The sequence below is a fragment of the Zingiber officinale genome, chromosome 1A, assembly GCF_018446385.1.
Source record: "Zingiber officinale cultivar Zhangliang chromosome 1A, Zo_v1.1, whole genome shotgun sequence".
Classification (NCBI taxonomy): Eukaryota; Viridiplantae; Streptophyta; class Magnoliopsida; order Zingiberales; family Zingiberaceae; genus Zingiber; species Zingiber officinale.
The window spans coordinates 111,549,130-111,621,218 of NC_055987.1; the positions used below are offsets into that span (position 1 = coordinate 111,549,130).

At 37.1% G+C, this 72,089-nt stretch overlaps 3 protein-coding genes across 13 annotated transcripts in view; 1 reads left to right on the plus strand and 2 right to left on the minus strand.

Moving 5' to 3' along the window:
• Positions 1-12,843: 12,843 nt before the first annotated feature.
• LOC122028581 lies at positions 12,844-16,424 on the minus strand. 7 transcript variants are annotated; one of them, XM_042587431.1, is made up of 8 exons: positions 16,296-16,424; positions 16,015-16,141; positions 14,551-14,736; positions 13,779-13,902; positions 13,545-13,672; positions 13,293-13,355; positions 13,142-13,210; positions 12,844-13,058 (listed from the first exon to the last, which is right to left on the minus strand). In XM_042587431.1, the coding sequence occupies exons 1-8, from the start codon at positions 16,316-16,318 to the stop codon at positions 12,984-12,986; spliced, it is 795 nt and encodes a 264-aa protein (XP_042443365.1). In that variant the 5' UTR covers positions 16,319-16,424; the 3' UTR covers positions 12,844-12,983. The 7 variants fall into 7 exon arrangements, with proteins under 7 accessions (XP_042443365.1, XP_042443377.1, XP_042443383.1 ...); XM_042587443.1 differs by having other exon boundaries at positions 12,844-13,041; positions 13,806-13,902; positions 16,296-16,421; XM_042587449.1 differs by having other exon boundaries at positions 12,844-13,038; positions 13,806-13,902; positions 16,296-16,420.
• A 524-nt stretch (positions 16,425-16,948) lies between these two features.
• Positions 16,949-21,172, minus strand: LOC122028622 (WASP homolog-associated protein with actin, membranes and microtubules-like). 3 transcript variants are annotated; one of them, XM_042587472.1, is made up of 4 exons: positions 21,014-21,172; positions 20,103-20,774; positions 19,959-20,037; positions 16,949-17,317 (listed from the first exon to the last, which is right to left on the minus strand). In XM_042587472.1, the coding sequence occupies exons 2-3, from the start codon at positions 20,453-20,455 to the stop codon at positions 19,977-19,979; spliced, it is 414 nt and encodes a 137-aa protein (XP_042443406.1). In that variant the 5' UTR covers positions 20,456-20,774; positions 21,014-21,172; the 3' UTR covers positions 16,949-17,317; positions 19,959-19,976. The 3 variants fall into 3 exon arrangements, with proteins under 3 accessions (XP_042443406.1, XP_042443413.1, XP_042443418.1); XM_042587479.1 differs by having other exon boundaries at positions 16,949-17,374; XM_042587484.1 differs by lacking the exon at positions 16,949-17,317 and adding an exon at positions 18,318-18,483.
• Positions 21,173-55,381: 34,209 nt separating this feature from the next.
• The window catches only part of LOC122028642 (protein PHOSPHATE STARVATION RESPONSE 1-like), a 21,745-nt gene continuing 5,037 nt past the window's right edge, over positions 55,382-72,089 (plus strand). The window contains exons 1-8 of one of the 3 annotated variants that reach the window (XM_042587496.1): positions 55,386-55,535; positions 55,986-56,297; positions 58,734-59,031; positions 59,160-59,382; positions 68,738-68,942; positions 69,018-69,094; positions 69,184-69,223; positions 69,473-69,527. In XM_042587496.1, the coding sequence (XP_042443430.1) occupies positions 58,832-59,031; positions 59,160-59,382; positions 68,738-68,942; positions 69,018-69,094; positions 69,184-69,223; positions 69,473-69,527 (800 nt within the window). In that variant the 5' untranslated portion in view covers positions 55,386-55,535; positions 55,986-56,297; positions 58,734-58,831. Of the gene's footprint in view, positions 55,536-55,968; positions 56,298-58,733; positions 59,032-59,159; positions 59,383-68,737; positions 68,943-69,017; positions 69,095-69,183; positions 69,224-69,472; positions 69,528-72,089 lie in introns of all 3 variants that reach the window. The other 2 variants (XM_042587502.1, XM_042587491.1) reach the window with 2 other exon arrangements.

Here is a 72,089-nt window from a genome sequence, read left to right on the forward strand (position 1 = left end):
GTTGCTACTCGGAAAACCTAGAGGTTCCACTGTACAAAAATTTTGTACAAAGGTCTGAACCTTTTCCTAGCTACCATGTGTTCTTTTAAATTAAATTTTGGATCGCCTGCGGAACTTAACACATTTGATCCAAAACTTAATCTATTCGTTCTTTTAGGTTTTGACTTGGGTCTCCTGCGGAACTTAACACGTTCGACCCAAATCACCTTAAGTTATTAATTCCATTAAATATTAATTTCCATAATCGGTTCCTAGTACTGACGTGGCGAGGCACATGGCCTTCTTGGATATGGGAGCAACCACCACCGACTAGACAAAACCTTTTATAGAAAGCTAATATTTAATTTCCTAAAATAACTTTAGGTTAACCAAAAAGAACAATCAAATCACAAGGAAAAAATAAAACAAAAGAACACAACTTCGAAAAACATATTCGAAATACTAGAACGTAAGCCTCTTGTATTTGGTATTATTTCCATAAATAACTAGTATGATGCGGAAAGAAAAATTACTAGTTATACCTTGTAGAAAAATAACCTCTTGATCTTCTACCGTATTCCTCTTCTAACCTCGGACGTTGTGTGGGAAACGATCTTCCGAGATGAGAAACCACCAACCACCTTCTTCTCCTCCTAGCTAGGTTCAGCCACAAAAGAAAAAGCTTCACCAAGGAAGAAAATCAAAACACTAACCAAGCTCCAAGAGATGCTAGCTTTCTCTCCTTCTTCTTCTTCTTCTCCAAGTAGTATCCGGCCACCACAAGAGCTCCAAGGGAGAGAGAGAGGTTCGGCCACCACAAGAGGAAGAGAGGGAGAGGATGGCCGGCCACACCAAGGAACAAAAGAGGGAGAGAAATAATAGAGGTTGTTACCCATGAAGGCACCCTCACCCCTTCTTTTATATTCCTTGGCCTAGGCAAATTAGGAAATTTAATTACAATAAAATTTCCTCAATTACCTTGACATGATTTAATTGAGAAAAATAAAATAAAATTTCCCCAATTGAAATCTTATGGCCGGCCACATCAATGAAGAACAAATTGGACAAGTTTCAATCAACAATTAAAACTTCCTAATTTGTTTCCAGAAATTTTAAAAAATAAAATTTCTCTTCAAAATCTCTTCATGGTTGATAAAAAGAAATTTCTATAATTTTAATTTTACAACATGTGAATAATTTTTAAAGAGAAAATAAAATATCTCACCAATCTACAAATAAGGAAAGAGATCAAATCTCTTTCTTTAATCTTTTGTAAATCTTTTACAAGAGAGATATTTTAATTTCAATTCTCTTTAATAAATTATTTCTTCCACATAATAAAAATTAAAATTAAAATTCTTTTTTAATTTAATTTGGCCGGCCCTCACTAGCTTGGGTTCAAGCTAGGGTCGACCACCCAAATTTATACCTAGGCCGGCCCTAGCTTGGTTCCCAAGCTAGCTTAGCCGGCCCCCTATTGGTGGGTATAGAAGGTGGGTATAGGTGGGTATAGTACTCTATAAATAAGAGGCTACGATAGGGACCGAGAGGAGGAATTGGTTTTGGTCTCCCGATAAAATTAAGCATCCCGTGTTCGCTCCGAACACACAACTTAATTTTATCAATAATAATTCATTCCACTAGAGAACTATTATTGAACTACCGCACCAATCCCAAATTACATTTTTGGGCTCCTTCTTATTATGAGTGTGTCAGTCTCCCTGTGTTTAAGATATCGAATGTTCACTAATTAAGTGAATTACTGACAACTCATTTAATTAATATCTTAGTCCAAGAGTAGTACCACTCAACCTTATTATCATGTCGGACTAAGTCCACCTGCAGGGTTTAACATGACAATCCTTATGAGCTCCTCTTGAGGACATTATCAACCTAGTATCTCTAGGACACAGTTTCCTTTTATAATCAACAACACACACTATAAGTGATACCATTTCCCAACTTATCGGGCTTATTGATTTATCGAACTAAATCTCACCCATTGATAAATTAAAGAAATAAATATCAAATATATGTACTTGTTATTATATTAGGATTAAGAGCACACACTTCCATAATAACCGAGGTCTTTGTTTCTTTATAAAGTCAGTATAAAAGAAACGACCTCAAATGGTCCTACTCAATACACTCTAAGTGTACTAGTGTAATTATATAGTCAAGATAAACTAATTCCTAATTACACTACGACCTCCCAATGGTTTGTTCTTTCCATTTTGGTCGTGAGCTACTGTTTATAATTTATAAGGTACTGATAACATCATCTTCTATATGTGACACCACATACTATGTTATCTACAATATAAATTAATTGAACAACTACAAACAAATGTAGATAAATTGACCAAATGTGATTCTTTATTTAACATAAATGTTTACAAAAGCTTAGGCTTTCAGTATACACTCCAACAATCTCCCACTTATACTAATGACTAAGCTGCCATATCTTCTACCATACATCTGATTCTCATTCCCTCCACATGCCGATCAAAAGCTTTTGCCGGAAGGGCCTTAGTGAAAGGATCTACCAGGTTATCTGCTGATGCAATCTTGGCGATGACAACTTCTCCTCGCTTCACGATATCTCGTATCAGGTGGTACTTGCGCTCTATATGTTTACTTGTCTTATGAGCTCGTGGTTCCTTCGAGTTTGCAACTGCACCGCTATTATCACAATAAATTGTGATAATTTTGGGCAAACCAGGAATCACATCTAAGTCCATTAGAAAGTTCCTGAGCCATACTGCTTCTTTAGCTGCCTCAGAGGCTGCTACATACTCAGCTTCCATGGTTGAGTCTGATACGCATTTCTGCTTAACACTCCTCCATGAAATGACTCCACCTCCTAAAGTAAACACATAGCCTGATGTAGACTTACTATTGTCCCTATCTGATTGGAAATCTGAATCCGTGTAACCCACAGGGAGCAAATCGTCTACTTGGTAAATTAGCATATAATCTCTAGTCCTTCTCAGGTACTTTAATATATGCTTTACCGCAGTCCAATTTCCTTGTCCAGGGTTACTCTGATATCTGCTGACCATGCCCACGGCAAAACAAATATCAGGTCTCGTACATAGCATTGCATACATAAGGCTTCCTACAGCCGAGGCATAAGGAACTGCTATCATGTCTTCTATCTCCTTTGATGTCTTAGGAGACATCTCTTTAGATAAGCTATTCCATGCCTAAAAGGTAAGAAACCTTTCTTGGAATCTGGCATACTAAAACGAGCAAGGATTGTATCTATATATGAAGCTTGGGACAGACACAACATTCTTTTCTTGCGATCCCTTATCACTTTGATTCCAAGAATGTGTGCACACTCTCCTAAGTCCTTCATATCAAATTGTTTGGACAACCATACCCTTACGTCTGATAATACCTTGACATTGTTGCCAATTAACAAAATATCATCTACGTATAGTATAAGAAATATCACCACATTTTCGTTACACTTCTTGTATACACAAGACTCATCCGGACACTGAATAAATCCATACGACTGGATTACTTCATTAAACCGGATGTTCCAAGACCTTGAAGCTTGCTTTAGTCCATAAATGGACCGATTGAGCTTGCACACTAGATGCTCTTTGCCTTTTTCAATGAACCCTTCTGGTTGCTTCATATGGATGTTCTCTTCAAGACTTCCATTAAGGTAAGCTGTCTTGACATCCATTTGCCAAATCTCATAATCCATATGAGCAGCAATGGATAAGAGTATCCGGATGGACTTAAGCATGGCTACCGGTGAAAAGGTTTCCTCATAATCGATTCCCTCTTTCTGAGTGTACCCTTTCGCAACAAGCCTAGCTTTGAAGGTTTCTACCTTCCCGTCTGTCCCTCTTTTCCTTTTGTAGATCCACTTGCATCCAACGGCTTTTACACCATCAGGTGGTTCTACAAGCTCCCAGACCTTATTAGAGTACGTAGACTCTATTTCAGAATTCATTGCCTTTTGCCAAGATGCTGCATCTATATCTTGGAGTGCTTCGTCATATGTTCGTGGATCAGGTTCATGTTTACCCAGGATCAAGTCCGAAGACTCTCCCAAAAACATAAATCTTTCAGGCTGCCTTACAACCCTCCCACTACGACGAGGCATTGTCTGTGGTTGTGTATCATGTGTGACACGTGTTGCAGTCTCTTGTGGTACTTCATCTTGTACTGTTGGTACTGAAGTAGACGTGTCATCTCTAAGTTCTTCTAAAATAACTTTGCTACTGGGCTTGTGATCCATTAGATAGTCTTCTTCTAAAAACTGGGCATTGGTGCTAACAATGACCTTCTGGTCTTTAGGACTATAAAATAAACCACCTTTCGTTCCTTTGGGATATCCTACAAACACGCGAACTTCTGTACGGGATTCTAACTTATCAGCATCTGGTTTCAGCACATGTGCTGGACTACCCCAAATCCGAATATGTCTTAGACTGGGTTTTCGCCCATTCCACAATTCTATGGGAGTAGAAGAAACTGATTTAGAAGGTACTAAGTTCAGAACATATACTGCTGTTTCCAGAGCATATCCCCAAAACGAATTTGGTAATTCTGAATAACTCATCATCGATCTAACCATCTCCATAAGAGTCATATTCCTTCGTTCTGCCACACCATTCTGTTGGGATGTACCAGGTGCGGATAGTTGGGATTGAATCCCGGCCTCTGATAAGTAATTCCTAAACTCTCCTAAGAGGTATTCGCCACCACGATCTGACCGTAGTGTCTTGATACTTTTACCTAGTCATTTTTCCACATCAGCCTTGTATTCTTTGAACTTATCAAAGCACTCGGACTTGCGGCGCATTAGGTAAATGTATTCATATCTTGAATAATCGTCTATGAAAGAGACAAAATATTCAAAACCTCCTCTTGCCTGGACAGACATAGGACCACACAAATCAGAGTGAACCAACTCTAATACTTCTTTGGCTCTATACCCCTTGGCCTTGAACGACCTCTTGGTCATTTTACCTTCCAAGCAGGATTCACAAGTTAGAAAATTTTTCAACTCTAATGAACCCAAAAGTCCATCGGCTATAAGCCTCTGAATCCTACTTAAGTTAATATGACCAAGCCTTAGATGCCAAAGATATGCTTGGTTCATTTCCGAAGGTTCTTTTCTCTAATTAGAGTTAGAAGATGAGTTATAAATTTCCATGTTTTGCTTTGTGGAAGAAATTGGATTTAAAGTATACAAATTGTCAACTAATGCACCAGAACAGATAATCACTTTACTTCTTTTAATAACTACATCGTTACTGAAAGAAACTGAATATCCATCTAAAAACAGTTTAGAAATTAAATTCTTTCTAAAACTGGGTACATAAAGACAATTTCTTAAAACCAAATTCCTATTTCTACTAAAAGATAAGTAGACGTCTCCAACTGCAACAGCTGCCACCTTAGTAGCATTGCCCATGTAGACGGTAATTTCTCCTTCAGATAGTCGTCGGGTTTCCTGGAACCCCTGCAAGGAATTGCAGACATGATCAGTGACTCCTGTATCTACACACCAGGTGCTGGTAGATAACACCGCTAAACATGTTTCAACAACTAGAGCATGAGATATACTTTTGTTTTAGTTCCTACGAGGACAGTCCGCTTTCCAATGTCCTGCCTGCTTGCAGATGAAGCACTTGCCCTTTGGCTTCTTCACTCCAGCTTTAAATCCTGTACTCTGAGACTTATTCACTTTCTTTGCTGAACTAGCTTGTTTCTTCTTCTTCTTTCCTCTCGGTTTAGAAGTAGAACCATTTTCAGCATAGTGAATTTAAGCATTGTGACGAAATAATCCTTCTACTGCCTGAAGTTCTGTCAATAGTTCCGCCAATGAATATACCCTTTTGTTCATATTGTAATTCAGGCGGAATTGCTCAAAACTTCTAGGTAGTTTTTGGAGGATCATATCATCTGGGTTTCCCCATCAATTTCTCCTCCAAGGATCTGTATCTCGTTCAGATAAGCCATCATCTTTAGGATATGATCCCTCACAGGAGTACCCTCTTGCATGGTGGCTGTCATTATCTTTCTCATGGCTTCTTGCCTAGAAGCCCTATCCTGATGACCAAAGAGTTCCTTGAGATTGTTCATAATATCATAGGCTGTTGGTAAATCTTGATGCTGATGTTGCAATACATTTGACATTGAAGCCAAAATGTAACACCGCGCCATCTCATCTGCTTTTACCCATTTCCTATGATATTCAATCTCCTCTTGGGTAGATTCACCAATAGGTGCTTCAGGGCACTACTCAGTCAGTACAAATTTATAGCTTTCAGCAGTAAGAACAATGTCTAGGTTTCTTTTCCAATCTATGTAGTTTGGTCCAGTAAGTCTATTCTGTTGAAGTATGATGGACAGTGGGTTGAAAGTCATCCTAAGAATCACAAATAACTTTTGGTCAGAACTCTAAATTTAGAATAATATTGATTCCTCAAACAATACTATTTTAAATTAACCAACACCTCAAGACACCGTGAATTTTGTATGTCACGTTAGTGTGGACGTATACAAATTCAACATTTGTAAAAGGAGGGTTTTATCCCATTAATTTTATTATCTTGTCAACCTAACTTTTTGACAAATAAAATTAATAGTTGGTGTCTTTTGGTCACACAAATAATAGCAGTGACTCCGATGGGGAGGATACTATTAGATGTATCTAAGTGTATACCATTACTTGACACTAAGTCCATTAATAAGATTATGCCCCTTCCGTTGGGGAAGATCACACGCTCTTAATTAACTTCCTATAGTCATCCAAAAATGGAAGTTTGTTCTAGTGATCCACAAACAAGCTCATCCGTTATGGAGGAAGGCACTCAGAGCCAACGCACAAGCTTGTTTGCATCACTTACAAACCAGTAATGGAGACCATGGAATTTATTTAAAATTCCCTCTCCCACTTAGTTATTTATAAATGAGGAATTTTAACTATGCTAGCCTACTAGTCATGTATACTAACATGCACACACAGCATAATATAAAAGCAATAAATAGAAAATCTAATTTTCAACTATTATGGCTTTTATAGTTGTCCTCTGTGTGTTGTCATCCCAAGCTGCTGCCATATTTGGCCACCGCCACCGGGTCTAATTGTCGCATCCATCTTGTTCTTTGTTCCGCTGTGCCTCTGGTCCTCAGAAGGTTCCACGCTTTGCAAAATTTGATCCGCGACATAAATAGAATTTTACAATTTTGATCCTATATTCCATAAAAGGAATGTACATGTATCTAGATCAAAAAATAAAATCCTAATAAAACTAAATACAGCTCCTGCTGTATTTTTAATACAATCATGCACACACATATAAATGCCCTTGACATGTCCAAGGGTCCAATCACACACATAATATCTAAAAGCCATAATAGTTGGATCCTGCATCCACAAAGTTAGCACATCCTACTATTAACCTGCCTAAATTATGTATGACATGTGCATAATTAAACTAATACCAAATACACAGAGGCAAAACCCTAGCTCTGATACCAATTGTTGGTTGCTACTCGGAAAACCTAGAGGTTCCACTGTACAAAAATTTTGTACAAAGGTCTGAACCTTTTCCTAGCTACCATGTGTTCTTTTAAATTAAATTTTGGATCGCCTGCGGAACTTAACACGTTTGATCCAAAACTTAATCTATTCATTCTTTTAGGTTTTGACTTGGGTCTCCTGCGGAACTTAACACGTTCGACCCAAATCACCTTAAGTTATTAATTCCATTAAATATTAATTTCCATAATCGGTTCCCAGTACTGACGTGGCGAGGCACATGACCTTCTTGGATATGGGAGCAACCACCACCGACTAGACCAAACCTTTTATAGAAAGCTAATATTTAATTTCCTAAAATAACTTTAGGTTAACCAAAAAGAACAATCAAATCACAAGGAAAAAATAAAACAAAAGAACACAACTTCGAAAAACATATTCGAAATACTAGAACGTAAGCCTCTTGTATTTGGTATTATTTCCATAAATAACTAGTATGATGCGGAAAGAAAAATTACTAGTTATACCTTATAGAAAAATAACCTCTTGATCTTCTACCGTATTCCTCTTCTAACCTCGGACGTTGTGTGGGCAACGATCTTCCGAGATGAGAAACCACCAACCACCTTCTTCTCCTCCTAGCTAGGTTCGGCCACAAAAGAAAAAGCTTCACCAAGGAAGAAAATCAAAACACTAACCAAGCTCCAAGAGATGCTAGCTTTCTCTCCTTCTTCTTCTTCTTCTCCAAGTAGTATCCGGCCACCACAAGAGCTCCAAGGGAGAGAGAGAGGTTCGGCCACCACAAGAGGAAGAGAGGGAGAGGATGGCCGGCCACACCAAGGAACAAAAGAGGGAGAGAAATAATAGAGGTTGTTACCCATGAAGGCACCCTCACCCCTTCTTTTATATTCCTTGGCCTAGGCAAATTAGGAAATTTAATTACAATAAAATTTCCTCAATTTCCTTGACATGATTTAATTGAGAAAAATAAAATAAAATTTCCCCAATTGAAATCTTATGGCCGGCCACATCAATGAAGAACAAATTAGACAAGTTTCAATCAACAATTAAAACTTCCTAATTTATTTCCGGAAATTTTAAAAAATAAAATTTCTCTTCAAAATCTCTTCATGGTTGATAAAAAGAAATTTCTATAATTTTAATTTTACAACATGTGAATAATTTTTAAAGAGAAAATAAAATATCTCACCAATCTACAAATAAGGAAAGAGATCAAATCTCTTTCTTTAATCTTTTGTAAATCTTTTACAAGAGAGATATTTTAATTTCAATTCTCTTTAATAAATTATTTCTTCCACATAATAAAAATTAAAATTAAAATTCTTTTTTAATTTAATTTGGCCGGCCCCCACTAGCTTGGGTTCAAGCTAGGGCCGGCCACCCTAAATCGGCCTTAGCTTGGTTCCCAAGCTAGCTTGGCCGGCCCCTATTAGATGGGTATAGAAGGTGGGTATAGTTGGGTATAGTACTCTATAAATAAGAGGCTACGATAGGGACCGAGAGGAGGAATTGGTTTTGGTCTCCCGATAAAATTAAGCATCCCGTGTTCGCCCCGAACACACAACTTAATTTTATCAATAATAATTCATTCCACTAGAGAACTATTATTGAACTACCGCACCAATCCCAAATTACATTTTGGGCTCCTTCTTATTATGAGTGTGTCGGTCTCCCTATGTTTAAGATATCGAATGTTCACTAATTAAGTGACTACTGACAACTCATTTAATTAATATCTTAGTCCAAGAGTAGTACCACTCAACCTTATTATCATGTCGGACTAAGTCCACCTGCAGGGTTTAACATGACAATCCTTATGAGCTCCTCTTGAGGACATTATCAACCTAGTATCTCTAGGACACAGTTTCCTTTTATAATCAACAACACACACTATAAGTGATACCATTTCCCAACTTATCGGGCTTATTGATTTATCGAACTAAATCTCACCCATTGATAAATTAAAGAAATAAATATCAAATATATGTGCTTGTTATTATATTAGGATTAAGAGCACACACTTCCATAATAACCGAGGTCTTTGTTTCTTTATAAAGTCAGTATAAAAGAAACGACCTCAAATGGTCCTACTCAATACACTCTAAGTGTACTAGTGTAATTATATAGTCAAGATAAACTAATTCCTAATTACACTACGACCTCCCAATGGTTTGTTCTTTCCATTTTGGTCGTGAGCTACTGTTTATAATTTATAAGGTACTGATAACATCATCTTCTATATGTGACACCACATACTATGTTATCTACAATATAAATTAATTGAACAACTACAAACAAATGTAGATAAATTGACCAAATGTGATTCTTTATTTAACATAAATGTTTACAAAAGCTTAGGCTTTCAGTATAAACTCCAACACCATTAACGCTCGCAAACAAGATTGCTTAAAATATAAATAATTTTGGCTGAGATTAGTTTGAAATAAAATTTGAGCTCGAGTTCAGTTTGAATTGTTTGAACCTTGATTCAAGCAGAAATGAACTATAATTCAAAAGGACTTAAATTCGAGTTTGGTTTGAATTTTGAGAATATTTAAATTAATTTTATGTAAAAATAATTAGAGTTCGATTCGAGTTCGGCTCGCAAGCAGCTCATGACTAATCAAACAAAATATTATGGGTTCGAATTCGGCTTAAAAAAATTTATTGAACATATTCAAGTTTAGCTCGAATTCGATGATTTCAAATAAAAATCGAATATTTTTTGAGTCGACTCGAAAAGCTCATGAACATACTCGATTTGTTTGTACCCCTAATGTGCCTTTCTTAAAAAGGAAAGAAATATATCTTTGAAAATTTTGACCACTCTTCGCCCCCTACATAAGGTAATAGTGACAACACTGAGACGTACGTGAGATATTATGGTTTTTACTTCTCCGTTATTTTCTTTCACAAACTTTTCTTCAAAATTTGACTTAGCATCGGAGGGATCTCATCCAGATCTGCCTGTTAGTATTAGCCGTAGTACCAATTATGAGATGATTGACAAGCGCACTTTTGTATCATATTTCACTTATTAATAAAAGGTAAAGTTGTTTATTATATTTACTTTAGTTCAGTGTCGAATGAATAAGTATAATAATGTCCTCGGATAGTAGGCTCTAGTCTACAACATATCAATTGGTTGAATTGATAGTGGGATGTTGTGGATATATAGAGCACTACTCTTAACTATTCCTAGTCAAGCATTAATATACAAGGACAATATTAATGCATTGAGACTAGCATGTAGGTCAATGAATGACTTAATCTCGCAAGTCATGGATATTAAATATCAAATTGATATATGAGTATATATTAGAGAATATGTACTAAATGATCCGCCATGAGAATGTTTCATGGATCGTTATATGAGTGTCATAAACCTTCTCATGTGACTATTAGTATGAATAGTCCTTAGACCTGAAGTCACTATGATTTCTTACATAAGGAGTTGTATACTTTGGTATTGATAAATGTCACCTGTAACAGGGTGGACCATAAAGTAGATCACTGGTATGCAATAAATTATGTAGAGGGATGTGAGTGATGTAGATGAGATTTATCCCTTCCATATAATGGAAGTGATATCTGTGGGCCCCTTGATTAGTAGGACACAAGAATGCATGACAATGCTTAAATGAGTCAATATGCGATATTGAGCTTATTTGATTGAGTATGTCTACTTAGAGATCAAGAAACACAAAGATTGATAAGAGGATGACACGGTTTATGCCTCATTGATCAATCTAGATATCAAGGATAGAATGATTGAGCCATACAAGATAATAGACACGGAAAGGTTAAGTCGGATCTCGACATTCTCACGACTTAGGTAGCAATGATGTTTTGCTAGATGTCACTCATTGTTTATGTATCTAAAATAGTTTTAGAGACATTGTCAATGTTATGAGAACCTATTGGGTCACACACAAGTTGATTTGGAGATAGGCTCATATAATGGATCATTAGATTAAATCTAATTCAAATTGAACTCATTGAGTTAGACTCAATTGGATCCAACTATTAGATTGAGTCCAATTCAAATTAGATTCATTAAGTCAATTGGATTAATGATTAATGAGTTAGACTCATTATTTGATGAATTTAAATTCATGAAGAAAGAGGAGTGTACAATTTGAATTACTCATGTATTGGATGCAATAGGTGAAGAGTGAACAATTTGAATTGCTCATGCATTAGATGCATTGGATTCATTGGATGAAATATTAATGTCAATTAAGACAATTTCATGAATGAATAAAAAGGGATTTTTGGAGTCATTTTCATGATGAGAAATTGGTGTTCTTGCTCTTCTTCCTCCTCCTGTCTTCACTTTGCCGAAACCTCCAGCACAACCTTTAGTTATTTCATTTTCTACTTCGTGAGTTTGTGAGACAAACGAGGCTTGTTCGTGTGGATACCATAGAGGCGCGGCCACTTGATTGCGTTAAGATCCACATATAAAGAAACGTTGATGCTGGGATTGCGAAGGGCACGCGCAAAGATATAAACTCCCTTTATTAAACTTAGTATATAATTTTTCTTCGCATGAATTTTATAGAAGGAACTTATTTTTTGTTGCACTTTTCGACGTGTTCAACACTATAATTCCTACTGTCTTGATCTCCCTTCTAATCCTTTCGAGTTCCCTTTACCAAGTCGTCATCATCAGAGTCCTTCGAAGTAATGTAGAAAGATAATTATGAATTTCAAAATCTTATCCTCCATTTACTTAAATTTTTTAAAAAAAATTATGCACTCCTCTCTAAGATCGATTTGCAACTCAATTGCATCATCCCAAATACTCCTTTTTAAGGATTTATAGGGAAATTCCCTCTCTGGCCATTATCTCTAGGATATGTGAGCTTGAGTGAGGTTGTGACGAACAATGAAAGTAGCAAGTTTAGGCACAAGCTCCAAACGATAACAATATCATTCCCATTTTACGAAATCCATGAACTAAAAACACACAAGCACAAAACAAAAGATCCACAAAAGAAACACATGAACAAAAAAAAACAGAAAAAAGAAACAGGAAAAGGCAAACAAGAGACTCACCTTACATGATTTATAAGCAATCCTATTTGTACGACCACATATTGAGAATCTTATTATTTCTTTTAGGATACTCTTTTACAGCATTGCAGACCTTGCTAGATTGTTCAAATGTACATATTGCTCAAAAGTACACCATGTTGTTCAGTAGATTCTTCATTCACGAAGTTTAATTGAGCATCGAACTGGAGAAACCACATATTCAATCCTCGAAAGTCCAATATAAAACATTAATTATTCCCCCATTCAATCCTCTCCGATCTTCTTTGATATAGTTCGGATCTTTGATTCCGAAATGTTAAGCTCAACAAGCATACAACACAGAGTAGAGAGTCTTCTTTCACTCTTTTTGCATTGACTGAAAGCCACATTGATTTGCAATCACTCTATTCTTAGGAATGGAGTCTCTTCAACCTTTTTGCAGCATGAATAAAGCCCTCAATGACCTGCTTCTCATCCAGTTGCTTCTTGCAAATGGGTCGTTATGTAAATCCATAGGATAAGACGTCAAAAATTTAAACCACACCTAAGAGCACACCAATCACACTAAGGCAGACTGATGAGTACCTGAGAGAGGAAATGGCACTGCACTCCATGAACCATTTGTTCCTTTGTTGGGTTTGGGTTACCACTCACCTGCACCATTTTGAAACTTGTTTTGGGTTTTCAAATATCTGTCAGAAGTTCTTTGAACAGGAAATTATTAACGCGGACTTACCAGATCGAAGTGCCTCCAGTATCTCCACAAGGTAGTTGTCCCAAGTCTTGACAAATTTACTCTCTGTTAATGATCTACAAAGCGTAAGCATAAGTTTCAAATACGATAATATGTGCTTACCAGATCATATATGCATGAGCATGAATCCTATTTTTTATTTTTTTTCCAGTGAGATAACTTTGTATTATTAATGTTGCCCTACAAGTAGAACAGTCATTGAAAGTGCAACATACAGCGAAAAACATAACTTACTGTTTGAGTCTTAAATCCATTGGATTGAGTGTTATCATAGCCACTCCGGCCATTAAATTCTCCACAAGATATCAATGACCTGGTATGTGGAACCCCTGTCTTTCTTGACTTGTAGAATTCTGAACCAGCTGTGAACAAATAATAGTCCATGAACATACAGATGAAATAAGAATACTACTAGGAATCAGATTTCAATTTTTATCTGGATTGTTTGTAAGAAAGCAAAAAATTTACCACAAACAGAGGTGCTGTAGAAAGTACCATAGACTATTTCATCTTCATCCTCATCTCCAGTTGGGGTTTCTAGAACACTCAAAGCATTTCTCTGAAGCTTTACTTCCACCCCATTCTTCAGGACCTGTTTGTAAATTCAATTGGTTTTTACCACATGTTCATTAATGTAAGGTTGATATTTAAGAAATAATGATATAAATGAATCCAACCAAGTAATCTGCAATTTTAAGTTTCTGTAAATCATGCATCTGATATGACAAAATGACTAATCTTATAGTCAATGATTGTTGAAGCTCTTCATGGACTACAATCTGCTGGCACTTTTAAAAATCTATAAGCATTGCTAAACATCTTGCATAAAAATCATGATATCAAGAATATTCAACAAATTTTGTAGAATGAATTCTAGATTGCTTATCCATATAGATAAAACAGAAATTTTTACAGGGTACAAATAGAATAACAATACCTGTTTGATGAGATTTTCAGTGTGGATCATTCATGTAAAAGAATGATAATTGTACTCATTCCTTTCAAAGGAAAGTACAAACAATAACAAATTGGGGAACGCAATTCTCGACAGCAAATTTCAAAGAAGACAGACAAGTTGAATCAGATGTAGCCTAGCTGAGTTTTCCAACTTAGCATATTAAGTGTCAGATTCAGTTTAAAACAAATTTATCCACAGAAATAGTAAATTCTTCCACGGATACACAATAATTTTACACAGACTAGCTGAATCTACTGTGTTAATAAAAAAAGGGGGTGTTACCAGCCAATGCCAACCACCAAGTCCAACAGCCTTCTTGACAACTCCTTGCAACCCAACCAAAACTGATTTTGTCCTATTGTTACCAGTAATGATGACTTTAGTGTGTCTAGGAAGCACTGAGAGTTCTTCTCCACTTTCTTCCTGAGATGAACAAGGTGTATGACCTGCGCAGAATTCAGCCTCCATCTGAAAAGGGCAAAAAAACATTATTTTTAATTATTTATAAACCATGGAATATAAGAAATTAACACTAATCCAACTTCTAAATGGCCTTTACTGAATATAATAATTACATGATCATACAAAAGAGGGAATGGATGTGCTTGCAATTACAAGGTAGACTTCCAACTTGTATAATTCCTTCAATCATAAGGTCTCATTACATTGTTAGTGCACAGGACAAGCTTTGGCCAGTTGCACCAAGAGTCAGTAAAAGGGCTGGCTAAGGGAGCAAGAATGATACGAGTGAGTAGACCATCCAATCTACTCCAAGATAATTAGAAACAGGTACACGAGTTGTAAGGTAACGGGACCCCCACTAAAAAAACAGTAACCCACATGGATTGCGACTGCAACTTGTTAGTCAAGGACAGACAGCTATGGGAGGTGACAGCAAATGCAAGAAGCGGGCCTTGTGGTGGGACTTCAATACTAAATGTAACCCAGCGTTTCAGGTTGAAACAGGCTGGTTGATGTGAAACAATTGGAAGAAATTACAAAAAAAGATTGCTTAATTTTTAGGTCCCCCAGTTTAGAAAATTATTGATGGAAGTCATGATGATCGTATTGTGCCAACCAATGTGAAAGCGATAGAACTAGAATTTGAGGTTCATCTGATTTTATCCACTAATAAACTTCAATTCTAAATTATCAAGTTTTTCATCTTTTCACAAAGATTAAGAAGAGAAGGCATGCATTTAGTTTCAGATATTCTATTGGAAAGCTACAATAAAAGAGGAAAACTATATTTTAGCATTAATTACGTAGTTTTGTATAAAAAAAATGTAACTTTTTTCTAGCAAGGTTACACTAATATTTTTAATCCATATCAACAATAATTTTATAAAAAAATCGTGCATTACTATGAAAGCATGGATCAATTGACGTTGTAGAGACAGAAATCATAGAATCTACCAGAGACTAGATCAAAAGGTCAGATGGAATGGATTCCATTACACTAACGCATCGGACAAACCTTCTACTAAACCATTTTCTCGAGGAAAAAAGTAGCAATTTCAAAAGGAATAAAGGTTCAAGCTACTTCTTTTCACCTGGAAAGAAGGGGGAAATGCACCGAAGTTCCGCTCAAAATCCAAAAAATCTGAGATCATAACCAATTCCAGAAATCGAATCCAATTCCAAATACCAAGAAAGAAACCAAGTCGAATCAAATGGATCCATACCAATCCGTAGATAAGAAAGAAGTTGAAAAGGTAAATAGCAACTTTGAAATCGGAAACGCACCCCAATGCCTCGATCCAGCAGAGTACATAACAGGAACCCGAAGAATCGCAGAAAATGCTGCGTCAGCGGAAACTGCAGCCCCGTGTTTTCTTTCTCAAAAAAGAAAAAAAAAATCGCCAAATTGCACCTGGAGAATGGATATAATCGCTACTGAGGTTAGGGTTTAGGACCAGATGAGAAGAGACGAGAGATAAAGCAGAGCAGAGCAGAGCAGAGGAGAGGACGAGGCATAAAATTCTTCCGGCCAACTGCCGAAGAAGTAACGTTAGTAGGAATGGCACCTGCATCCTGCGCCCAACAGCATACCCTCCTCAAACCATCATTCGGTCATACGCCGGGGACCCGCCCTTCGATCACGATCAGAACACATCTGGTTGCTTTTGCAAACTGGTAAGACCTTGTGGCGCCGATTGTGGTGCAGATATTATTATCATGGTCCGGTCGGCTTCAATTATTAATGGAACATTAAATAGGGGATGATATTTGATGGAGCGGTTCAAATTTGGTGGAAAATGAGCCGGCGGTAACTTTGACGCAGAGGGCCCATCAAACTCATCAGACGCGCAGATTGACAGTGTCAGTACCGACACAAAACTCCAATTTTAAGGGTCGAGCGAGGGGAGCCCGCCACATGTCCCCCTTGTGGGTTCAGAGTCTGGACAGAAGAAATGTTCACAATGATTGGGAATCAATGAATCAGGGTTTTCGTCCTGTAACCCTAAAATAACCTCAAACCCCTCTCTTTAGATTTACTAAGAAGTCTCATTCTTCGTTACTCTTGATGATCCTATTTTAGGGTTTAAGGTTTATGAGAGAATTTGGAGTTTCAAGCTTCTGAGTAAGTCGAGCAAGCTGAGTCGATCGCACAAGCCAATCATGCCAAGTGGACTGATCAAGCTAGAGGACGTCTCATTCCATTATACCTATTTCGTAGTTTAAGATGTAGAAGCATACCACCTTTGTTACAAGTAATATTGTTTTCCAAATCATCATTCTAAAACTAAAACACATCAAAAGCATGAGCAGATCAGATGTGTATTAGTGATCCTGTCAACTACATACATCATTTACAAGCAACAAATGGTTCAATCAACACCTCTACAATCAATCCCCAGTTATCAAGTCAAGAGTCGAGTTCTTTCAGCTGCTCCTTTTCCCTGCTCGAAGTGAAAACTGATAATCATGGCTTTAAAAGTAAACAAGCTAGAAACACCAGCACAAGCTTCTTAATTTGTCTCTTTATTTGCTGTTATGATCTTCTGGTGGTTGATGAAGGAGTTCACCATGACAAAGCTTCTGCTAGCTGTTTTGCCAAGTAGAGTTTGAGATTATTTCCACCTCCTATCCAGAGAGCAGCAATCTTGAAGAAATAATAAGTATGGGCTTAAACAATCTTAGCCCACAATTCGATATAAATTAATGAAAAACACTTTCAGTTTTGGTAAAGAAAGAAAAAGACCTCAAGGCATTCTAGTTATATCTACCTCATGCTAAATGTTTATGCTCAAACGAGGAGGAAGACTCATCATAATCTCCCTAACATTCATCCAAACCAACTCTTTGCTTGCTAGAGAACGTCGAGTGTCAATGTAAAATTATATGTAATTGGTATCAATCATACCTCAGGTCAGCAGGTCAAACCAATCTATCGCACTTACGTATTCCAGAGCATCGAGTTCAGGAACTGACCACCCGAGTTGGGTCAACAAATTGGCATCTTTATGTCGACCTCCCAAGACTCTGAGGTCCCTGAGCTCTCCCCTTCAAAGGCTCTGAGCTCCCTAAGCTCTTTACTCTAAGCTCCCTAATCTGAACTTCCAAAGCTCCCTACTCTGAGCTTTCTAAGCTCTTCCTTTCAAGCTTTTGCAATCACTTGCATGGTTATTGGCTGCAAGCAGACACGAGCCATGATTCTCCCAATCATCATCTCTGCAGTTAGTGGTCAGTAACAGCTGAACGATCGGCATTAATGAAAGCTGCCATAATTAATGCTGGCTGGAACGGTGAACAATTTTAAGAAATTGTAGGCACGATCTCCACAAGTAACTCCCAATCCCACACCTATAAATACCAAGTTATGTCGGTATTTGAGGGGATCTCGCTCTTTCTAGTTTTTTTTTTTTATTCTCTTGACCCTTCCACACATTTCACATCCTGAGACTGACATAAGCATTGAAGGAGTTTTGCCGGACAACTCGGGTGCCCCCTAACTTTTGCTCTCTTGTGTGCAAATCAAATCACACCTCCTCCTCAATATCCAATTGAATTGCAGATTTCCGCAGCATGATCAATAATCACTGAGACAAGGTTTGGTATCCAAGTTGAAGTTTCAAGAAATATCATTCTTAAGAAAAATAATTCCACGAATTTCTAAAACTCATGTTTGGAATCCAATTTGATGATTTTAATTTATAATGAAAATTTACAGCTTGGGCACAAAGCCATATGACTTGGCATCACAACAAGACACTGCAACAAAAAAAATAAAATAAAACACACACACATCACAAACAGATTTTATGATATATACGGTTATTTAATAACCAATAACAACATAAAAGGATGCGCGTCTTCATATCAAACAAAAGGAGCAGCTATCTATTTTTCAACACACTGAATAACTATAAAAACCTAAAGTGGATATGCTGTTAATTCATTAAGAGCAAAAGGATATGATATTACTACTCCTAAGCTAATAGAGAAAGATCAAGATGAGAGTTATAGATCACATCTCCTTGTTGGTTTTGTAATATGACTATAGTTAGTATCATGAAATATCATGAAATGAGTTGAAACAAGAGAAAAACAACTAAATTACAAGTCAAATGGCGTTGTTGTTGTATAAAGTTGAGGGCAACGTTCCCTTGGGAAGAAAGTGTGACCCATATACCTTCAGTACATTGTTCTTATTCTTGCATGAAAACTTGACCAAAATCTCCAGATGAATATACAGAAAGCAGTGTAAAAAAAACAACAGACTAGTTTTAGCCGATCTTAGTTTATGATACTCAGAATCAGCTACGACAGTTAGATGAAGATCCAAATGCCAGAGATCTTAATAAGGTAGGTAAGAAGACGGTAAGTTCCCTAGAGTCCACCTATGGCATTTCCCTGAGGAAAGGATATATAGTTTCTAATTTAAGTATACAAATTGGTGCTACCAATAAGTTTAGAGAGGATAAAACTTGTATGAAGATCCTCTTCACTAAAGATGTGATGAAGTGGTTCATATAACGTCACAGTTTGGTTTAGCTGCATTTTGACACAATAAATAGGTGTTGCAGTTTGATATAGTAGCTTTCCCAGTTTTATCATTCTGCAATTCAGCTATCATGGTTTGATCAAGATGCCAAAGTTTAGTTTTGTTGTATATTGGCACATTAGATAGATGTCCCATGTTGACTACAATATGCAATACAGTTTGGTTATGCTAAGTGATACAATTTAATTATAGTCGGTTCACAATTACAGTAGGTGTCACAGTTTCATTGAGGTGCCACAACTCAATTTGGTTACTTAATGTCACAGTAGGTGGGTGCCCCATGTTGTTGTCGTATGTGTAATATTTTGATTATAGTAGGTGCCACTCTTTTGTTGAGGTGTCATAGTATGATTTTGCAATGTATTGGCATAGCAAGTAGGTTTCACAGTGAGATTAAGTAAGGTGTCAATAGTTTTCATTGTACTAAGTGCTGCAATTCAGTATAAGAAGACAAACAACTTTGATATTAGTATTGACTGTGTCATTATATAAAAACCCTCAGCAAATTCCCCTTCAAATAAGTACTAAGTGCTGCAATTCATCCAATGACCAACACTCTGCTTCAAATGATAATAACAAGACCAAATTAAGAAACTCAAACATGAAACACTTGCTTTGCCGAGTGTTAAAACCAGTGAATATAGCCAAAAAGAAGTTGCAGCGAGAGTTTTCAGAAGAATACCTCTTTGGATAACCTCCATCATTGAATATTGCAAATGCAAGATTTCCCTGCCACTGCAAATTCCCCTTCCTCCGGCGCACTGCGTATTGCAAAGCAAAACATTAAATCAATATATTTGTAATGTTCTTAAACAAAAGAGCTGACCTTGAATGGAACACTTGGACATGAGCAAGGTCTCTGCCATGGGCATCAGGCCAGCTAACTTTCCTTCTTCCATCCCTCACCATCACCTGTTGCGGCCGCTGCTCTTCCTCCCTGATTGGCTTCTTAAGGTTGCTCTTCAAAGGAGAAGGAAGAGGAGGAGGAGGAGGAGGAGGAGGAGGAGGAGGGGGCAGTTGTTGGTCGACAGGATCAGCGCCATGGCCGTTGACACGGGCGGTGGCCCTGTTGCCCTCCCTCCCCTCACTGCTCTTGCTGTTGTGCAGCGTGATGGGTGCGTAGCAGGAGCACAGCGAGGAGGTGCTCTCACTGTCTTCTCCTGAAGTCGACAGGATCATGGCGTTTGTGTGAAGGTCGGATTGCAGGGAAGAGGAGGGAAGAAGACAAGCGGTGGACTGTAAAAGGAAGGAGGGAAAGGGAAGAGCGAGGAAGGAGACGGTGTCATGTCAAAAAGTTGGTAGGTGCATGCCAGTGCCAGGGATGATGGATGGCTGCTGCTGGCTTTTTGTTGCCACTCTCCCTGTGGTGTGGCTGGCACTCGCTTTAGGCGCAAAAGAAGCACCTTTTAACCACAACTCCATGAGTGAGGTTGCACTATAATGCTCTACTTTGGTTCTTATTCATCCTCTAGCTCGGACTTCGTCTGGTAGTTTCTCCCTAAGTTAAAGAGAAAATCTATGGAAATTAGATAACAGAAAACAAAGATTAGAATACATACTTTCCCAAAAAAAAAAAAAAAAAAAAAAGTTATGCATGTAAAATTGTAAATGGCGGAAAACTGCAGAATTTCATTACATATCTTCCAAGACATTTTTTCAGGGATTTTTTTTATCAGTTTTGTAAAGAATTCCATGCAGATAACATAATAATCAGGTTTAGTCTCTGAACTCGCTTACCCAGCATCCATCTTTCTTTCTGTTGCTGCTTGCAAGTAAGGATGGTTGCAGGTTGCCAATGCAAGAAGCCATCAGTCTCGAACAGGATGAAAAGAAGCCCAGCCAGCTCTATCGTGGCTGATACATCTCGTGGATTCCATTATTTTATATTGTTGTCAGATAAACTAGAGAGCCTTGGCAAAGAACAATGAGACGAAAGGAATGGTACGGCATTTGCTTTTCTGAAGTGGAATCCACTGAATGTTGCATTCCACCCTCCTTTTGAATAGAATGGTGCTAAAAGAAGAATATATTCATATTGATTATTTTAAATGTACGAAAGATAATAAATTAAAATAATAAAAATTTACAATGATTTTCTGTAGATCGGTAATCGACAATGGTGAAATTTACTGTCGGAAGAGCGATCACAAGATCGAAAAGTCCTCCACGATTCCACGAACCAAATCCTACCGCCTCAGATGTCCTTCTCTAACTCTCGTTGTCTTCGTTTTCTTCTTCGTTCATTTGTTTTCTTCCTTGAATGATCATTGGACGCTCCCCTTTATATAGGGAAATAACCCAGGGTCATAATGAACTTTTCCATTATGAGTAGTGGGGAATGTGGGTCATGTTTTCACGTTTCCCACTTTCCCATTTCCTACATCTCCCACTCGTTCAAGATAAATCACTAAGACTAGTTCATTCAGATAAGTCACAAAGATTAGTTAATCATGAAGATTAAATGAGTCACATAGACTATTTGAGAGTTTAGTCACATATACCATATTAGAACATCCCATCCATACTTAGAGAAAATGGTTCGTACGACAACAACTACACTGAGCGATAGTTGCTAAGAAGATTATTACATCTTTACTTACCCACTCTTTGAGCAATCAATGCTAATAAAATTGTTACACTTTACTTAGCTGCTCAAATAAATTAGAGACTCATTCTTCATGACACATAGCTTCTTTCCTGGTGGCACATAGCCTTTATCCAAGATCCATCCAATCTTCAAGTGACACACCGCCATTATCTTAGAGATATCGATGTCTTGCTATTTATCCAGATTAAATAATTTTTATTTACATCAATATGAATATCTCTAATCCCTTATAATGACCATTATGTCAAGAGCATGTTCCATATCCAATATTCACATTCATTTCTATACATAACAGAAATGGGTCGACCAGTGAATAACATCAAAAGATGTAAATATATTTAATCTTCCTTTTTAACTAGAATCTATTCATTTTAATCTGTCGCTTTTCTAGTTATGCTCCATAGACCGAATCATCCATAGCCATAAGATGCACGCTAAAGTAGCAGACACTAATTAAAACTTCAAGTAAACAGCTAAATAGTCACTAAGGTAAAAAACTGAGATTAACTTATAATTATAATCTCAAAGGTCTCACATAGTAAAGAAACAGGGATCCATTCTCCTACTACCTTTATTGTCACAATAGCATATGTGGTATGAATCGCATATTACGATGTTATTTTCTTTACTAAAAAGAGCGCATGTTTTTCTCAATTTTAACATCGTACAGATTTCGATCTAGACATACCTAATATCTAATCCTGAATTCAACATATGAATTCTAATCTGGCCTTCAACAGATTCAGTAAATGGTGGGTTCATTTACTTCGATCATTATTAACACATAAATGATCTCATCTTGACACAATTATCAAGGCGACCTCAACTTATGGATGTGTCTCTAATTTCAGCTACATAAGTTATTCTATAAGTAACAGTTTTACCCCTATTTATACTTAACAAATAGAGATGATTGTCCATACGAGTGGACCAATCTCCACCTGCCAACATGCTCACCGAGATCTTATATGAATGTAATAAATACAACATATACACTGAATAAATTATGACAAATGACACAATCATAACACAAAGTCTGATTGTTATTTCAATATTGCTACATTTTATGAAGTCCCAAAGACTTTACATGTTCTTTAAATGACTCTTTAGTCATTGGCTTAATAAAAGGATCTGCAAGCATAGCGCATGTAGGGACATACTCAAGAATTACTTACCTTTTAGCCACAATATCTCTCACAAAATTATATTTAATTTCTATATGCTTGCCTTTGCTATAATATTTGGGATCCTTAGAAAAAACTATTGCAGCTTGACTGTCACAGTAGATAGTTATTGGGCTCCCACTATCCTCAGCAATTTTCAAATGCTTCAGGAATCTTCTCAACTAGACTGCTTCTTGCACAGCCGCTGAACATGCCACATATTCAGCTTCCATAGTTGACAAAGCTACACAAGCTTGTTTCTTGCTGTTCCAAGAGATGGCGCCACCATTCAACAAGAATGCACAGCCTGATGTGGATTTTCTATCATCCAGGTCTCCAGCCCAATCTGCATCTGAATAACCTTTCAAACTCATATCTGATCCTTGAAAACAAAGACAATAATCTATTGTCGCCTTCAGATATCTGAATATCCTTTTTACCGCCTTCTAGTGTCTCGATCCTGGGTTTGATTGGAAGTAACTTACCAAGCACATAACATAGCTGATATCGGAACGTGTACATAATATAGTGTACATCAAACTATCAATAGCACTGGCATATGATTTTTTATTCATCTAAGCTATTTCCTCTGGAGTTTTAGAACATATACTCTTGCTCAACACAGTATCTTTCACAATAGGTGTCTGTTCTATGTTGCAATTAGACATGCTGAAATGATGTAACATCTTATTTATATAAGACTCTTGTGGCAGACCCAAAAGTCTTTTAGGACGATCTCTTATGATCTTCACTCCTAAGATGTATTCAGATCATCCCATATCTGTTGTATCAAATTGTGATGGCAGTCACTTCTTGACTTCATTCACATATCCTATGACATTTCCAACTATCAGCATATCATCAACATATAATGATAAAATGGCATACTTTCTTTTTTCCCTTTTCAGGAAAACACAATGATCCTCATTGATCATCTCGAAACCATAAGATAAAACGACTTCGTTAAATCTTATGTTCCATTGTCTTGACACTTACTTTAGCCCATATATAAACTTTTTAAGTCTACATACTTTCTGCTCTTGACCTTCAGCAATGAAACCTTCTGGTTGAACCATATAGATTTCTTCGTCAAGATCATCGTTAAGGAATACAGTTTTTACATCTATTTGATATAATTCCAAGTCATAATGTGTCACAAAGGCCAAAATAACTCATATTGACACAAATTTCACTATAGGAGAAAATGTCTCTTCAAAGGCAATACCATCCATTTGGGTATATCCTTTTGCAACTAAACGAGCTTTGTATCTATTAATCGATCCATTTGCTTTCCTTTTTATCTTGAGAATCCACTTATTCCCAATAACTCTTCGGCCCGGAGGAAAATCGACCAAGTCCCAAACATGATTCTGAATCATGGACTCAATCTCTTCAACCATTGCAGCTTTCCATTTTTCTCTAACTCTACATCCTAATACTACCTCAATGGATTGAGGTTCGTCATCGTCAATTGGAAGTGTTACCAATGCCTCATTCTCAATATCAAACCTCTTCTTAGGTTTAACCTTACGAACGCTTCTTTATAAGTTGGGTTGTTGAGAAGTCAACTCATGACTCGGCATATCACTCCCACTCGGTTGACTAGACTCAAGTGCCCCTTTTGACACCTCTCTTGTTGATAATATCTTATCCTCCTCAAATAGAGGAATATTTTTATCAACATCACCTCTGATTGGGAACTCTATTTCGAGAAAAGTCGCATCTCTCGAGTCTATTTCGGAGATGGTTCCATCTAGTTACTCACCTATGAAAACATAACCTTTGGAGGTCTCATGATATCTTATAAAGATATATTTCTTACCTCTAGGCCCTAGTTTTCCATACTTATGAGAACTATTATGAACATAAGTAGCTGATCCCCAGGGTCTCAGATTACTCAAATCTGGTTTCTTGCTTGTCCAACGTTCATATGGGGTAGATGGAACTGACTTTGAAGACACTTTGTTAAGTATATATGCTGCAATTAATAATGTATCCCCCCAATAGGAGATTGACAAATTAGCTTGCGCTATCATAGACCTAACTATTTCAAGAAGAGTTATATTTCTTCTTTCAGCTACCCCATTTTACTGTGGAGTTCCAGGGATTGTCAGTTGTCTAATAATCCCTCTATCATTATATATTATCTTGAACATATCAGACAAATACTCCCCTCTACAGTCAGTGTGTAAAGTCTTAACTTTACGTTCCGTTTGATTCCCAACTTCGTTCATATAACGAATGAAGCAATCTAATATTTCAGATTTGTGAGAAATCAAATACACATGACCGAACCTAAAGAAATCATCAATAAATGTAATGAAATAGGAAGCTCCATGTCTAGCCTTCACATTCATTAGACCACAAATATTCGAATGAATTAACTACAATGTTGATTCAGATCTAATAGCCTTACCAAATGATTTTCTAGTTGCTTTTCCAGCAAGACAATGCTCACATATAGACAATTGAATCTTAGCCCGAGTGTCTAATAGACCCTCTCTAGCCAACCAATTCATACGTTCTTGTCCTATGTGTCCTAATCTAGCATGTCAAACCTCATCAGTTATATCTGCATCACTAGTTAGAGCAATGTTTAAAAAACAATCATCAATAGCATAATTGACATCTGGTTCTACATCAAAAACCATAAAACCATTTGTTAAAAAATCATGTCCGATTGACACTGAGTCAATCTTAAGTTCAACAGACCGACTGTAAAAATTAATACAATACCCTAAATCAAGAAGACATGTAACGGAAACAAGATTCCGTCAAATTTCAGGAGCATACAGGACATCATGTAGAAATAAAACTGATCTACCACCACGGAGGTTGAGTTTGCAAGTGTCGACTCCTTTGACTTCAACTCTTGCATTGTTTCCCACATAGATCCACTTGTTGTCAGATGGTACCCAACGGTACTCAACAAATGTAACTCGTTCCCGAGCTACATGGTTGGTTGCTCCTGAATCTATAATCCACAAAGGATAAGAATCAGCTAACAACACTGAGCTAGTAACAAAATGCTCAGAAAAAGAAGACACGCTTGGATTTACCTTTTTCGGCTCAGTGCACTCCCGAGCGAAGTGACCCTTCTTGCCGCAGTTAAAATAAGTCAACTTATTTTTAGGTTTCTTTCCAGTCTTCTTTACTATTTTCTTGATTGGGTCCTGTCCCACAGCAACAGCTTCCCTCTTCTTTCCCTTCCCTTTCTTGAACCACTTCTTTTTCTTGGATCCAGATGATCCAACAGAACCTATAGCCACATAGGCTTGTCCAGAAATCCTTGCGGATTCAACTCTCTCTGCCTCCAATTCTACATGGCGTGAGACGTCAATGAAAGTTTTGATACTCTCACTATGAGTTAGGGTCTGCTTCATGGTCTCCCAAGAATCTGGAAGTGAACGAATAACTGCTTGAACCTGTTGTTCATCAGTCAACTCATGGCCAGCAGTTTTAAGCTCCCGAATCATGTTCGACATCTCCCTGAGGTGTTGAACCATTGATACATTCGAACGCTTTTTGTAACTGTTAAACTTGATTGTCAGCTGTTGAAGCTTGCTCAGACTTATTCCACTGTATTTTTCTTTAAGGGTTGCCCAGACTGCATGAGCCGGAAGATATGACTCATACTCAAAAGCTAGGTCATTTACCATTAAACTAATCAATATGTCATTTGCAATGGAGTCATTTTTCTTCCATGCCTTATAGGCATCAAGATCTTGTCTGTGTTGTGCAGTAAGACCATCTACAGGTTCTTCCATAACCTGATTTACAATCTCTAGAACTTCTTGTTCCTCAAGTACATACTGTATCCTGAGGTGTCAGATCTTATAGTTATCCCCATTAAGTTTTTCACCTTTGTTGAGTTCAGCTATTATATTTTTGGTTGCCATAATCTATTGATCCTGCCCTGAAGCTGAATAGATGGCAACCAGGAAGCAACGCTGAGGTGGATCTTCGTCTTCGTTGCGTCTCCTCCGTTCCCGCAACCACAAGTCGTTAGTGCCAAACCGGGAGGGGGCTCCCGGCGACGGCCCTCCGACGCTCAAGTCGCACACACGTTTTCGGAAACCACCGTTCATTGCTTCATTTGTGCTTTCTTTATTTTCCTTGCTTGCCGGTGTGTGACTTGAGCGTCGGAGGATCGTCGCTGGGAGCCCCCTCCCGGCTTGGCACTAACGACTTGTGGTTGCATGAGCGGAGGAGATGCGGCGAAGACAAAGAGCCACCTCAGCGTTGCTTCCCGGTTACCATCTATTCAGCTTCAGGGGCAGAATAGAGAGGGGCTACAGAAGAAAGCAATGGACTCACCAGAGGCAGAAGCAGCAGAAGAATTCGCCGAAGAACATGGAGGAAATCGCCGAAACAAAAACGCTGAAGGAGGAAGGCGGTGGCTGCTAGCTTATGAACCTCCAAAGGAAAGGCTAAACCGTCCGATCAGTATCACGAATACCTTGGGGCAAATCCGGCCGTTGAAATTCAAATCGCCAAAGGTCGCATACCCCCCCTATCACATCGAGCGTGCGGTGGTAGGCAGTGATACGTGGCATGCGCTCATAGGGCAATTGTCAGAACAATTAAGAAGGTGTGCTTCGCATTAACACCTCAGAATGAAGCTAGTTTCGAGAGATTTTTCTGAGGAGAAGCACCAGGGCAATAGCTCTATGGGCCGACTGAACGGGGATAGCAACTCATGGTCAGACGCTCCCTCACGCTGACCGATCAGCCTGTGGAAGGCCCCACCTCGTAAAGGAAAACTTAGGCCGATTGGTGGATCTCCCGTGAAGAAACATAGCCGACCAGAGCGCCAAACAGGGAGTAATATTTTCGCACCATTTTGTCCAGTCAGTCGGACTTACAACCTCCTTCGACTAGACTTAAAGGGGAGGCATCTAATCCGGTGGTGACTCGGGAGGGCCTACCTCCAAGGAAGTTCAGCGCTTTGGTGGTCGCCGAAGTCAAGGGGTGGTCAACTAAGAGACTAGTCGATCGGAAGGCCCTTCATCCCCGGTCCGCCGGAAGAGTTCAGAGAGGGTTGGCCGAGCCTACAACGCACTGAGGCAAGGGGCACTCAAGACGATCAGCCCAGACATGGGCGCATGAGTTCAAAGAGGCGGTCGGTCGGACCGATCAAGGGGAGTCCAGTCAGACTAACAGCCGATAAATGAAACGGGGGATACGTGCCAACATCCTTTTGGGAGTTAGTACCGTCAATTAATGGTGCATAGGGACAGAACATCCTTTTGGGAGTCGGTGTCGCCAACTGACGGCGCAGATGGACAGAAGATCGTACGGAAGAAGATCCCGCCGCTTAGACAGAGATACGTTTGCCCCGTTATGGTAAGATGTCAGGGATCCTTTCTCAATGTTAGCTTTTGGGGAAAGTTTGGGGATGTGCATCCACCTAGGAAGCGCATAGTCTACTCGGCGAGGCTCTATATAAGGAGGGGAGCAGCCATCCGCGGAGGTATACACGTCTTCGGAAACCATCGTTCATTGCTTCATTTGTGTTTTCTTTGTTTCCCTTGCTTGCAGGTGTGTGACTTAAGCGTCAGAGGACCGTCGCTGGGAGCCCCCTCCCGGCTTGGCACTAACGACTTGTGGTTGCAGGAGCGGAGGAGACGCAGCGAAGACGAAGAGCCACCTCAGCGTTGCTTCCCGGTTGCCATCTATTCAGCTTCAGGGCAGGATCATCTATCATAAATAAACACATCATTTAGTATTCAGTGTAAATCATATGCATGCAATTTATGATTGACTCAATATTACTTTGAGTTGGTTTACAAAATCAAGTTGCAACTATGTTTTCACTCATCATTCGTATGACCAATCAAATTAATATTAATCAATTCTATTACATACATCCCAACAAATGAACTGATCATTTTTAATATCATGAATTCTTTAATTAAATGAACTAATCATTTAATATATCATTATTTCTTTAATTAAATGAACTAATCATTTAATACATCATGAACTAATCATGCATCATGTCAAGTAAACAACATAAATAAATGAACATATCATTAACATAAAATTATGCTGCATAATCTTAACATATAACTAACTGACATGAATAAAAATGGACTAAATATTGTTCATTCATAACGACAATAACAATAATAGAACTCTAGTAAATTAGATAAGCTACTACCACCCCCACTAGACAAACCCTAGTGCAGTGGGAAATATTATCCCTTTCAGCCTAGACTCATTTGGGGTAATCTCAGGCGGGACAGCTTCAAGATTCTTTATAGGATCCTCAATTGGATCCTCTTCTGGTTCCTCCTCGATCATTTCCGGGTCCTCTTCGAACTCTTCAGGATCCTCTTCAGTGATATGGTGAAGCAGTTCCTCACATAATACAGAATATGTGACGCGTCCTTGATGACACCCCCAAATATAGTCTGCTATCATCCTTGGATTTTCTGGCAATGAATGCATCAAAGCCCAAATTCTATAACTGTCCAGGATTGGAAACTTTTCTCGCTCAAGTTTCCAAAACAGATCATCAAGTCGTCCAATGTGTTCGTCGACTCCATAAGTAGAGTTATATTCTATCTCCTGAATCTCCTCCCTAAGTTGATTTCGTCGCACTTCGCGACGAGTCAATGTGGTAATCATCCGTGTCATCTAAAAAATTGAAATTAAAATTAAAATAAGTCAGTACAAAACCGACTAATCAGTACAAAACTGGTTTATTTCAATTTATACAGGCATAGTACCAACATAATAAATCAAGAAAAACAAATCTTTTCGATGTTCAGGAGTCTAAGTCGACTAACCCATCGGATCAGCTGATTAGGAATCTAGATCCTAAGCTTAGTATATTGTCCTTCATTAGAACTAATCTAATTGGACAGAGATTTTTGTACCTATGTTCTATTACTGTTTGATCTAAGTCCATTTCTATCAATTTCATACTTTATTGATCAAACTCAGGTCCGTTTGATCAAATCAATGTCCATTGGTTTAAGTCAGACTGATTAGAACAAATCTAATCATTTTGATCATATTTGATCCATGCCTAATTAATCAACCCAAATTGATTCGGATTTAGATCAAATTGATTTGATTAAATCAACTAATGATTTAATCTAAATTAGGTCTAATTGAACCAACCATTTATCATAAATGGCAAATTTAGTGAATCCTATATTCAATTAATTACCGTATACATATTACAATGCTTATCGCATGCAATTACCGTATGCATTAAAAAAAATATACAGGTAAGCATGTATTTGGAAAAATTATACGGGCGAGCATCAATTTGAAAATTTTAAATTTTACAGTAAGCATGTATGGGTTATCTTCGGTGCATATTCCAAATAAAAAAAATAAAGAAACTTTATCAAAAAAAAAACACGAAGCACGTAAATGCACGAAGCACTGTTGCTACGTCTTCAACCGTTTTCTTCGCCCAACATGCTGCCCACGTTGCGCACACTACACGTTGCACGCTGCACGCCGCACAACCACGACGAACTCAGTCGTTGGCCTTGCTAGCCTCTGCCGGTGGTGGTCGGTCATTTCCGGCGCCAAAAAAACAGTCATCTGTAGACTCAACAAGATCATCAACGGTGGTTCTGCCCGTCCTACTGTCCTAGCCACCAACACATAGTCAGACAGCCAGGACACCATCGACGGTCATGGACTGACGTCGCCGGCAAATCCCTGCAGCATCGTGATTTTACAAATTTGGCATAGTGCTATCAAGTAGCAATGCTAACGCTGACGGTGACTCTTACCAGCGACCCTGTCGTCGATCTCCCTGCCGTTATATAGTCACCGATGCTTATTTGCTACGACACATTAGTCGTGCAAAACAACCACAAGAAATGGCAAAGCGAGAAAACATCCGTACGGCGATTTCATAATTCGTCTTAAGTATTTAGAAATAACACCGCTCTGATACCAATGTTAATTATTCTAAATGCATGAAAGATGACAAATTAAAGCAGTAAAAACTTACAACGATCTCCTGTAGATCCGCAATCGACAATGGTGAAACTCGCTGTCGGAAGAGTGATCACAGGATCGGAAAGCCCTCCACAACTCAACGAACCAAATCTCACCACCTCAGATGTCCTTCTCTAGCTCTCGTTGCCTTCGTTTTCTTCTTCGTTCATTTGTTTTCTTCCTTGAATGATCCTTGGACGCTCCCCTTTATATAGGGAAATAACTCAGGGTCATAATGAACTTTTTCATTATGAGTAGTGGGGAACGTGGGCCATGTTTTCACGTTTCCCACTTTCCCATTTCCTACAATTTGTCCGCAGCACTTTCGTCAATTCGTTTCAGAACCAACACGAAGGAAGTAAATCACGGGCGGCTACTAGTCTGGGAATAGTGACTAACACATAAGGGAGGTATTAATCTCAGCTATGCCGAGATTCGAATCTCAAATCTCATGATGGCAACACCTCAAGTGTTAGCCACTAGATCATCCCAAGGAGACCTCCCTTTGAACACAATGGAGTGCAAGAAAAGTGGTCTAGGTTTTTTTTAATGGAAACATTTGCGTCAAAATGGATGATTGGACGATCCAAATCAAACAAAAACCCACTCCCTCACACACTCTCTCTCTCTCTCTCTCTCATGTGGCAAAAAGGCATGGGAGGTCACACTCGGATGCGCCCAGTTTCGATCCCAAGATTTATATGTCAACATTTTATGTTTTAATCATTGTATCACTTTAAGAGAATCACTCTCTCTCTTACTCAGGATATAATTAAATGGATCATCACATGATAAATTTATAAAAATATAGAATGATTGATTTTCAACCAACTCAATTGAATTTGAATTTGTGATAATCTATTCGATTTACTGATTTATTTTCTACATCCGACTGTGAGATTAATCATGTGAAATACTCGAGATGAACATACCTTTTATAGAAAGACTCTCTCTCTTTCACTCAGACACACATGGAAAGGGTGGAACGGTAATAGTAGAACGTTTAGGATGTGATTCACTACAAAAAACATAACTTTGGGGACAAAAGTTTGGAACGAAAATAATTCGTCCCAAAATTGGGACAAATTTAAGGTCGAAAAAAAATTTCGACCCAAATAACCAACAAAACTTGCAACAAACAAAATTCGTTTCAAGTTTGCAACATAAAAAAAAATCGTTGCTAAATTCATCCCCAAATCAGGAACGAATTAAAAATTCGTCCCAAATTTAGGGACAAATCCTGGATTCGTCCCAGATTTGGGAACAAATCGAGAATTCGTCCCAAATTTTGGGACGAATCCAGGATTTGTCCCAAATTCTGGGACGAATCCAGGATTCGTCCCAAATCTGAAAATATTTTTAAATAAATAAAATCAAACACCTAAGGCCTAAATAAGGACCGAGAGACATCGGAATTTGATAAAACAAGCTTCTATGCGTCCGTATCATTGAGTTGATCCAAAATACGTCATAATCCATAATTTTTAATTAATATTTTAAGCGATTTGAATTTTTAACACCCAATTAGGTCAATTTGTGATTAAAAAATTCCAACAATATATATATTTGGTAAAAAATATTTTTATTGATAGATTTACGATCAGGATAATGATACGAGCACATAGAAACTTGTTTCATCAAATTCCGATGTCTCTAGGTCCGTATTTAAGGCGTCCAAGTTTATTTTTTTATTTTTTAATAAATAAAATTTTGGGACGAATCTCTGGAATCGTCCCAAAAGTTGGGATGAATCCAGAGATTCGTCCCAAACTTTGGGACGAATTCCTGGATTCGTCCCAAATTTTGGGACAAATCCAGGATTCGTCCCAAAACTGAAAATAATTTTAAATAAATAAAATCAAACACCTAAGGCCTAAATATGGACATAGAGACATCGGAATTTGATGAAACAAGTTTCTATGCATCCGTATCGTTGAGCTGATCGTAAATACGTCATCATCCATAATTTTTAATTAATATTTTAAGCGATTTGAATTTTTAACACCCAATTAGGTCAATTTGGGATTAAAAAATTCCAAAAATATATCTATTTGGTGAAAAATATTTTTATTGATAGATTTACGATCAGGATAATGATACGATCACATAGAAACTTGTTTCATCAAATTCCGATGTCTCTAGGTATATATTTTTTAAAACATATATAGGTTGATACTAACAAAAAAGGTGTTTGTAGTGAATAATTGTAAATTAGTGTCCGAAAGTTTAAATATGGACCTAGAGACATCGGAATTTGATGAAACAAGTTTCTATGCGTCCGTATCATTGAGCTGATCGTAAATACATCATCTTCCATAATTTTTAATTAATATTTTCAGCGATTTGAATTTTTAACACCCAATTAGGTCAATTTGGGATTAAAAAATTCCAAAATTATATATATTTAGTAAAAAATATTTTTATTGATAGATTTACGATCAGGATAATGATATGAACACATAGAAACTTGTTTCATAAAATTTCGATGTCTCTAGGTCCGTATTTAAGGCGTCCAAGTTTGTTTTTTTATTTTTTAATAAATAAAATTTTGGGACAAATCTCTGGATTCGTCCCAAAATTTGGGACGAATCCAGAGATTCGTCCCAAACTTTGGGACGAATTCCTGGATTCGTCCCAAAACTGAAAATAATTTTAAATAAATAAAATCAAACACCTAAGGCCTAAATATGGACCTAGAGACATCGGAATTTGATGAAACAAGTTTTTATGCGTCCATATCGTTGAGCTGATCGTAAATACGTCATCATCCATAATTTTTAATTAATATTTTAAGCGATTTGAATTTTTAACACCCAATTATGTCAATTTGGGATTAAAAAATTCCAAAAATATATCTATTTGGTGAAAAATATTTTTATTGATAGATTTACGATCAGGATAATGATACGATCACATAGAAACTTGTTTCATCAAATTCCGATGTCTCTAGGTATATATTTTTTAAAACATATATAGGTTGATACTAACAAAAAATGTGTTTGTAGTGAATAATTGTAAATTAGTGTCCGAAAGCTTAAATATGGACCTAGAGACATCGGAATTTGATGAAACAAGTTTCTATGCGTCCGTATCATTGAGCTGATCGTAAATACATCATCTTCCATAATTTTTAATTAATATTTTCAGCGATTTGAATTTTTAACACCCAATTAGGTCAATTTGGGATTAAAAAATTCCAAAATTATATATATTTAGTAAAAAAAAAATTTATTGATAGATTTACGATCAGGATAATGATACGAACACATAGAAAATTGTTTCATCAAATTCCGATGTCTCTAGGTCCGTATTTAAGGCGTCCAAGTTTGTTTTTTTATTTTTTAATAAATAAAATTTTGGGACGAATCTCTGGATTCGTCCAAAAATTTGGGACGAATCCAGAGATTCGTCCCAAACTTTGGGACAAATTCCTGGATTCGTCCCAAAACTGAAAATAATTTTAAATAAATAAAATCAAACACCTAAGGCCTAAATATGGACCTAGAGACATCGGAATTTGATGAAACAAGTTTCTATGCATCCGTATCGTTGAGCTGATCGTAAATATATCATCATCCATAATTTTTAATTAATATTTTAAGCGATTTGAATTTTTAACAACCAATTAGGTCAATTTGGGATTAAAAAATTCCAAAAATATATCTATTTGGTAAAAAATATTTTTATTGATAGATTTACGATCAGGATAATGATACGATCACATAGAAACTTGTTTCATCAAATTCTGATGTCTCTAGGTATATATTTTTTTAAAACATATATACATTGATACTAACAAAAAAAGTGTTTGTAGTGAATAATTGTAAATTAGTGTCCGAAAACTTAAATATGGACCTAGAGACATCGGAATTTGATGAAATAAGTTTCTATGCGTCCGTATCATTGAGCTGATCGTAAATACATCATCTTCCATAATTTTTAATTAAAATTTTCAGCGATTTGAATTTTTAACACCCAATTAGGTCAATTTGGGATTAAAAATTCCAAAAATATATATATTTGGTAAAAAATATTTTTATTGATAGATTTACGATCAGGATAATGATACGAACACATAGAAACTTGTTTCATCAAATTCTGATGTCTCTAGGTCCGTATTTAAGGCGTCCAAGTTTGTTTTTTTATTTTTTAATAAATAAAATTTTGGGACGAATCCAGGAATCGTCCCAAAACTGAAAATAATTTTAAATAAATAAAATCAAACACCTAAGGCCTAAATATGGACCTAGAGACATTGGAATTTGATGAAACAAGTTTCTATGCATCCGTATCGTTGAGCTGATCGTAAATACATCATCATCCATAATTTTTAATTAATATTTTAAGTGATTTGAATTTTTAACAACCAATTAGGTCAATATGGGATTAAAAAATTCCAAAAATATATCTATTTGGTAAAAAATATTTTTATTGATAGATTTATGATTAGGATAATGATACGATCACATAGAAACTTGTTTCATCAAATTCCGATGTCTCTAGGTATATATTTTTTAAAACATATATAGGTTGATACTAACAAAAAAGGTGTTTGAAGTGAATAATTGTAAATTAGTGTCCGAAAACTTAAATATGGACCTAGAGACATCAGAATTTGATGAAACAAGTTTCTATGCGTCCGTATCATTGAGATGATCGTAAATACATCATCTTCCATAATTTTTAATTAATATTTTCAGCGATTTGAATTTTTAACACCCAATAAGGTCAATTTGGGATTAAAAAATTCCAAAAATATATATATTTGGTAAAAAATATTTTTATTGATTGATTTACGATCAGGATAATGATATGAACACATAGAAACTTATTTCATCAAATTCCGATGTCTCTAGGTCCGTATTTAAGGCGTCCAAGTTTGTTTTTTTATTTTTTAATAAATAAAATTTTGGGACAAATCTCTGGATTCGTCCAAAAATTTGGGACGAATCCAGAGATTCATCCCAAACTTTGGGACGAATCCAGAGATTCATCCCAAACTTTGGGACGAATTCCTGGATTCGTCCCAAATTTTGGGACGAATCCAGGAATCGTCCCAAAACTGAAAATAATTTTAAATAAATAAAATCAAACACCTAAGGCCTAAATATGGACCTAGAGACATCAGAATTTGATGAAACAAGTTTCTATGCATCCGTATCGTTGAGCTGATCGTAAATACGTCATCATCCATAATTTTTAATTAATATTTTAAGCGATTTGAATTTTTAACAACCAATTAGGTCAATATGGGATTAAAAAATTCCAAAAATATATCTCTTTGGTAAAAAATATTTTTATTGATAGATTTATGATCAGGATAATGATACGATCATATAGAAACTTGTTTAATCAAATTCCGATGTCTCTAGGTATATATTTTTTAAAACATATATAGGTTGATACTAACAAAAAAGGTGTTTGTAGTGAATAATTGTAAATTAGTGTTCGAAAACTTAAATATGGACCTAGAGATATCAGAATTTGATGAAACAAGTTTCTATGCATCCGTATCATTGAGCTGATCGTAAATACATCATCTTCCATAATTTTTAATTAATATTTTCAGCGATTTGAATTTTTAACACCCAATTAGGTCAATTTGGGATTAAAAAATTCCAAAAAAATATATATTTGGTAAAAAATATTTTTATTGATAGATTTACGATCAGGATAATGATACGAACACATAGAAACTTATTTCATCAAATTCCGATGTCTCTAGGTCCTTATTTAATGCGTCCAAGTTTGTTTTTTTATTTTTTAATAAATAAAATTTTGGGACAAATCTCTGGATTCGTCCCAAAATTTGGGATGAATCCAAAGATTCGTCCCAAACTTTGGGACGAATTCCTGGATTCGTCCCAAATTTTGGGACGAATCCAGGATTCATCCCAAAACTGAAAATAATTTTAAATAAATAAAATCGAACACCTAAGGCCTAAATATGGACCTAGAGACATCGAAATTTGATGAAACAAGTTTCTATGCATCCGTATCATTGAGCTGATCATAAATACGTCATCATCCATAATTTTTAATTTATATTTTAAGCGATTTGAATTTTTAACAACCAATTAGGTCAATTTGGGATTAAGAAATTCCAAAAATATATCTATTTGGTAAAAAATATTTTTATTGATAGATTTACGATCAGGATAATGATACGATCACATAGAAACTTGTTTCATCAAATTCTGATGTCTCTAGGTATATATTTTTTAAAACATATATTGGTTGATATTAACAAAAAAGGTGTTTGTAGTGAATAATTGTAAATTAGTGTCCAAAATCTTAAATATGGACCTAGAGACATCGGAATTTGATGAAACAAGTTTCTATGCGTCCGTATCATTGAGCTGATCGTAAATACATCATCTTCCATAATTTTTAATTAATATTTTCAGCGATTTGAATTTTTAACACCCAATTAGGTCAATTTGGGATTAAAAAATTCCAAAAATATATATATTTGGTAAAAAAAAATTTTTGTTGATAGATTTACGATCAGGATAATGATACGAACACATAGAAACTTGTTTCATCAAATTCTGATGTCTCTAGGTCCGTATTTAAGGCGTCCAAGTTTGTTTTTTTATTTTTTAATAAATAAAATTTTGGGACGAATCTCTGGATTCGTCCCAAAATTTGGGACGAATCCAGAGATTCATCCCAAACTTTGGGACAAATTCCTGGATTCATCCCAAATTTTGGGACGAATCCAGGATTCGTCCCAAAACTAAAAATAATTTTAAATAAATAAAATCAAACACCTAAGGCTTAAATATGGACCTAGAGACATCGGAATTTGATGAAACAAGTTTCTATGCATCTGTATCATTGAGTTGATCGTAAATACGTCATCATCCATAATTTTTAATTAATATTTTAAGCGATTTGAATTTTTAACAACCAATTAGGTAAATTTGGGATTAAAAAATTCTAAAAATATATCTATTTGGTAAAAAATATTTTTATTGATAGATTTACGATCAGGATAATGATACGATCACATAGAAACTTATTTCATCAAATTCCGATGTCTCTAGGTATATGTTTTTTAAAACATATATAGGTTGATACTAACAAAAAAGGTGTTTGTAGTGAATAATTGTAAATTAGTGTCCGAAAACTTAAATATGGACCTAGAGACATCGGAATTTGATGAAACAAGTTTCTATGTATCCGTATCATTGAGCTGATCGTAAATACATCATCTTCCATAATTTTTAATTAATATTTTCAGTGATTTGAATTTTTAACACCCAATTAGGTCAATTTGGGATTAAAAAATTCCAAAAATATATATATTTGGTAAAAAATATTTTTATTGATAGATTTACGATCAGGATAATGATATGAACACATAGAAACTTGTTTCATCAAATTCTGATGTCTCTAGGTCCGTATTTAAGGCGTCCAAGTTTGTTTTTTTATTTTTTAATAAATAAAATTTTGGGACGAATCTCTGGATTCGTCCCAAAATTTGGGATGAATCCAAAGATTCGTCCCAAACTTTGGGACGAATTCCTGGATTCGTCCCAAACTTTGGGACGAATTCCTGGATTCGTCCCAAATTTTGGGACGAATCCAGGATTTGTCCCAAAACTGAAAATAATTTTTAATAAATAAAATCAAACACCTAAGACCAAAATATGGACCTAAAGACATCGGAATTTGATGAAATAAGTTTCTATGTGTTCGTATCGTTGAGCTGATCGTAAATACGTCATCATCCATAATTTTTAATTAATATTTTCAGTGATTTGAATTTTTAACACCCAATTAGGTCAATTTGGGATTAAAAAATTCCAAAAATATATATATTTGGTAAAAAATATTTTTATTGATAGATTTACGATCAGGATAATGATACAAACATATAAAAACTTGTTTCATCAAATTCCGATGTCTCTAGGTCCGTATTTAAGGCGTCCAAGTTTGTTTTTTTTATTTTTTAATAAATAAAATTTTGGGACGAATCTCTGATTCGTCCCAAAATTTGGGACGATTGCAGAGATTCGTCCCAAACTTTGGGACGAATTCCTGGATTCATCCCAAAATTTGGGACGAATCCAGGATTCGTCCCAAAACTGAAAATAATTTTAAATAAATAAAATCAAACACCTAAGGCCTAAATATGGACCTAGAGACATCGGAATTTGATGAAACAAGTTTCTATGCGTCCATATTATTGAGATGATCATAAATACGTCTTTATCCATAATTTTTAATTAATATTTTAAGCGATTTGAATTTTTAACTCCCAATTAGGTCAATTTGGGATTAAAAAATTCCAAAAATATATCTATTTGGTAAAAAATATTTTTATTGATTGATTTACGATCAGGATAATGATACGAGCACATAGAAACTTGTTTCATCAAATTCCGATGTCTCTAGGTCCGTATTTATTCATTTTGATTTTATTCCTCTTTTATTTTAAAAAAATTAAATTCTGGGACAAATTTCTGAATTCGTCCCAGTTTTTGGGATGAATCCAGTATTTGTCCCAAAATTTGGGACGAATCCATGGATTCGTCCCAATTTTAGGGACGAAATTGGGAACAAAAAAGGTTTGTTCCTAAAAACCCTAGATCTAATCCTCTACCCGATTCTTTTTCCCCTCCCTCATTTCTTTCCTCTCTCTCCCCCGTTCCCCTTTCCAGGTGCGATTTCCAGGATTTCGGCCGCATCTCCGACCGGCGACGGCGTGATCTCCGACGATCGGCGGTGGAAGGTTTTCGTTTGGTAAGCCCTCTGCCCTCTGCTCTCTGATCTCTCTCTGTCGGCGGCCGCTTCCGCACCCCACGAAGTGAGCCTCCTCCCGCGCTCCTCCCCCTGCCGCCGCCGCCGCCGCCGCCATCGCCACCAGCAGATTCTCTGGCAGGGCCTTCCTTGCCTACGGCTGGCTCCGTCTGGCTGCCGGCAGTCCTTGTCTGGCCGCCGGCAGGCCGCTTCCTGGCCGGCGTGTGGCTGCCCGCTGGCTTGCGATGGCTGGACGACGTATGACTGCCGCCGTGCACGCACCTTCTTGAATTTAAGTTAATTTTCGAAATTTATTGTCTTAATTGATAATGTTGTTTGTGCAGGTCTCATTTTAGCGTGATCTCAGTGTAGTTGAAGGCAGCTGTATTTGTCGACCTCTTTTCGGTATTCTTAAGTTCATTATTATGCATTTAATAATTTGTATATAAAGTTAGCTTTAAATAATTAATTATATTATAGTTGATTAATTGCGTTCCTTCTTTTTGATTAGCTGTTATTTTTGTTTTGTCTTCAATGATAAGATTTATCTATAGTAACTTTTAATAAAGTTTAACTGAATAGTTGAATTCAGGTAAAATGCAGAATGAGCGAAGTTGGATGTATAACAAAAATTTGCCTAATCGTCAGGGGTTAACTCCTGAGTTTATCACTGGACTGAGGCAATTTTTAAATTTTGCATCTACTCAAATTTTTAAATTTTGTAATTTTTTTTCTCATATTTACTGCTTTACACATTAATCAATGGTTTTTTAACTTTTCAACTCTGCCATTTGTAGGTTAAGTCTGTTGTCTTCTTGCACTGTTCCACTGTCAATGTATGAGATGACTTATCTTTGACGTAGACTAATCTATATGATTATTAGTTGTGCACCAGTAACAAAATTAAAGCATAACTAGGCAATATGAATGGAGTCTCTAATACTCTAACTTTATTTTTGTCCTGATTTTATAATGTTGTTTGTGCAGGTCTCAATTTGGTGTGATCTCACTGTAGTTGAAGACAGCTGTATTTGTTCACTTCTTTTCGGTATTCCTAAGTTCATTAATATGCATTTACTGATCTATATATACAGTTAGCTTTAAATAATTATGTTAAAGTTGTTTAATTATATAAAGTTAACTTTAAATAATTATGTTAAAGTTAGCTTTAAATAGTTGTTTAATTGTGTTCCTTCTTTTTGATAAGCTGCTCTTTCTTGTTTTGTCTTCAATGATAATGATGCATAAAAGTTCTGAATTTGATCTATGTACAATCTCAAAACTATATAGATACATAAAAGTTCTATATTTCATCTAGAATTACATCACACTATTCTAAAATTCTTTACTAGATAACGATGCATCCTCCTACTTTAAAATTTTGCAAAGAGTTGTTAAAAATGTGCTAAAGTTATTCATATGAAATTGTCAACTAGTTAACACAATGAAAGGAACAATTATTTTAAACATCCTTTAGTTTACATTAAATACCAACCAAAGATAAAACTATAAATTCAGCAAATTAAAATGAAAAATAAAGTTAACTAAGTGAGAAATTTGAACCCTAATACCATACTTCACAAGATCTCTCTCTTTCTCTCTATATGATGTGCCAATTATATTAGGTTGTATCATAGTTACGATACATGTACTTAGTTTCAAAATAATTCTTATAATTTTATTTACCATTGCTATGACATGGATGATTCATATCGTTGGTAAATATGACTTTTATTAGAATTAGGGCTTTTATTAGAATGTTTAAGGAATTTCACATTTATGTTTTGTTTTTAATTATTCTTTTTACATGGCTATATCGTATAATATTTACAATCTTTCTTGTTACACATAATCTAGTTTATTTGTTTGTTGTTATGTAGGCAAAGGAGATTTTATGGGGATCAAAGATTTTGTGGCATACGAATATGACTTGGGTTGATGTGTTGGGGATCAAAGTTATGTATTCTTAGTGTTGTTAGATGGATGATGGACTTGGGTTGTTGAACTTGTAAACTTTGTTGAACAAGATGGATCTTGTATGTAAACTTTGTTGAAATCTTTATATTTCTTGAATTATGAGTTGATGTGTTGATGTTAAATTAGGATGTGTTGAATGCATATTATTTTTATGTATTTGGATTGTATTGCAGAAATAAATTGAAGCTGGAAAAAAATATTTGATATAGGGATGAATTTGGCAACGAAAATAAGTTGTCCCAATTCTATCGTAATTTGGGACAAAATTATTTTCGTCCCAGAATTCGTCCCAGATTTTGGGACGAATTTTGGGACGAATCCACAAAATTCGTCCCAAAATCTGGGACGAATCTACAAAATTCGTCCCAAAATTCGTCCCAGATTTTGGGACGAATTTTGGGACGAAAATTTATCATATGATTATAAAAAAATTTGGCAAGTTTTTGTTGCCAAATTCGTTGCCAATTTTGCAACAAATTTATTTTTCGTTGCAAACTTAGGAACAAAAATGGCAACAAAAAATCTGCGACGAATTCTGGGACAAATTTTGTGGATTCGTCCCAAAATTCGTCCCAGATTCTGGGACGAATCACAAACTTCATCCTAAAATTCGTCCCAAATTTCGTCCCAGATTTTGGGATGAATTTTGGGACGAAAATTTATCTTATGATTGTCAAAGAATTTGGCAAGTTTTTGTTGCCAAATTCATTGCCAATTTTGCAACAAATTTATTATTCGTTGCAAACTTAGGAACAAAAATGGCAACAAAAGAAATTTTGTCACCGAATTTGTCCCCAAATTCGTTCCAATATTAGGGACAAACTTGGCAACAAAATATAATTTGTCACCGAATTCGTCCCCAAATTTGTTGCAAAAATAGAGACAAATTTGGTGGAAAATTTATGTGAATTCGTCCCCAAATTCGTTCCTAAGTTTGCAACAAAAATAGTTTTCGTTGCTAATTTGTATACTTTTTTACAACGAATTTGGGGACGAAAATTTTATTCGTCGCCAAATTCGTCCCCAAATTCGTTCCCAAATTTGCAACAATCCATAATTCGTTCTAAAAGTTGGCATCAACCATTTTGGGACGAAAAAATTTTCGTCCCAATATTTGTCCCTAAAATTTTTGCAACGAATTTTTTTTAAAAATTCGTCCCCAATTTTATCCCAAAATGTCTTATTTTTTGTAGTGATTTACCTCTAGATCACATGGGACAATCAAGTCTAGTATAAGAATTATCACCTTGCTGCGAAAGTTCCAGCTAACAGAAGCTTGGATTTTGTTGCAGGAAACTCCAATTATTACAAATTTCACATGTGCGGCAACATGTATGATTCCAAGAAGTTGGAAGGCAAAACTAGTGACGGTTGGCTTTTAGCTGAGCAAGGAGCTTAAGTTAATTACCGGTGACAGTTTCTTGTTCTTCTTAGTGGTTCTTGTTCTTCTTAGTGGTTCTCTTTACCATTTCGGCAGTGTGGGCATCTCCATCGTGGTGATGACTATGATTAAGATTATCCTCGTCTTTTTCTTCTTCTCAGTCGCAAATTCAAACCCCTGTTTTGTTAAGTATCAAAAGATAATTTTAATATAATCAACCAAGTTAGGTTAGATCCTATTGGTATTTAATTTCTGTGTCTAAATGTGAAGGAACTTAGGAGTACAGGAAGTCGAGCGAAAGACACAGCTAGCGAGAAAAACGGCACGGGAGAGAGCCGACGGACTCAGTGCGTCCGAGGGAACTGCCGCTGCAGAAAAGTAAGCTGGTGGACGAGAAGGAGGCGCGCGGCGTTTACGACGGACGAGAAGCCGGAGCGGAAGACTGCTCGAAGGCCAGAAAATGGGTTCGGGTGAGCCCTATTCGGGATGACTGAAATCACCCAAGCAAGTGGAACCAGAGCGGAAGGGTCAGACCAATGCGAGCGGAACCGTAGCGGAAGACCAGGATTGAAAGTCAACAAGAAGTTGACTTTCTCGGTCTGGGCGCTCGGAATCCTTCCGGGCGCTCGGACTATGAACTCCATCCAAACGCGACATGACACGTTCCGTTATGATGGAGATAAAAGTTTATCCCCCTTCAGGTGTTTGGAACCCTTTCAGGCGCCCCGATCAGGGTTAAAATTACAGCTCTGGTCCCAGTAGCTCAAAACAACACTTGTAATTGATTCCAATTGATTTTAACTTTGTAGTTGTGAGATTTGACTGCTGTAAGGCTTCTCCACTCAGAGGAGATTTTAATGAGCTTTCAACTTCCTTGGATTAGCAATCCTCTGATTGCAAATCAAGCAACTCTTATTGTGCCTCGTCATTCTTTAATTAGCTTTTTAATCCGTTTATGCAAGTGTTAGTTTAATCAAACCTGTAAAGTTTGAGAAAGGTTCGGTTTTTTTATTGTGCAAGTTATTCACCCCTTCAAGCTGGCCGCCAAAGGACTTACAATTGGTATCAGAGCAAAGATGCTTCAGGAGGACTAATCGTCGGTCGAAGCAAAAGAGATGGCCGAACCAAACATCTACCCATCAACATTTGAGGGGGAGTTCTCATTCTGAAAATGAAAAATGGAGATATTTTTTTCAACTGATTTTGATATAATACTGTCTATGAAATTTGATTTTGATGTCCCCAAAAGTAAAGATGGAAAAGAACTCGAGGAGCATCTTTGGACTCAGAAGTAGCGTGGCAAATTCATAGCAAATGGTAAGGTCGAGTTCCACCTACTGAGTGTTCTTCCTGCTCAAAAACTTGACAAAATTGGTAACTACTAAAGCGCAAAAGAACTTTGGGAAAATTTCTTGGAGCTATACAAAAAAATCAACGAAAGAAGAATCTGATTATGCTATGGATACCGACTCGTCTTCAAAAGCATCCGGATCCAAGGAGATTACCAGAATAGCGCTAATTGTCGAGTACCTACTTGAAGACGATGAAAGCACCTCGAAAATGAGCATCGAGAGGATCAATGAAGGGGGAGATATTGCAGAAGAAAGCAACAATGAAAAGGGAGTATCTACCGACGAATATATAGTAAGTCAGGTAAGTAAACTTTCTTCAGAGTAATTATTTAAAATTGTACAAATGCTAAGTAAATCATTATATAAAAGAAAACAAAGTATATAAAGTTAAAGAAAGAACATGCATGCCTAAAAGAAGAATTTGGAAACTAATAGATGAAAATATAAAATTAAAAGATAAAATTGAAATGTTAGAAAAAAATCATCCATGCTCAAATTTTCTACATGCTAATGATAGAAATTTTAAATATGATCGATGACTTAATTAATATTTTAGATTTCATAAGGGCCAAGTTAGAAGGATATCACAAAAACATATTCCGAAGAAATTTTTGATTAACCCAGTTGGAAGGAGCCTATATTGGGTTCAAAAAACATGCTTAGATTAAATTGTTATGTTTTAAAGTTAGACCTAGGGCTTTCAAAAAGAAAATTAAATGTTTAATTTTTTTAAAAGACTTTGTCTAGAAATGATTGTTGTTCCAATAACCAAGAAGGCTTAGTACCTCGCCACAACTGGAAGCTAATTACTGAAATAAATATTTAATTAACTAACTGTTAAGCATGTAATTAAAAATGATCTAATGCTGTCAAATAAATTGTTTATCAAAATTTCTGTTAGAAATTATTTGGAAATTAATTTTTAGTTGTATAAAAATTTTAAAATATTTTCTCCTAATTTTTTTTAGATTTGTTTTCAAACTTTATTTTTCTCTCAAAAAGTATCATCATTTTGAAAAAGATTTTTTTTAAAAAAAAATATGTCTACTTAACCCTTAGTAAAAGTTTTAAAATTTTTTTTTTCAAAATTCGTTATAAGATTCCATATTTTTATTAAAAAAAATAATTTTTTGGAAAATAATATTTCCCTTAGACTTTATTTTAGATTTATTTTTCAAAGAAGTTGTAAGTACCCCATTTTTAACATGATCAAAGGGGGAGAAGTAAAGATTAAGTCTAGGGGGAGAGTATAATTAATTTTGCACATTATTATTTGCAAAATTATTGGTTTATGTTTTTTTCCCTAACTTAACTTGGGGTGTTCACATAAAAAAGAGGAGATTATTAGTACCCCAAGGTAGTTTTGATGTGATCAACCAAGTCAGGTTAGGTTCTATTGGTATTTAACCTCTGTGTCTAAGTGTGTAGGAACTTAGGAGTACAGAAAGTCAAGCGAAAGACGCAGCTAGCGAGAAAGATGGCATGAGAGAGAGTTGATGAGTTTGGTGCGTCCGAGGGATGAGGCGCTGCGGAAAAGTAAGCTAGCGGATGAGAAGGAGGCGCACAACGTTTCCGAGAGACGAGAAGCCGGAGCAGAAGACCGCTCGAAGCCCAAAAAATGGGTTCGGGTGAGCCCTATTCCGGTTGGCCAAAATCACCCAAGCAAGTGAAACCGGAGCAGAAAGACTCGGACCAATGCGATCGGAACTGGAGTCAAAGATAGGGACGAAAAGTCAACAAAAAGTTGACTTTCTTAGTCCGAGCACCCAAATACAATCCGGACGCTTGGAACCCTTTCGGGCGCTCAGACCAGGAACTTCATCCAAACGCGACGTGGTGCATTTCATTGTGACTGGGATAAAAGTTTATCCCACTCCAGGCACCTGGAACCCTTCTAAACGTCTCAACCAGGGCTATAAATACAATCCTAGTCTCAGTAGCTCAGAACAATACTTGTAATTGATTCCAATTGATTTTAGCTTTGTAGTTGTGAGATTTAACTGCTATAAGAGGTTTCTCTGCCCAAAGGAGATTTTAGTGAGCTTTCAACTTCCTTGAATTAGCAATCCCCTTATTGCAAACCAAGTAACTTTTATTATGCCTCATCTTTCTTTAATTAGTTTTTGAATGCTTTTATGCAAGTGTTAGTTTAATCAAGCCTATAATGTTTGAGAAAGGTTCGATTTTTTTATTGTGCAGACTATTCGCCTCTCTCACCGGCCACCAACGGACCTACACTTTTTACGTGTGCTCAGGCTTTATAGAGTTTTGTTGAAAACATGTCCTCAATTGAGGCTCATTATGGATCCATTGGAAATCCATTAAGAGCATTCCATAGATTGATTGGTGAATTTTTTTTCATTCTCCAATTTCCATTAACATAAGATAACTTCTTTAAAATTTAGGTGCATTTATGTTACAACATCTTCATCTTTCATCTTGAATTTAGTAAATTGGGCCCTCTGAGGTATGGTGCAACGAAAGGATGTCTAGTTGTCACCTAGGCATCTATAGTTTGATCCTTAGCTATGGTGCGTTTGTAGGAATTTTTCCTTCAAATGAGGCACACAATCACAGGATACTAGACTTCTTGACCACTCACCTAAGAGCTTCCCGATTTACCCTAACGACCGGTGAAAAACTTTTGTGGGCTCGGGTCAGGCCAGTGGACTCATGTTCGATGTTACATGGTTTAACATTTTCTGACCTTCCTTCATATAACCTAGGGACAGACTATGAAGGGCGTCTGGGGTGAACGTAATCATCTTTTGTTACAATTTAGCTGGTACTTGGGTGATAATTATCACATGAGAGCATAGATCAAATCCCGAGAAAAATAATCCTTTGAGGAATAAAATCCCTCTCTCTTAAATAGATGCTCAGTCATTGTAATTTACTCCCTTTATCTCGTTATGAGGCCGACGATGAGAGATGCTTAGGGCGAGTGAGTCACCTTTTGCCGCTTCAATATAGTGAATTGAGTTTTTAAGAAATCTCGCTTGGGTAGATCCAAAATAATTGGAGTAAAATGTGATAATGTTCCCCTCAGATGATCCAGTATCATCGACCCCCTGGGTAGATACAAATAGGTAAATCACAGAGGATATTTTTACCTTGGAACAATGCCCTTTGTATTGGGAAGGTCAAACATGTAACAACCACCCTTCTTATCTATATTACTACTCTCTAAGGGCGACCGTTACTTATCTATTACTCTACTTACTAGTGTTACTTATGCTATTATTAGCAACACTTAAATTTATCACGGCCCCAGAGAAGTTCCTACCGAAAAATTTCGGCAGAGTCTCCCCTGTACCGGTGACTATAATCATCAATACATGCAAAATAAACCATCAGCCACATGCGGCTGGTATATATACTTCATAACCACGCAGTAATAAGACACAACAACTTAAAAAAAACTATTCTAGCAATAGCAAATGAATAAAGCTCCAACAGTGGAAAACAACCAAACTAACAATGCGGAATAGACTCAATTAGCAACATAAGAAAAAGGAAACAACTCTTTAACAATCTCAACTTCTCTAATAACATTAAAGAAAGACTCTAAACAACTTCTTAGCCAAGTCCCGAGGCTTCCATAGTTCAACATCACACACATCCATCACGCATCCTCCTTGTCGCCTTCCTCTTTATACTTTAGCTTTTCCTTTATCTGCAGTAGGAGGAAAATAAATCTATAAGCGAAACGCTTAGTAAGTACTAAACTATCTCACAAAAACTTGAAAGTGCATAAGATACAAAGAATGCTAAAACCGAAATGCTAAAAAGAAAAGCTACTCATGCTCATCTAATAGCAAAGCACTAAAATAATCTGCATACTCATGATATACAAGAATAAATCTGCATGCTGGAAATAAAGCTAATCATGCTCAATAAACTCATAAGGAAGCAAATGAAAACCAATACTGTATGCTTAGAATTATAAGAGCTAAACTTTGCTAGTTCTAAACATAGGTGATACTTGTTTCATTTACTTATAGCCTTATACTTGAAATTAATATTTAACTTTCTTCTTCTCTTTCTTGGGCCCAGGCTTAGTACCAAATGCGCACTCTCTAATAGAGACTGAAGTAGAGAGCCTCCAGTCCTATGAGGATAAAGACCTAGGTCTTACCAGGGCCAAGACCTTGGAATTGGTCACCTGGATTTGTTTAACGACAACCTTGGAAGTCGGGTACTAGTCTCTTACTTTAGATTACTTGTTATCTTTTCTAACTAGACCTTGGTCTTTTCTCTACTCATAACTTCTCATAATCCCCAAAAAAAGTTTAATAGAACTCTTATCTTTTCCACCTACAAGCAGATCCTAGAGTTTTTATAGAGCAACAGGAACCTTTAAGCATGTATCAACAGAATAAATCAAAGGAAAGTAAATCTGACTTCTTTAAGCATGCTACAATAAACATGAATTAAAGGAAAGCAAATTTGCACTCTCTAAGCATGCTACAATAAACATAAATCAAAGGAAAGCAAATTTGAACTCTTTAAGCATGCTACAATAAACATAAATTAAAGGAAAGCAAATCTGCACTCTCTAAGCATGCTACAGTAAATATAAATCAAAGGAAAGTAAATCTGAACTCTCTAAGCATGCTACAATAAACATAAATCAAAAGAAAGTAAATCTGAACTCTCTAAGCATGCTACAATAAACATAAATTAAAGGAAAGCAAATCTGAACTCTCTGTATCCTAGAATGAATGGTAACAAGGAAGTATACCTAAACCACATGTTAGAATAAAGAGACTTAAATCTGTACATTTGAATGAATCAATCTAGAAGCTAACTCGCAAGGTAGAGAGCGAGAATAAAGTCCAACACCTACAACATAAATTCCGTAAGCATATTTATTAAGTCAATTTTCAGCTGAAGCATGCAGACATGTGGGGGAGCTGTACTGTAAATCAGCATATAGTTTATTTTATATAACTACTCTTGAAAGAAGCAGCTAAGGACTTGTACACATGAAAGGAACCCGAATCTGTATCTGCCTTTGCTAAAGGTAAAAGACAAAACTAAATCTGCACTTGTAAGGGCTGTTTATATTTGGAATTTACAACAAGATTTTGAAACTGAACTTCCAAATCACCAAACTGTGCAGGCTTGTTAAACTACAAGGAAACCAAACAATAGGGATGTCCGTGCCCCTCTTTATAACACAAATCTAAATGCATACTTTATCTATACCATTCATTTATTTTCTTTTCTTTGGGGTTCACGGCAGAAATCTTCAAACAACATCATTCATTTTTTTTCTTTTCAGAGCATACTCCAGAAATAAAGAAGGAAAACTAGAATCCGGAGCTACTCCTACCACAGGTGAGTAGTACTTACCCTTGTTCTTGCACTTACAGCCGACGGAATGGTCTAGGGTTCGGAGGAGGTGAAAATCTCAACGATCCCTTCCTGTCCGCGTGCCCTCCTCGACGGGATGACCTTGCTTCTTCGTTGTCGTCGCCCGAGAGGAGGAGCCCTAGCCTTGGCTGCGCCTTCGCCCGAGAAGAATCGCTTGAAGAAGGGGAAACAGCGCCGTCGTGGGAGAGAAGGGGAAGAACAAATAGGTTTTCGGGAGAAAGAAAAAAAAACTAATCCTTTTATAACTAGGTCTAACTTTGGGTTATTATTATAACTTAACTATATTTCGATATAGGTTAAATTAAGAAAAGTTCGGCTGGTTTGTTGGTTAAGTGAATCTGCTTAACCTGAGGTTTCTGGTTCAACCTCGGCTTGAATATTATTTTTGTCAAAACTTCTTTCATTTTGTAAAAATATCAAACGACTTCATAAAATTACGTAAAAATACTCTAAAAATGTATAGAATATTTTTATAGCACTTCTAAGTATTAATAAGGACTTTAGAACTTGAAATAGAGAAAATTGGGTCGTTACAAAAGATCTAACGGAACATTTTGCAACCGTTGAGAATTTACCTCAAGACCTATTAAAGCAACCACCTATATAGTTACCAATTGTGCTAACCCGTGAGGGGGTTATATTCGAGACAATTGGAATAAAATGTGATAACATCATCCCAAGTGACCCAGTATTATTGGCCCTAGGTTAGATATAGAAAGGTAAATTATAGAGATATTTTATTCTAGCACAATGGTCTTGTACATGGAAAAAGTGTTGGTCCTGGTGCAGCTAGCAAGAGGTGGGTGAATTACTTGAAATGAAAAAAATATCCTTTCTAAAACTTTCGACTTTGATTAAGACAAACACTTAAATAAACAAAACTATTGCATAAAATAAGTACGAGACAACAAGGATTTACTTGGTTTGTAACCGGAGAGGTTGTTAATCCAAGGCAAGTGAAGCTCAATTAGTTGACTCCTTCTTTGACACTAGTCGGAGTCAGAAAAGCATCATACAGAACACTGAACGGACAGAACTTTGAAGAATAGAATGAAAAACTTGAATACAGAAATAATTGTACCAAATGAAGATGACCAGAACTCTATTTATAGCCTACTGGTCGAAACTAGTCGTTTGAAGACATGACAACTCTAAGCGCTTGGACCCTCTCTGGCGCCTTCAGTGAGACAAACTTTATCTCCACGTAATGACTTCGAGATTGAATTTTTCATATTTGGTTACCTGGACCCGAGCGCCCGAACCATTGTTGTAGTGGACCCGAAGGTGATCCATAGCAACGACACTGCGATGAAGCACCTATGAGGCACCTTGGTGGTCTGGGCGCTTGAACTATCTCTTCTGGGCGCTCGGACTGTCCGAGGGCCTAGATGGTCCATGCGCCCGGATCAATCAACTTCAGGTTGATTGTCCGACGCCTTCTTCGGTTGTTGGTTCCTTCTCCAATCACTTGGGTGATCCTCCGGCCTTCTAGAGTTGAGCTCACCTGAACCCAACTCTGACCTTCTCTCCTCGAGCAGTCTTCCACTCTGGCTTCTCGTCCCTCGGAAACACTGCGCGCTTCCTTATCATCCACCAGTAAACTCGTCCGCAACACTTCGTCCCTCGAATGCACCGAGTCTGTCGACTTCCTTCTCATGTCATCCTTCTCGATAGCTACATCTTCCGCTCGGCTTCTTATGATCCTAAGCTCCTACACACTTAAACACAAGGATCAAATATACAAGATCTAACTTGATTTGGTTGATCACATCAAAACTATCATGGGGTACTTATAATCTCCCCCTTTTTGATGTGATCAACACAAATTAAGTTAGGGTTTAACAAGAAAACAATAAAGTAACTATATTTGCAAATTAAAGCATTTAATATGCAAATTGAAATAATTAATATAAAAAATTGACAGTGAATACAAAAAATTATATTCTAGACTTAAACTTTCGCTTCTCCTTTGATCACATTAAAAATAGGGGTGAACATCGAAAAAAATTCTAAGGGTTATCTAAATAGTGACTAAGACTTAAAAATAATGTGGAAATCATTTTTTTGAAAAATTGAATTTTTAGGATTTACAAACCAATTTCTATAAAAATAATTTTAAATTATTTTGAATTCTTGAAAAATTTTGTCACTATTAAACATAATGATCTAGAATTGTGATAAAATTTTCATGAATAAAAAAGTTAATGTAAGCAGTAATTAATTATTCTATACATAGAGATACATTTTCTTAAAAAAATTTAAAAATATATTTTGAACTCAAAAAATTTTGTAAAATTTTCCGAGTATGTAAAATAAGAAGTATATCTGTAGAATAAATATATTTTCGAACATTGATTTTTTGATAATTTTTAATATTAAAAATTAAAATTTTGGTTAAAAAATAGTCATAGAAAATTAATTAATTGTTAAAAAATTTCAACATTTTTTTACAGATAACTAATAAAATCAATTTTCACAAAAAATTAAGATCTAATTGATTTCGAATAAAAAAGAATATGAAACCATTTATTTGAGAAAGTTAGACAATTTTAAGCCTGCAACAAAAATATTAAAATAAATTAAAATTAAAACATACATAAAGATTTATTCTAAGGATATTTTAAAACCCAATATAGGTTCTTAACTACCGGATTAATAAAAAAAAATTTTTAGAATGTACTTTTTTTAACTTTTCTTATTTGACCCTTATAAAATTTATAATACCAATTTTGCCCTTGATAATTTTTTTAAATTTGAAGTAGCAAAATTTGAACATGCAGAATTTTTAAAATTTTCTATTTATTTTTTTCAATTTTGCATTTTTAGTTTTAACTTTATCAAATTCTTCTTGTGGGTATGCATTCGCTAAAATTATTTTCAAATTTATATTTTTCTTTTTCAAATGTATATTCTTGGTTTTAAACTTACATAAAGATTTGAACATTGATTTTATACCATAATATACCTAATCAGGTGGTAGAAGGCATACCTCACTTAACAGATCTGATCTGAAGCTGGATTCTTCTTCTTCATGGCTATTTTTTTTTTAGATGTAGCTTCCCCTTCATCGATGCTAGCTTCCAAGTTGCTTGGTTCTTTGTGACTAGACATTAGTGCTACTCCAACATATGCTTCTATCTCGGATTCGGATGACAAACTTTCATCCCAAGTAGCCTTGAGATTTTTGTGCGTGTTTCGCTTTGGCCCTTTGTCTTTTTCTTTCTTAAGCTCCGGGTAGTCATCCTTTATCTGCTCTTCTTTCTGACAATTGAAGCAACAAATCTTTTGCTTGCCCCTTGGATTTTTCTTAGTCCGCATTTCTTTAAACTTGTTATTTTTTTTTAATTTTCTTACCATTAACGCTTCTTAGTCTGCATCAAGGTCTAAGTCTGACTCGGGTTCGTCTTTCTTGTTAGCTCTTAGTGCCAAGTTCTAGCTTGACTTCTTTCTCATTCTTGCACATCTAGATTCATGTAATTCTAATGTTGAAAAAGGTTCTTCTAAGGTACTTATCTCCAAGTTGTTAGAGATGTAGTAGGCATGCATAATCGAGGTCCACTCTGGAGTTTTGGGAAAGACGTTGAGCCAGTAGCGGACCAAGTCTCGATTGGTTACCATTTTATCAAGATTGATCAATCCGATGATCAACTCCTTGATCTTCATGTGTAGTTGAGCCACCATCTCACCTTTTTCTAAGCGGAGATTTGTTAGCTTACTCCGAAGAATATCCCGTCGTGCAAGCTTTGCTTGAGATGTGCCTTCATAGAGCTTTAGGAATTTCTCCCAGAGTTCTTTGGTCGAGCTGTAGCTTTCGATGCAGTTGATTTCTTGAGACGGTAATACACTTAGCAAGTGGTATTCCGCTCTATTGTTGGCCACAAAGTCACTTTGTTCCTTCTTTGTCCAAAGATTTTCTTCTTTCTCTTCTCCTTGTTGATCCTTATGAACTGCAAAATCATACTTTATTATTAAAAGAGTTTCAAAATTTGTTCTTAGAAATACCTTCATTCGACGTTTCTAGTGCGCGAACTCTCCTTTAAACCTTGACGAATTGAGACTGCCCGACCATCGATTTCTTTACTTTGGTCAATGGTTAGTCCTTCTAAAGTGTCATTGTTGTCCCGGTGCAACCGACAAGAGTGAGTAAATTATCTGAAATAACAAAAATACCCTTTTTGAAACTTTCGACTTTGATTAAGACAAACACTTTAATAAACGAAACTAAATTGCATAAAATAAGCATGAGACAACAAGTATTTACTTGGTTTGCAAACAGGGAGATTGCTAATTCAAGGCAAGCGAATCTCAACTAGTTGACTCCTTCTTCGACACAAGTTAGAGGTGGAGAAGCCTCGTGCAGAACGCTAAACGTACAGAACTTTAAAGAACAAAATGAATAACTCGAATACAAAAAGTGTTGTACCAAATGAAGAAGACCAGAGCTCTATTTATAATCCACTGGTCGAAACCAACCATTTGCTTATATGGTAACTTTGGGTGCCTGGACCCTCTCCAGGCGCTCCTAGCAAGACAAACTTTATTTCCACGCAACAGCTTTGAGATTAAATTTTTCATGTCTAAGCGCTTGGACTCTATCCAGGCACTTGGATCGTTGCTGACGTAGACCCGAAGCTGATCTATAGTAATGACACTACGATGAGGCGCCTTGGTGGTCCGGGCGCTCTGATCAGTCAACCTTAGGCTGACAGTCCGACGCCTTCTCTGGTTGTTGGCTCTTTCTCTGGTTGCTTGGGTGATCCTTCGGACTTCTAAAGTTGAGCTCATCCGAACCCAACTCCGGCTTTCTCTCCTCGAGTAGTCTTCCGTTCCAGCTTCTCATCCCTTAGAAATGTCGCGTGCTTCATTCTCGTCCGCTAGCGTAATCTTCCGTAGCACTTCGGTTCTCGGATGCTTCATTCCTCAGACGTACTGAGCTCGTCGACTTTTTTGCCGCACTATTCTTCTTGCTAGTTGGGTCTTCCGCTCGATTTCTTGTGATCTTAAGTTCTTGTATACTTAGACACAAGAATCAAATATATGGGAACTAATTTAACTTGGTTGATCATATCAAAATTATAAGGAGTATTTATAAAAAAACAATTAGTTAAAGATCCCCATTAAATTCGAGACAACTGGTTGTACATGGTAATTTCTAGGCGCTTAACTATTTTTATTGGGAGGCCGTGCATCAATGCACACATCCTCCATTTTTATTCACTAAGTTCCATTCACTTCTCAATTTTCATCAAAATTTTGCACACATAAATTTAAAAATAAAATTGGCAGTGAAGAGCACATGTATAATTATATAAATGGAGATTGGATTCAATAGCATAGATAAATACATTGACTAGGGGGGTATTATAAAAGGGAGAAAATTTAGAGCTATTTGTAAAACAGAAAATCACGAAGGGAAGAAATAAATATATCTCATGAATTTGTGTATATCTACGCAAAATGGGAAACAAGAAGGTGCGTAGTGCAAATATTTACTCCTGAGTGCCAAATCTTTATTACGGCCACAATTTAAGAACCTCGCCCGAATGGGACTTCGGCGGCTCCCCATTTCCTTTCTTTCCGTCGTGTCTCACCGAATGCTAGTCTTCTCCCTTTCGACCTCGGCGATTGGAATCGGCATCCATCGCCCCTTCCGGTGACTTAGGGATCCAATTTTCAGTCGGTAATTTTACTTTAATTTTGCCTTTCATATGTTTGTAGCGGATGGGAAATCTTTTCCTCGAGGTTATCTTTTTGGAAGAGCATCTCAAATACTAAGCTGGATTCTGGATTTATAATATGTTTTTTTCCCGATGTTTCATTGCTTTTTATAACTGAAAATTTCCGTCTTGGTCGTCGTTATGCAATTTTGTCTCTCTATTAGGACTAATAGGGTGCGGAAAATCTCGTCTTCATCTGTTGCGACCCCCGTTCTCGCATTAGGGTTGGGGAGTAATAGGGTTATGATGAGTATTTTCATGGCTTTTACAGAGCAAAGATGGTGGTGATTCATTGACTATTGGGATTTTAGGTTTTCCCCCGGATTGAAGGGTTTCTGAAAGATTTGTTTCATAGCCTTGTACGTCTGTCTCCTTGAACTTGGATTTTTATTTTAGGTCGAAATCCTCCTCAGGTGAAAGTAGCATTACGGATCCACAGATTCTCTGTCAGTTTGGTGGGAAAATAATGACTCTTATTTTGCGGGGGACCTAATATCATTTGGAAGAATTGATATCCTGAAAGGAAATGGGAGTTGTGACTTTTACTGCTTGAGATGAAGGCAGTATGTGCCAGTGGGCTATCCAGGTTTCTGCTAGCAACGATAGTCTGATACCGCATGTCCAACACTTGCAAACACTACTATATTATGGTGAAATCCCAATAGGCAGATGGAATCCTGATTCTTGGTTTAGGCAGCTTTCTCAAATGAGAACTCAATTTTAAGGTGAAAACTTTCCTATTTTGCTTTATGCTGAGATAAATATTTCTTCATCAAGTAGTAGTATACACAGGAAAAGAAAACAGTATTCTTGGTCTCATATCCTTCATGCTTGTAGAACCAAAATTGCTCATTATTGTCTATTCAGTATCTAGATATCATGAATTCAAACAAAATTTTCAAGATCTTTATACTCTTTTGATACTTGAGAATCTTCTTATTATTATGGAACTGTTAATAGGATAGTTGGCTAACCTGACCATTTTTTCATGGTTAAATCTGTTTAGAGTTAAAGGATTTCTGGAGACAATTGTTACACTATTCAAAATAATAATTTTGATTAATGTTGTTATGGGCAAAATCACACTAGTCTGTCGAGCCTACTGCAAGCTTTAATGCCAAGGGATTAACTAGAAGGGGCTCCTGGTTACTTGGGTTTAGTGAAAGTGGATTGAATTGGAGTTTGTTTTGCCTGAACAAGGAGGAGTTCGTTCTGATGGTTAGGTGGGTCTGTGGGGCAGATGCAACTTGCTCGAAGTTGAATGGGTGGGGTGTTGGAAACAATTGGATTAAGGTGGAGTTTCAATATCACCCAAGTCCCAAAGTGGGGTTTTGAGTGTCTGAAATGGGGTTTTGAATGTCCAAAGTGTAGTTAGAGTTCTTGAACCCTCTGGTAGATGCTCATCCTTTTACTATCCTTGCATCCCCTTTTCATGTAGCCTTTATAGGTCTCATAGTGAGCACCAAGTCCATAAACGATGTCACGTATGAGAGATCTCTGGTGCGAACAACTTGCCTGCACTAGCTCTTGAGTTGGTTCTTTTCCTTATTTTACCTTAAAATTTCTACAAATGGCCCTTTCTAATCAATTCCTCGATTTGCATTTTCGGATGAGTATACTAATTAGTATTTTGTATGTGCTCCTTAGGACATTGACAATGCACTAATTAGCATTGTGCTTGCATTTCCTATCCTTTTGATGAAAAGTCAAACATCTCGAGTATGACTTAGCCAATGACAATTTTCTCTCTTTTATCTCCCTAAGAACCTAGGATTGAGGTGCATTTAAAGGAATCCCCTTATTCCTTCACATCATCAGTGGAGCAACCTCATCGAACTTCTGCTGGCATTCTTCTTGTTGAAACCTCTTTTTTTTTTTTTGGACTGTTTGGGGTTTAAGAAGGGGAGCCTTGGCGCAACGGTAAAGTTGCTGCCATGTAATCTTGAGGTCACATGTTCGAGTCGCAAAAACAACCTATTACAAAATGCAAGGTAAGTTTGCATTCAATAGACCCAATATGATCCGATCCTTCCTCGAGACCCCGCACTAGTGGGAGCTTCGTGCACCGGGCTGCCTTTTGCTATGTGGGCTTCAACTTCGAAGCCTTTGCTTGCATCATCGTCTATGGTTGTGTATTGGCTTGCTTTCTCAAGCATCTTTTCATAATCCCATGGAGAATTCTCATATAGAGATTATGAAAATTTGGATGACTTTGACGCAAATTTAAAGGCTGGCCATTAAAGATGCTTTGATTAGAAATTTAGAATCATCAACCTGCCTTACCATCTCTATGAACCTTTTTAGAAATCTAGAAAGTTGGTTATTGGAATGTTTCTTTATTCCACGTGTTTGGCACTATACATGGCTCCTTATTTGAAGGTTCTGTGATTCTCTGGAGGTAGTTAATGGGGTAGTGCCTTGTGCTCATTGGAGTGTCTTTTGACTTGCAAATAAAATTTCATTTTGAAGGTGACATTTATGAACATCCTGTTCTAAAGGGTGGCATTTATGATATCATGAACATCCTGGCTTTTATCCATATGTGTGTGAATTATCTATCTTACAACAACTTCCAAATGAAGATGCTCAGAGTTTGCTTGGAATGAAGTTAACTTCAATGGAGGAGAATAATGAAAATTATGAATTCAATTCTTTTAAAGTATTTCAAATTCTGTTATTCTCTTCCTTTTATTTAGGAGAATAAGTTAATTAAGGTATTTCTTGAGTTGGTAATTATCTTGTTTCTCAAAATGGGTATTTATTCTATCTTTGATCAAGTCCTTTGGGATCTATAGGATTGTTTCCTAGAATATTTTAGTTTATTTCCAATTTTGTTTGATTTGGAGTCTTTAAGAGTAACCCCATTGCCATCTTAATATCATCTTTGCAATAAAATTTGAGTTTTAAAAATTCAATTTTGATACTTCATTAATGTTTATCAAGTTAATGTTTTGGCTAATATATTCATTCCATTTTATTGTCTAAGGTAGGTATCTTTTTTCAATACTTAGGGTAGTGATTAGTGATAGCTGTTCTTTCATTGACCTTTAAATTTATTTTTCCCTTTTAATTCATTTTACCTTTTTGTTGATTCATGAGAACATGGAATAAATTTGAAGTAGACCCGTAACAGGTTTTCTGTTCTGTGTCAAAAAAAGCAGAGAATCTCCAAGCAATCTGTTCATGGAATCTGATGGAGGCACATAGATCTTTGTCAACCCTGAACCCAAGTATGCAGTAAGAATGGAGTTCTAGACTCATGTCCTCATCATTACCCTTTATATCTAGATCCATGGAAAAGAAGTTCCCCAAACTGCACGATGCTCAACAGGATGTAAAAAGCAATCCAGTGGTTCCTCACTATTCTCCTTTTGTTTCCTGTTTTCCTGGGCCTCTGTCCTCATCAGCTCCAGGATTTTCTTCAGATATTCACCACTTTTCATTTTCAGCCGATGAGAGGTGCTAGTTAGTGCTCCATTTTTTACTTAACCATCTATGTCATCTTCATATAAATTCATTTTAATTATCCATGTCTTCTTCATATTGTCCATTTCATCTTATGTGGAAATATTTTAACCACCTAACAGGAATATACAGGGTCTATCCACGGAAGGGACCTGGTGTGCTGATCAAATTCAGGGCGCACTTGACAGATCAGATAATGTCATTGCAGGGAACAATCAAGCCCATAGCAGTTCTATTGAGCTGCCTGATGATATCAATAGGCAAGATGAATGGTGGACTGATATGATGAATGATGATTGGAAGGAGCTTCTTGATGACACAACTGTGAATGAATCTCATCCAAAGGTATTTGCATTAGTGCTTAGTCGAAAATTCTTATTAGCTTGAAAGGTTCTTGTTTGTGTAATACTCTGTTTTTGTTTGGTCTGCTAATGGTCCTTGTATGTCTTTGTTCCCTCTCCAACCTGCAACAATTGTCTAAGTAGCATGCATCAGACATGTATGGTACATAGTCCTCTTGTTAGATGTGTAACCTTAATAAATGAATAGTTAATACTGGTATATATGCTCTTTAATATATTATCCATTAGTTGACAAGTCTTAAACTATAATTGATGTCAAGTGCATGGTTTAGGATGTAGCCAAACCTCACTGCATAGTAATTAATACTCACAGTTCCTATTGGTATATATTATAGTCTTCCATAAACAAAAAGTTGGTACTGGTATTTATGCTATTATCATCAGTCATTTTGTTAGCGAAAACTTAATCTAGAAATGTGTGATAAATTAACAAACTACACAAGTGATGTGAAGCAGTAATATCTCAATGAATACTAAGGCTTTTGTTTGGTTTGCAGAAAATGTTTTCCTGAAAAGTACTTTTGAAATCTTTTGAGTGTAGTGTAATAGAAATCATCAATTGAAAAAAAATGGTTAATGGAAAACTTTCCTTGGTGATATACAATTCTTTTTTTGAGAAAAATAACTTTTTTTTAGAAAAAAGTGGAAGTCATTTTTCTCATCCATCCACAAGCTCTTCACTTTATCAGTCACTCTCTTTTTGCTCTTCATCCTCTGCCCTTGTTCATATAAGTTGACTCGCTAGACAAGCTGGGCAAGCTTGTCTTGGGAAGGTGGGGTGGTTATTCTAGACGGGCTAGATGGTTCGGGTGGGTGGGCTGGTCGATCCTGGTGGTCCTGGCGGACTTATTAATTCGGGTGGGTTGGGCGGCCTGGATGAGTGTAATGGGTTGATTGCTTTGGGTGGGCCAATTGGCTTAATCTAACCGAACTCGATTGTCTACCCAACTTGTTTGATCAACTTGACCTTGAGAAAGGGAATATTTTCCAACACATCCAAGCAGTAGACAATAATCTTTTTTCCTAGAAAATATTTTCTATAAACATGTTATAATTAATACTTGTAGGTGCAACCAAGACATTAGCTACCACAGTTATCCATACACAGCTCGCTGGTTCTTTTATAAGGTTTAAAATCTTGTTCTGTGCCAGATTTTTCCTACCTGGTCGGAACAATATTCCAGTTTTAAACTGTTAGGACCAAAAGTAGCTAGAGGGGGGGGGTGAATAGCTCGTCGCGTGCTCGTTGCTCGGTGTTGCTTGTTGTTGCTTGTTTCTTCAAGAATGCGCAGCGGAAAATACATAAACAAACACAAACACGCTAACACTAGGAGTTTACTTGGTATCCATCTCCAACGGAGATGACTAATCCAAGGATCCACACCACGCACGCACCCTCCACTATGAAAACACTCCTTTTCGGTAACTACCGAGGGCGGAGAAGCCCTACAAGACTCTCAGTACAAGAAGAAGAAAGGGTAGTAAAGAATAAGCAAAAGCTTACAAGAAATGCAGTAAAACCTTCTTCTTCTCGTTGCAACTCGCCTCTGGACTTGGGTGGACCTCCAAGAACCTTCAAGAACTGGCGGTGAGGAGCTTAGAGAGTGCTGGGGAGGAGCTGTGTTGAATCTGGAATGAATCGGTGAAGTCCTGCCGAAGGAATCGCACGCCAACGGCTATAAGCGGCCTAACGGTCGAATCCCAATCGATCGATCGATCCGGGAAGGCTGGATCGATCCACGGATCGATCCGACCGGCTCGAATCTGCGGATCGATCCACGGATCGATCCGGCGCTTATCGCGCGAAGCGGCGTCGCCGATCCACCGATCGATTGGGACCTCTGATCGATCCACGGATCGATCCGGAGGGGTTCGCCGGGACTCACCGGATCGATCGGCGGATCGATCCAAATCTTCGGATCGATCCATCGATCGATCCAGGTCTGATCGATCCACGGATCGATCGAACTCTTGGATCAATCCACGGATCGATCCAACTCTTTGGATCGATCCACGGATCGATTCAAACCTTGGTTTTGCCCAAACCAAGTCCAACCCCTAAACCAACATCTAGTCAACGACTTGTTGGTACATAAGACCTAGCATCCGGTCACCCTTGGCTAGGACTCTCTCACCAAGTGTCCGGTCAATCCTTTGACCCACTTGGACTTTCTCTTCTTGCGCTATCCGGTCACTCCTAAGACCTACTTGGACTTTTCTTCCTCGTGCAAGTATCCGTCCCTTTGACCTACTTGGACTCTCACTGTCTGGTCAACCTCGACCCATCTGGATTTCTCCTAGCTCACTCACGGGACTTTCCGATTGCCTAGCTTCACTCACTGGGTCTTTCACCGGCTTCACTCACCAGGATTTTCCTCTGCCCAGCTTCACTCACTGGGACTTCCCAATCGCCTAGCTTCACTCACTGGGTCTTTCACCGGCTTCACTCACCGGGATTTTCCTCAGCTTCACTCACTAAGACTTCCTCAGTGCCTAGCCCGTCTTGACCTACCTGACTCTTCTTCAATCAACCTTGCATTGTCGAACATCGAAACCCAAACCAAGACTCGAGCTTGGTCAACCAGGTCGACCTTGACCGAGGGATGTGCACCAACAATCTCCCCTTTTGATGTTTGACAATACCACAATAACACTTACAATCCCATATGTAAGTTAGGCTAATCTCATAGCCTCCTTCTTCATGCCACTAGGTAATGAAAGCATAAATTAAGCTCTTCATTCTCCCCAAAGAGGGCAAACTCCCTCTAGGTAATGAAAGCCTAACTTACTCCCTTTCACGAGTCCTTTCATTCTCCCCCTATGACCTTCCCATAGGTTATGAAGGACTAAGCTAACCATACATTCTCCCCTATTGGCACACATCAACCCATTATTGGACACACATCAACCTATGCTCGATTCTGGGCACACTTCAACAAATCCATTTGTTGAAAACTCTCCCCGAAGAGTTGCTCATCGTTGTTCACAACATCACTCGTTGTGATCAACACGATAATGAAGGTTCCATACCCTTCATTTATCCTTAACTTCTCCTCGATGTAGACAACTACCCAACCTTGAGCATTATCTACCACTTGAGTGTCCACTTGAAATAATGAGGATATCCACTCCCCATTTCAAGTTTAAATGCTCAACCTTGAGCAAGTTCACAACAGAAGGTTAACCACCTTCCAAGGTTCATGAAAATAATTTTCATGTCTTTAAAGAGTCCCTCCCCTAAAGACATGGTGGTAACTCTGTCATTGCACCAACAATGACTTGGAATCCCTAAACCTTTAGGAAACCCAAATTTAGAAGTTTTGAGGTTCAAATGTTCAAAATTTGAAACAAACCTCAACCTAAACTTCAATGAAGTCTTCCTTAACCATTCCATCCTTGTTTTCAACACGAAAACACCCTTTTATGTATACAAATATATTTTTAAGGGTTTGGAGTGGTTACATAGACTAACCATGGTTCAAAGATCTGAAGTCGGCCTTCCCAGCCAAAATCAGCAACTGGATCGATTGGAGTTGGGATTCAATCGATTGAACCAACCGAATCGATCCACCGATCGATTCGGAATGTGGATCGATCCACCGATCGATCCGAGTTTCTGAGATCCTCCGAATCGATCCTCGGATCGATTCAGAACTCCAATCGATCCATGGATCGATCGAGTTCGATAGTTGCTGAAATTCCATTTCAGTCAACTTGAAACCCTAGAAAATTCTACAAAATCCAAAAATCATGAAATTTCGTGTAGACATTATTTAAGGCATACTTAATCATGGAAAAATAGCTTTCATGAAAATACTTTATATTTTCAAAGATTGACACAAACTTGAAAACTTGCAAAAACTTTAGCGTTTTCTTCAAGTTGTGTCTAACTATTCAATGGTGATTACTATCAAAGATAGCCTTCACCAAAGTTTTCCAAAATATTTTTAAAACATTTTCAAAACCGATATCCCATCATGTTCCTTGGGCATAATGCACATGACTTGTACATTAGCTTTCCCAATGATGGGAAAACACATAACTATGTGTTTTGATGAACTTAAAACTCAAAAGAATGCATTAAATCAACATCTTGAGTTTTGTTCATCATCCTAACATCTCACTTGTATCTAATGTGCCTGAAACACATACAAGTCATCTTATAGGTTTGTGAGATGTAAGATTTTGGTTTTTCCCTATTCTAGGGATCATGCATATCTATCTAGGCATTTTGAGAGGTAGACATCCACAAAGGATGTTACTTGTTGATTTACTTGTTAAACAAATGTCACTTGTTTATTCCACTTGTTGTAAACAAATGCCACTTGTTTAACTAATGCCATATGTCCTTAATTTTTAAGGAAATAAACATAATGCATGATAATGTTATGGCATACATCAAAATAAAATAGCTTTCAAAAGAAAGATTCCTATAACTACATGATGTATGTATGACATGGTATTTTTGTATTTTTCATGATAAGTCATGAATGCAAAATACAAATAAGATAAAATATGATGTCATGGCATATTATGAGCAAACAATCATGGCAAGGTTTAGCATAAATAAAATATACCTAGATTACCTATCTAAGTATCGTTAATCTTAGCTAATCCTAAAACTTAAACCCTAGATTGCCCAAAGTGCTTCAAGAGAGTGCCAAAACCTAAATGGGCATTTCTAATTCTCTTGATTAATTTATGCCAATTGAAATTAAGCTTATCCTCAAATGTTGGCATATTCCATTTTTCCTCAAGAGTAATCACATAAATCAAGGCCCGGAGTGCCTTAAAATTTATAAGAGAATACCAAAATCCCAACTTGGTAGCTCTTATGAATTTCCCAATATGTGCCTTTTAAGATTAAAATCAAATTTTCACCACTAGGCACATTTTACTCTTTCAAGGAGTAAATAATAGTTCCATTTCATTTTCAAAGGTTAACAAAAACCTTGAAAATGCTCCTTGAGTGTCAATTTCCTCAAAGTTGGGTTAACTACCCTTCTAATTGGAGTTGACACTCTCTAACCCATCTATGGGGTAGAGAAGATGCTCCTAGGAACCCAACACCTATTGGTGCTCCTTGGATGCTCTAGGTACTCACTAGGGATAACTTCCTAGATACCTTCCTAGTAACTTGTTGAGCTTCTTGAAGCCTTGGTCACATTTTCTAGGTCAACTCTAGGATAGCCTCTCTTGTGACCTTGTTAGTGACTTTCTTAGACTTCTTAGAAGTTTTAGCAAAGATACTTCTAGGGATATCTTCCCTTGTATCTTGGACTTGACCTCTAGACTTAGGGTTTGTTCCATAGCTATATGGAACCCTATGATAACTAGGCACATCCTTTTTAGCTTTGGGTTTGTATCCCAAACCTCTATGACCATTGGATGACCTTTGTGCTCCTAGACATAGGCTATGCTCATTTTGGCCTAATAAGATATTTTCCATCCTTCTTAGGGTCTTTTCCATTTTATCAAGTCTTGACCTCAAGACTTGATTTTCCATCACTAAGTCCTTAGTTTTTGGTTTTCCATTAAGTCCATGAGCATTTTTGTTTCTAGGCTTGTAGCTACAATTCTTAGAGTTCTTGCCTAGACTTTTACCTACATTCCTAGCCTTAGGTGTAGTAGTTTTGGCATGTAGGGCCACATGCTTTTCCTTAAAGCCCTCATGCTTCCTATTCTTATGGTAAATCGCATTAAAATGATAAAAATTAGAACTATCATGCTTTTTACCATAATGTAAAGGAGTAGGCTCGATAAATGTTACCTTCTTCTTTACCTTGGAGGCTCCCCCTTGACTAATGCCTCCTTGAGCCTTGACCATCTTCTTCCCCTTGAGGCATTGACTCCGGTAATGCCCCTTTTGATTGCAAGAGAAGCATATGATATGCTCCTTGCTCTTCTTTGTTCCGGGAATGGTCTCCTCGGGCTTCTCCTTGCCCTTTTGCGTCACTTGACCCTTCTTCTTGGCCAAGTTGGGACACTTGCTCTTGTAGTGCCCACTTTCCCTACACTCAAAACATATTATATGATTTTTATTTTTAATTGAAACATTTATACCTTCTTGTGTAGGGATGGCACTTGCTCCTCCATTTGCTATTTCTTGAATTTCGGAGGTGGCGCCATCTTCATCTTCTTCACTTGACCCGGATGTAGAAGCTTCTCCTTCTTCTTGATCCGGCGTCACCAAGGATTGCTCCCCCTTAATCCTAGAGGTGGAGGCTTCATCATCTTGAACATGAAACAAGGAGTATGCTCCCTCCTTGTTCCCTTCATTGCATTCCCTTGAGGATGAAGCTTTTTGGATTTCCTCTTCTTCGGAGGTTGGGCATCTCTCAACCTCGGAGTCCTCCTCTTGGTCTTGCTCCAAAGAGTCACCCTCTCTGGATTCTTCATGATCTTGTACAGTGGAGGGGATCTCTTCATGAAGCTTGGCCAATTCTTCAAACTCTCCAATTTTGCAAAGGATGGTGCTTGGCAATAAATTGACCAAAAGCTTGGTCACTTTGTCATTTGCCTCGCACCTTTGGACTTGCTCCGGGCTCCATTTGCTTTTCTTTAGAACTTTGCCCTTTGAATTTCTTGGAGCCTTGAAGCCTTCCATTAGAGCAAACCATTGCTCTATCTCCATCATAAGAAAATTTTCGATTCTTGATTTCCAAGAATCGAAACTCGTAGAAGTGTATGGTGGAGCCACCCTTGTGTCAAATCCAAGTCCATCTTGGAATTGCATCTTGAAGTTGAGCTTGATAAAATCTTGAACTTGAAGAATTTGCTCCAACTTCTTCACCCTCTAGCTTTTCTTGTTATGCTTGACCCTTCCGGCGATGATTCCGGTGAAGAGCGGCCTCGCTCTGATACCACTTGTTAGGACCAAAAGTAGCTAGAGGGGGGGTGAATAGCTCGTCGCGTGCTCGTTGCTCGGTGTTGCTTGTTTCTTCAAGAATGCGCAGCGGAAAATACATAAACAAACACAAACACGCTAACACTAGGAGTTTACTTGGTATCCATCTCCAACGGAGATGACTAATCCAAGGATCCACACCACGCACGCACCCTCCACTATGAAAACACTCCTTTTCGGTAACTACCAAAGGCGGAGAAGCCCTACAACACTCTCAATACAAGAAGAAGAAAGGGTAGTAAAGAATAAGCAAAAGCTTACAAGAAATGCAGTAAAAACCCTAGCTTCTTCTTCTTCTCGTTGCAACTCGCCTCTTGACTTGGATGAACCTCCAAGAACCTTCAAGAACTGGCGGTGAGGAGCTTAGAGAGTGCTGGGGAGGAGCTGTGTTGAATCTGGAATGAATCGGTGAAGTTCTGCTGAAGAAATCGCACGCCAACAGCTATAAACGACGCCAACGGCCGAATCCCAATCGATTGGATTGCTCCCATCGATCGGGAGGCTTTGGATCGATCCACGGATCGATCCGGAGCGCCTCTATCGATCGGCGGATCGATCCACGGATCGATCCAGGCTATTCCAGCGAGAGCGGTCAATCGATCCATCGATCGATTGGGACCTCTGATCGATCACGGATCGATCCGGAGGGGTTCTGGCGAGGACTCACCGGATCGATCGGCGGATCGATCCAAATCTTCTGGATCGATCCACCGATCGATCCAGATCTGCTGGATCGATCCACGGATCGATCCACGGATCAATCCACGGATCAATCCAAACTGTTGGATCAATCCATGGATCAATCCAAACCTGCTGAATCCACGGATCAATTCAAACCTTGGTTTTGCCCAAAACCAAGTCCAAAGCCCCTAAACCAACATCTAGTCAACCATGACTTGTTGGTACATAAGACCTAGCATCCGGTCACCCTTGGCCAGCTAGGACTCTCTCACCAAGTGTCTGGTCAATCCCTTTGACCCACTTGGACTTTTCTCTTCTTGCCAAGTATCCGGTCACTCCCTAAGACCTACTTGGACTTTTCTTCCTCGTGCCAAGTATCCGGTCAATCCCTTTGACCTACTTGGACTCTCACCAGATGTCTGGTCAACCTTGACCCATCTGGATTTCTCTTGCCTGGCTTCACTCACCAGGACTTTTCCAATTGCCTAGCTTCACTCACTAGGTCTTTCACCTGGCTTCACTCACCAGGATTTTCCTCCTGCCTAGCTTCACTCACTAGGACTTCCCAATTGCCTAGCTTCACTCACTAGGTCTTTCACCTGGCTTCACTCACCAGGATTTTCCTCCTGTCTAGCTTCACTCACTAAGACTTCCCAGTCAAGTATCCGGTCATCCTTGACCTACTTGACTCTTCTTCAATCAACCTTGCATTGTCAAACATCGAAACCCAAACCAAGACTCAAGCTTGGTCAACCAGGTCAACCTTGACCTGAGGGATGTTGCACCAACATAAACATCTGGTTTTCTACTGTGGTGCATTATTTTCCCTGAAAGTTAAAATCAGAATCCAATGTCAAAGTTATCTTAAACCAATTGAACCAGTCATCTAACAAAATTTTAGTAAGAAGTTTTATAAAGTTTGATTGGTTCATTCTACTGTCTTATTCTTTATAGAAAAAAAGTACTATCGATATAGAGTCTTCTGCATCATTTTCCCAAGAGAATAACTGTTTGGTTGGGATGCTAGAATAAAAGCTTGATTAAGGTTCTATTTGTTTTAATTTGCTTGAAAATTTTGAAGACGGGCATTCAACTCAAGTAATGGTTGATCAATATGAAGTCGTTGACTAAACATATCATCCAGTAGAAGCCCAGACCGTTAACACTATAATCATATTACAAATGTACACAATTGCTATGTTGAAGCTGCTTTAGGACCATGACTCTTAGATTAATATTTTGAATATTCTGTTTGAATTGCTAAACATTTAGGCACTGAACATATTTAACTGCATCAAAACTGGCTATGGTCCACCTCCAGGACTCGTCAACGAAGCTCGGATACCTGAATTATTAAACAAAAAAAAAACTGGCTATGGTCCCAAATCCTGAGTTATCATAATCCAATTGTAAAATTTCTCAGTTTCTATGTCAATTTTTGTTTGGTTAGTCAGCATACTCTTGATCTGTCTTCCCACATCTTTCTTTTATCCCCTTACCCTTAAATACCAGCTCTTTTAACCATGCAGTCGAACATTGGCCTGTCAGTTTGATAGCATTGGCATGTACTTTTGAGAATTAAATTTATATTGTTGATAGTCATCTCTTGCGTTTTGATTACCACAAAAGTCATGTAATTCGGTGGGACAGATATAGCTGTGGCAATCTCAAAGCATGATTTACTTAGATTCTGCATGTCCAACATTTGTGACTATACATCCAATGTACTGATTGTTTTGCTATGACATAGGTTTCTTACCCAGCAGCACAAACATCCGCTAGTATGGTGAATCAACCTCAAATTCATCAATCTGTTCCTTCTCATTCCGAGGAGGGATTTACTGTTGCAGGCTCCTCCTCAGCTACAGCTGCAGCAACAAAGCCACGCATGCGGTGGACTCCAGAACTACATGAACGTTTTGTTGAAGCAGTCAATCAACTTGGTGGTAGTGAAAGTAAGTGATATGAATGCTGTCTTAGACGACGACACTTTACTGGCTACTTTTTCTTACTTTATTTTTCCTTTTCAGAAGCTACTCCTAAAGGTGTACTTAAGCTAATGAAAGTGGAAGGCTTGACAATATACCATGTGAAAAGTCATCTTCAGGTTTCAAATAAATTGGCTCTTCTTTTGGGTGTACGTTACAATGTATGACTTCCTTTTTGTGTTTATTTAGATGTCAATTTTATTTACAGAAATATAGAACAACTCGATACAAACCAGATTCATTGGAAGGTTAGTTTTTGTCTTTAATATTATGGTAATTCTTGTCTGCAGTTCAGTTTGCCTTTGTCTTTCTCTTTGAATTCTACAATGTAGAATTTCATAAGCATTTTTGTTTTCCATTTTACGTGTATTTTATCCCTTTGGTATTGTGTCCATCAGCTCAATAAGCCATAGTTTTAGTAACCTAAAATGCTACTATGCCTCATCATGTTTCATACTGCAGCATCACTCAAACTACTCGTTTATATGTTGTATCAGGTTCAATGAAGACGGCTAAATTCGGTGAAGAAACACCACCCCTTAACCTGAAGACGTGAGCTTATCTTTCTGAATTGCAATCTTTCAAGATTATTTTGCATGAATATTCGTTCTCACTTCATAATTTGTCTCTCTAAATGCAACTAGCTTGATTTCACTTAAATTTTGACAAATTGAAACCCTGACAAATTGATTTCACTTAATTTCTTTTCCTTTCTTTTATTTATCGAGATTTCATAGTCAGCCAACCTTCAATTACAAAGTAGTTGAGGAAAATGCCTCTTCTTTCTTGGACTTGGACAAATGAATGACACTTTGAACCTTTGATTCATTGTAACTCAAATGATTGACCAGCAGGAAACAGAAGAAATTCCAAGACAGCTTTATTGTGAGTTAATCTCAGTTGCATAAGTCCATCGTGCTTGTACCTCCATTGCATGTTCTAGATCCCTCGGTACATGTCAATGGTTTCTCATTGCATGATGTAGGCAGCATCACATTGCTGCAGCCAGCACTCGCCTAAAAATCAGTGTTTAATTGGTTGTCCTTTTGGCTAGAGTTCAGTAGTTTTTGGATGTGAGATAGAGAAAACACCTAAAAATATAACAAATTTAAATTTGTATCTTTGCTAACTTAGCATCATTTCAAACTTTCTATACATGCTCACATGTTAAATGCAATTGTTTAGATGTCTCATCTCTTGCCCATAATGTTGGAATAGTGGTTGTATTGGGTGCATAATTTCTTATTGTCTTTGTGGTCTTTAATGGACACAAATATATAATCCCGTATACACATATTATCTATGTCAACCCTTTGCAAGACAACAGAGTCTATTAGATTGGAAGCAAATTAGACGCTGCACCAACAGGACATTTGAACTTGATGGTACACAATCAAGCTTCTTTTGGTGAAGCGCCTTCAAGATGAACAAGTGTAGTCTAGTGGCCTTGCCAGTAGGATCTCATAAGTTAGTATTAATAAGGGAGTTAATGTTATTCATAGATAATGTGATTGATTGATCTGTTCAATCTGCATTTTCTTCTTTGCTATTGGAAGATTGTGTCTTTCATTCTAGTTTGATGATGACACACAAAAAAGATCAAGTTAGATGTCCTACACAAACCCCTTTTCATTTAGATTTGGTTCATGATACTTCCCCTTTCCCCTCAAGCCGGTTCAAATATAGTGTGGAAATCTAGCTTGCTGCAATTATACTAAAAATTCTAGGTCCCTTAAAATTTAGTCATATGCTAGTTAATCACTAGAACTCTCAAAGAAGATGCCTATTTAATTAAATTGCACTCTTCCTTATGAAGTGAAAATTTCTGTGCTTTGTTCTTTCATAAAACTTTACATTAACTACTATAATTGATTGCCACAATAAAGTTTCATTTGCTTTGTAGGAGCATGTTGTATCTTGATCATTAATTGTTTATCAGATAGCTAGGACTTGACTCTATACTCTGCCTTTACACTCTACTTGGCTACAAGAATTTACATCTTGCTCTTTCAGGACATCAAATTATCCCCTAGAAGAATGCAATAGTTTGATATGGATCTCTTGAATTTGCTCAATCTGCATTAGTGTACCAGAAACTACCTCGACCTTGAAACAAGATGTCTTTCCTTGGAACATTCTTGAGATATTGTAGAATTCTCAATATTGCTTTCCATGATCGTGCCATGGGATCTCTAGGAACTAACTGATCACATTAACTTCAAATGAAATGTCAGCTAGGATTTATAGGAGTGTGGATTTGCCCTTAGCATACTATAGCTTCATTAAGCAAATCAGGTTCATGCTTTCATTTAGAGATGTAAATATTTCCCTGAGCAAGCAACATCTATGCCAAAGCAGTACCCAATTCTTTAGTTTAAAAATACCAAAAGGCACTCTTTCAATCGTGTGGTCCTAATGAATCATCACTAGTGACCAGTGTTTGAAATGCCGTTTCGTGCCGCTCGGCACGGACAGTTTTTACCGTTCCGCCGGGCGGCCGAAACTGGCACGAGAGGCGTCCCCGTCTCGGCAGCGCCGGAGGAGACGCGGGACGCCTTCGGCACCGAAGGCGTCGTGCGCATCAGCTTATGCGGCGCTGGAAGCGTCCGGCGATGCTTCCGGCGTCGTCAGACGCCCCTCGCGAGATCGCCCGCGATCATCGCGACGCGATCTCGCGTACTGCCGCAATTTTTTTTGCTGTTTTTAATAATTATTTATTTATTTAATTAATTTAAAGAATTTCCAAGGAGGATGTGTGATATTTCGAAGATGCTTTTATAAACCCTAATTAAATTATCCTAATAAAATATATAAAAAATATATTTAAAATTAAAATAAATTAAATAAATTAAATAAATTTTATTAATTAATATTCTGAAAAAAATAATATTTTAAATTTCATTTAAAAATGTTAAAAAATATATAATAATTCTTATTTATATTCTAATATATTTTTTTATTATTTTAAATTTCATTTAATATTTTAAAATTTTTTAAAAAAATTTTAATTTTTTTTTTAAAAAAATTCTAATAAATTATATTTATATTCTGATATATATATTTTTAAATTTTTTTACTTGATATTTTTTACTATTTAAAATATATATTATTTAA

Bases quoted from the DNA above. Each gene is read 5' to 3' on its own strand.
- LOC122028581 (XM_042587431.1), bottom strand. From the start codon at position 16,318: ATGCTGTTGGGCGCAGGATGCAG. The intron at 14,737-16,014 runs GTGCGTTTCCGA...TGCCCTTTTCAG, and splicing joins TGCTGGATCGAGGCATTGGG to ATGGAGGCTGAATTCTGCGC. The intron at 13,356-13,544 runs GTAAGTTATGTT...GATCATTAACAG, and splicing joins ATGGATTTAAGACTCAAACA to AGAGTAAATTTGTCAAGACT.
- LOC122028622 (XM_042587472.1), bottom strand. From the start codon at position 20,455: ATGATCCTGTCGACTTCAGGAGAAGACAGTGAGAGCACCTCCTCGCTG. The intron at 20,038-20,102 runs GTCAGCTCTTTT...TGCAATACGCAG, and splicing joins GTCCAAGTGTTCCATTCAAG to TGCGCCGGAGGAAGGGGAAT.